Source organism: Rana temporaria, chromosome 4, assembly GCF_905171775.1.
Source record: "Rana temporaria chromosome 4, aRanTem1.1, whole genome shotgun sequence".
Lineage (NCBI taxonomy): Eukaryota > Metazoa > Chordata > Amphibia > Anura > Ranidae > Rana > Rana temporaria.
The window spans coordinates 421909249-421981337 of NC_053492.1; the positions used below are offsets into that span (position 1 = coordinate 421909249).

Consider the following 72089-nt stretch of genomic DNA (forward strand, 5'->3'; position numbering starts at 1 on the left):
CCCACAGCAAGCGGCTTGCTATGGGGGCACCCGAGCCGAGCCGCTGCTCTGTGTGTCCATTTAGATACAGAGTCGTGGCTCGGCCTTGCACCCTCTCTCTTCTTATTGGTTCGCTGACTTTGATTGGCAGCAGCAGGAGCCAATAGCACCCTGCTGTTGTCTCAGCCAATGAGGAGGGAGCATCACTAGATCGAGATGGGCTCAGGTAAGTACTAGGGGAGGCTGCTGCACACAGAAGGTGTTTGATCTTAATGCATAACAAAAACATCTGATTTTAGAACCACTTTACCTTCTCTTAAACATGCCCCCCCCCCAACATCTTTTCTGGGTAAGAAGAGATCTGTATACTTACCTATTTCAGGCCATACTTAAAAGGACACTCTGGTCCAGTCATGTGATCTGACTCCCCTGTGTCAGCCAGCAGTGGCTGCAGGGGAGAGGAAGAAGCACTGACAATGGATGGGCCATAAGGCTGCATTCACACCTGAGCGACAAAACGCCCGACGCCGGACGTTCCTGCCGCTAGAGGGGAGAATTCACATTGCTGTCTATGGAGATGGTTCACATCTCATAGACGCCGAACGCCTGAAAAAAACAGTGGCGTTTTCCCATTGACAGCAATGGGAAGACTTTTTAAAAAAAAAAAAATTGAAAGTTTCACACCCGCGGCAAAATACGCCGCTACCGCCGAACGCGGCTGTCGCTCAGGTGTGAATGGGGTCTAAGAGTCACCACTCCCAGGCATTACCAAAGTGCTCTCCCCACTCTCCGGCTGGCTGACACATGGGAGGTCATGTGACCGGACTGGAGCGGCCTGAAAATAGGTAAGTATTCAAATCTTTCTTGCACAGGTTAGTCATAATAGGTGCTGGGGGGGGGGGGGGCATTTTTAAGAGTAGTTAGGTTTTGCCTGAGATTCTACTTTAAGCGGAATTCAAGCGGCAAATATTAGAAAACAGGAATCGGTAGGGTTTCCAGACTCAGCTGAAGCCAAATTATAAAATAGGACTTACTTTAAAGCGGGGGTTCACCCTAAAAAAAAATTTCTTGGTCTACCATGCCATCCAGCACCATAGCCGGCCGTCAATCATGTTCCCCTCTTCATAGGCTTTCCCCGTGGGAGTCTGAAACGAAACTAAAGGATTAAACTGTAAGTACAGCGCAAAAAAATAAAAATAAAGGCATACTGTAGCTGACGCTAGTATGCTGGATGGCATGGTACAAAGTTGTTTTTTAGGATGAACCTCCGCTTTAAGCTTTTGACCCAAAGTCTGAAACCATCGGTTTATATAAGCATCATCAAACTCACACCACAGATAAAACAGGTGCGTGGACCTAGACTTTACATAACGGAGAATAGATCACACTGCAACCCCTTGTGCAAACTTCGGACTTGCCAGATGCTGGTAAAAATATCCCCTGCATGACTAAGTCTAATGAGGAATGTTTTCACAGCTAAGCCACAAACAGGGGATAGAAGGGAAGAACGTTCAAAGTGTAACTTCTACCAAGTGGGAAAGCATTAGAACTTCTATCACAAACATTTGCGCTGGTGATGGCTGCTGTTAGCTGTCAATAATAGCTCACTTCGCTGTCAATTACAAAGCCTGGCCTATTCACCTTCCTGTTGTCACTGAATATCTGTTGGCAGCTTGGAAGAGGTCTGATGTTTTTGCATTGGGGCTGATCTGAGGTCTGATGTTTTTGCATTGGGGCTGATCTGAGGTCTGATGTTTTTGCATTGGGGCTGATCTGAGGTCTGATGTTTTTGCATTGGGGCTGATCTGAGGTCTGATGTTTTTGCACAGGAGCTGATCTGAGGTCTGATGTTTTTGCATTGGCGCTGATCTGAGGTCTGATGTTTTTGCATTGGGGCTGATCTGAGGTCTGATGTTTTTGCATTGGGGCTGATCTGAGGTCTGATTTTTTTGCAATAGGGCTCATCTAAGGTCTGATGTGTTTGCATTTGGGTTGATCTGGGGGTCTGAAGTGCATGCATTGGTGCTGATCTGAAATGTGAAGTTTATGCATTGGGGCTGATCTAAAGGCTGAAGTGCATGCATTGGAGCTGATCCGGGGTCTTGAAGTGCATACATTGGTGCTGATCTGAGGTCTGAAGTGCATGCATTGGGGCTGGTCTGAGGTCTGAAGGGCATGTATTGGATGGTCTTTACTCCTAGAGGGCACACACAAATCATTGCATGCACTGTTTAGCAGTACTGTGGGCCCTGGCTGGCTTGATGATGCGCCATAGGAGAAGAACAGGAAAGACCCATGATATCATGTGATCAGGAAAAAAAATATCAGAATTTTGGGCCATTCACACAATCACGTCGTCCCTTACATTGTTAGTGCAATGTGGGTCCATTAATTCTGTGTAATGCCCTATCACAACTAATGTGCACTGTGGCGCTTAGCATTTCATAGATGTGGTGGCTGCGTTAGTTTTATTTTTTTTAAACAAGACCATTTTCAGAAAGTATGTATAATACCTGTTTATCCTGAAATGTAGCATCCTTGTCACTTCCTGTGAGATGAATAGACAGCAGAAACATCTTTATCTTTCTTGTCTAAACTACTAATTTCATCAATCCACCATGTAATGGAGATGAACAAAGGCTGACATGTTCCCAAGTTATATCGCGCTCTACTGTCGTTTTTGCAGCGCTTTTCAGATGCTAGCAGGGCGCTTTTAACCCCCGCTAGTGGCCGAAAAAGGGTTAAAGGCAGTGCTTTGCCGGCGGCACTGCCCATTGATTTCAATGGGCAGAGGGGGGTTTTAGAGGTGACCAGATTTTGTAACTGAAATCCGGGGACATATTTTTTTTTTACTAGCAATGGCGGCAATCAGCGACTCTCTTGCCCGTTGCCTCCCGCCTCACAGCCTGTCAAGTCTCACTCTCTGGCCCCAAGATATTACTGGGTGGGGAGAGGAGGAAGATCACTCTGGCTGGCCGGGACTTGAGCCAAGGCAGAAGAACATGCGAGTGGAGCTGAATGGGCATGCACCCGAAACTAAAGAAATAGTCCCTCTGCTTTGACCAGCACATGATCATCAGAAAGAGGCTCAGATGATGAAAACCCCCCCCCCCCCCAAGATTGAGCGGGGGGGGTGTAATTCAGAATTTTTCAATTCTGCAATGACTGTCTTTGAAATTGCCCCAGCCCCTGTTCAAATCCAATCCAGGGACAGGCTTGGTCCGGGGACAGTGTCCTCAATCCGAGGACTACCCCTAGAAACCGGGGATGTCTGGTCACCCTACTTTTGGAGTTCACTGCTCCAAAGAAGCTGCTGGCAGGACTTTTTCTGACGCCCTGCCAGTGCACCGCTCCAGTGTGAAAGTCCTCGGGCTTTCACACTGGAGCCACTGTTTCCGGGCCCTTTGCAGGCCCTATTTTTAGCGCTATAGCGCCTGCAAAGTGCCTCAGTGTGAAAGGGGTCTTAAGCATAATTAAACCCTCCTATCCTTTACAGCAGGGATATGCAATTAGCGGACCTCCAGCTGTTGCAAAACTACAAGTCCCATCATGCCTCTGGGTGTCATGCTTGTGGCTGTCAATGTCTTGCTATGCCTCATGGGACTTTTAGTTCTGTGACAACTGGAGGTCCGCTAATTGCATATCCCTGCTTTACAGCCAAGGAAGGTGCTTCTGTTTGATCTGCAACTACTACGGTGCTGCACATGTGATAAGTTACGACACCAACTATTTGATGGTTTGACAGTTTGGTTGCGCACACAAGCAAATGTGACAGTTACAATCCCAGTATTCCAGGAATGTAAAGGCGTTGCTAAGAAACGCCTAGCTCAGGGGTAGGCAACCTCGGCCCTCCAGCTGTGGTGAAACTACAAGTCCCATGAGACATTGCAAGACCCTGATAATCACAGGCATGGCTCCTAGAGGCAGAGGCTTGATGGGATTTGTAGTTTCACCACAGCCAGAGTGCCGAGACTGCCTACCCCTGACCTAGCTGTTACTGTTCTCCATTATCACAAGAGCGAGCTCTTGGAAAAGAAAAGCTAGAATCTGATTGGTTTCTCCAGTTTTAAGAAACCCCCCCCCCCCCCCCCAGAGTGTTTCCAGGGCAACAACTATGAGGCCTCAGGTGACATCTCAGGCCTGACTGACTCTTAAGCTTGATAATAAACAAGGGAAAATAGAAACCTTTCAGAGGTACAATGATAGCACTGACTACTGAGAAGATTACATAAAGCCACTCATGACAGGTTCTCTCGAGTCAGCAGAGCACAGTGGAACATACAGCTCTCTCTAACACCAAGCTCACAAATCCCTGAAGCAACTCCCAGCTGCTGCCAAATCTACGTACACATTACCCAGCCCCGCCCACCAACACGAACCACCAATCACAGCAAAAACGCCTCACCTTACGCCCTCTACTGCCTCCTATCGGCCATCTTTGTTATGGGCGGACTAACTCCGTCTCATCGCAAAAAGAAACGCCATACGAGACGCCAGATTAATTTACAATTTCACTACCTCAAGAAAAAAACTTCTTACCAACGAAATCATCGCTTTTTAAGACTAAACAACTAAATAGCTAGTATCAAAATTTTAGGCTCCCGTTTATTTACGAGGTTGAGTCGGCTTTGTTTTCTGTTGGGTGCAGACGACATTTTCTAGAGATGTCTCTGACATTGTGAAAACCAAACCCGCCTTTGGCTTTACCTCAACAAAGATGGCGGCTGCGGGAAGACGTCAAGGTCTTGCGTGAGTGACGGATAAGCGGCCACGTGAGCTTACGCCTGGTTGACGTGCTGTGCCTGGATGACGTATTGGCTGCGCCTGTGTTTGGGGAAGGAAAAGATGGAGGTGTCTATGGTGCAAGTGTGGCGGAGGGACCCGGGGAATGGGCGGCTGTGCCAGGCGGAGCTACCGCAGGGATCCACTGTGAGAGAGCTCCTTCCCCCCAGCGGGCCGGTGAGTGTGTGTTCATATTAGTGCGGGGCCAGGGCGCGTTATCCACAAGGAGCTCCAAGGATGAGTATAATGGAGTCACTGACAAGTTTGCGCAAGTTATACCGTCTACAAAATAGGCGACAGATTTATGGCTTTTTTTTCGTGACTGCGACTTTATGGCGGGCACGTTTGACACATTTCTGGGATCATTTTCATTTTTACAGCGATCAGTGCTATAAAAATGCACTGATAACTGTGAAAATGACACTGGCAGGGAAGGGGTTAACCACTAGGTGGCGATGAAGGCGTTAAATATGTCCTAGGCACTGATTCTAACTGTTAGGGGGAGGAGCTACCAGTGACATGTTACTGATCACTGTTCCCGAACACAGGGAACATTTGATCAGTGACATGTTACTTGGCAGAACAGGGTAATGCCTTGTTTACAAAGTTGTCCCCCTGTTCTGCCTTTGCCGGCCGCAATTGCGGGCTGCCCAGGACCCGCGGGCGCCCGCTGGGCGTTATTTAACCACTTAACCCCCGGACCATATTGCTGCCCAAAGACCAGAGCACTTTTTGCGATTCGGGACTGCGCCGCTTTAACTGACAATTGCGCGGTCGTGCGACGTGGCTTCCAAACAAAATTGGCGTCCTTTTTTCCCCACAAATAGAGCTTTCTTTTGGTGGTATTTGATCCCCTCTGCGGTTTTTATTTTTTGCGCTATAAACAAAAATAGAGCGACAATTTTGAAAAAAAATAATATTTTTAACTTTTTGCTGTAATAAATATCCCCCAAAAATATATAAAAAAACATTTTTTTTCCTCAGTTTAGGCCGATACGTATTCTTCTACATATTTTTCGTTAAAAAAAATCGCAATAAGCGTTTGGTTTGCGCAAAAGTTATAGCGTTTCCAAAATAGGGGGTATTTTTATGTCATTTTTATTAATATATATTTTTTACTAGTAATGGCGGCGATCAGCGAAAAATTTATTTTTTCGGTACTGCGACATTATGGCGGACACTTTTGACAAATTTTTGGGACCATTGGCATTTTTATAGCGATCAGTGCCATAATGCATTGGATTACTATAAAAATGCCACTGGCAGTGAAGGGGTTAACACTAGGGGGTGGGGAAGGGGTTAAGTATGTTCCCTGGGTGTGTTCTTACTGTAGGGGGTGTGGCCTCACTAGGGGAAACACTGATCTTCTGTTCATACATTGTATGAACAGAGGATCAGCGTTTCCCCCCCCCCTGACAGGACCGGGAGCTGTGTGTTTACACACACAGCTCCCGGTCCCCGCTCTGTAATGAGCAATCGCGGGTGCCCGGCGGCGATCGAGCCCGCCGGGCACACGCACGGGAGTCGGTGGCGCGCGCACGCACCCCTAGTGGTCGCTCAAAGAGCCGCCGTATAGCTACGGGCTCCCGCCCAGGAGAGCCGACCTGCCGGCGTATAATGACGGTGGCTGGTCGGCTAGTAGTTAAAGGGACTTACAGGTATGCCCATTTGCCTGCCCGTGCCATAGTGTAGACCTATATGTGCTGGTCGCTAAGCGGTTAAAGTAAAAGACCAGGAGGGTTTACAACCCCTTTAACTACTTCCCACCGTATGGACAAATGACGGACGGGATCCACTCTTGTTCTGGGACGACATAATTTGACTTGGGCCCCATCATCGCCGCGCTTGTGTGCCCCCGGGGACGTGGCGCACTGGGACACGGCGCAACCCCAATCTCGGTATAGAGCTGATGACGTGGCTCTTTACCCATGTGATCAGCAGTGTCCAATCACATGTAGGCAAGGAAATTCCGTTTTGCCTCACACTGACAGTGAGAGGAGAGCCGATCACCGGCATCGCCGCACAGGGGAGACCTGTACAGATAATCGGGGGAATTTGGTCATCGGTGCAGCCCAAAAGTGCCCATCGGTGAAGCCAATTTGTGCCCATTAATAATGCCAGTCAGTGCTACATATTGCTGCCTCCTCATCAGTGCTGCCCATGAGTGCCGCCTCATCAGCGCAGATCAGTGAAGGAGAAAAAATACTTTTTTACAAGTTTTCTGACAAAGAAAAACTTTTTTTGTATGTGTAAACAAACATGTAAAACCCCCTCCCCCCCCCCCCCCCCATCCTCAAACCAGCCAACACACATGTTTCGGATCACCCGGGGCCTGGCCCAGCACATCCTCTGCAGCCTTTAGGATGGACAGCAGAGGGCGCACTATTTTGATGTGTCAGCAGAGTTAGAGCTTGAGTATTCATCCTCTGACAGCCACATAATAGGTTATGTAGGGAGGTGTAAAGGAGCTGGGCCAGCACATAAAGTACTTAGAAAATTCCAGAAGAAAAAGAGGGGGTTGTGTTCGGGGATTGACACTTTCTGGAGCAGTCAGGTTTTCTAGTAAGTTCAAACTCATTACAATTAAAACAATTGTTAACCCCTTAACGCCAACCTCGCACAAATATGTGGTCCCACTGGGCTTTTTTCTGTGGTGGTGCATATTTGCGTATACCTCCCTTTGTGCTGGGAGTGTGCCGCTCGGCAATCGGGGTCTCGCTAAGAGATCTGAGCCCCGTACAAATGATTGGGACCTGGAACACCCAATTCTAGGTCACCTGATCGCTGTGATGGCCTCCAATTGGCTACCACAGTGATCAGTCACTATGAAGCCTGTCCCCCATGTTTTCTCTCTGAATGGAAGAGAGATGCATCATATTTCTCTTTGCCAGCAGAGAGAAAAAAAAGTGTAAAATAAATATTAAAGAAAATACAAAAAAATCTAGGTTAGTGTTTGGGTCAGTATTTTTTATTTATTTTTTTCTCTTGGCGTCAGTGTGTTTTAGGTAGGTTTAAAAAAAAAAAAAAAAAGCAAAATGCGCGCTATTGTTTCTGGGCTGTACTACGTGTACAACCAACAACTAACATACACATATGTGGTATCGCTTAGATCTCCAGGACCAGGAAAATTCGTTTTGGGTTGTTCTTTGGTGGTAGGTTATGATAGTAGAGAGCCGACGTAGAGCTACGGGCTCTCGCGCAGGGGAGCCGACCTGCCGCCGTAAAACGACGGCGGCTGGTCGGCAACTAGTTAATGCCCAAGCACAATTTTGCAACTTTGATGTGTTAGTAAAACTGTACAAATCACCACAACTGCTTTGTGCATCCAGGTGGATTATACACTGGGGGGGGGGTTTCAGGACAAATTGGGCTTTAATTTGCTGAGAAATGGTAATGGATATCTCCGAAAAAAATAAATAATAATTCGGTGCTTTTGCCAGCGATTATTTAAGTAGGTAACAGGGTCCCTTTTAAGAAATATTTGGTGTAATTTGATGGTCGTTTGGCTTCTTTTCAGGGAATATCTTGCTGTGATTTTTATGTGACCTGTAATGGGCGACGAGTTGACAGAGAGGAAGCTTTGCAGAATGGATTCACTTACAGCGTGGAGCCACGACTCTGTGGCGGAAAAGGAGGTATGTTTGTGAATTTTTGTTCTAAACTATACAAGTTACTGGAAAGTCTTAAGTACACTGCCAGGAAAAAAATTCAAACCTTAACCACTTATTGCCGGCTCATAATGCCACAGGCGTTACTAAGGCTTCCTGATGTGTTCACTGTGATTGGCTGTCACAGTGATTATGTGGATTGGGAGCCCGTCTTAGTGACTTGTGATCTTCACTGTGTGGCTGGAAGTTGTATATGACAGTGTGGTCATGATAGAGCATGCTCCCAGCACAAACTATGACACATATATATGGTAGCACAGAATAAAGACCACCTTCGTGCTGATATATACCTGTGTGTGTACACACTCACTCAACGTCCAAATCTAGAATATAAGGAAAATTGTATTGTATGTCTTAATTGTTTAGGATTTGCATTATGACCTTTTATCTCCAGTCCTATTATCTGTTACTGCCTACTAGTGGCTAGAGCAGGGATCTTCAAACTGCGGCCCTCCAGCTTTTGCGGAACTACACATCCCATGAGGCATTGAAAGACTCTGACATTCACTGACATGGTGAGGCAAGGTGGGAATTGTAGTTCCTGAACAACTGGATGGCCGTAGTTTGAGGACCCCTGGGCTAGAGCATGGGTCTTCAAACCATGACCCTCCAGTTGTTCAGGAACTACAATGCCCATCATGCTTAGTCACGTCTGTGAATGTCAGAGTTTTACAATGCCTCATGGGATGTGTAGTCCCGCAACAGCTGGAGGGCCGTAGTTTGAGGATCCCTGAGCTAGAGAAACGAAAGCTGAGCTTCAGGCACTCTGCTCAATTAAAATTTTAAAGCGGACCTTCAGTAATTTTTTTTTAAACTTTCCATCTATTAAAACTTCTGCCCTTGTTATAACTTTGGATATTTTTTTTTTTCTGTCAGCACACTTCCTGTTTCTTGTCTGGTCATTAGATTTAGGCTTATGACATTATGCACAACTTTCTCACTCTTGTGAGAGTTTGCCAGGTAGGGAGAGGGGATGAGTCATGAGAGGGCCAATTAGAGCTGCAGGTGTGCCTCTGTGGAAATCCAGGAAGTGAACAGGCAGCAGCTTCAGCTGCCCACAGTTAAAATGGCTGCAGCCAGACTGTCTGGTGGAAGGAGATTTCTGCAGCATATTTGGCAAGTACAGAATATATAAAATATGCAAAGTGGTTGGAGGGAAGCTTCAGAATGGCAAAGATGTTTTTATTACAAATTATGTGAGCAGATTGCACTTCCTCTTTAAATGTATGTTTACTGTTCAACATGCCTAAAGAGTTTGTAATTCTGTGTGGATTATGCACAGCAAGGCAGGTGACATATTCCTTGTTATATAGGATATATAGGGCCAACAGTTTGCACAGTGCTTCACAAAACTAAGGGAGACAGTCCAGTTGCGATGCAATTCAGTATAGGAAATTCTGGGTTGTCATCAAAACCAAAATCCTCCAATGAGACTCCAGTTCTGGTGACAACCATGGATTTCCCATTTTGGCTATGGGACAAGAAGTGAAGGGAAATCTCATCCCATTGTAACACAGATGACAAAATGAACCATCGCTGAAAATACCAAATTCTTGGAAATACCTAAATTGTGGTGATTTTATGTAATTCCAGAGATGGGCGATACTTTAAAGCCTATGAGCGATTTTGGGCACCAAACGTTGTTGCCGTTTCACAGGCCCATGCCATTTTAATGCTTGAAATGTTTAGTACCTATATACTCGACACAACCTCATCTTTTATAGTTTACGGACAAATTGGGTATATATTGTTTGTGTGCACTAAAATACATTTTTAGTGTAGCTCTTACTGAAAATTTGAGTTTGATATGTGCACTAATATTGTGGGACATAAAAATTTGCAACTACCACCATTTTTTTTCTTTTGGGTCTCTGCTATTGGAAAATTAAAAGTGAATAAACAACGGCAGTAGCAAATTGATTAAAGGGCAAATGTGCATGCATTGCATAGAAATATTGTATTTTGTGTGTGTGTGTATTTTTCTGGGGGAAAAAAAAAAACACACACACACCAAACATTCAACTTTCTTTTTCCTTTTATTTCTGGGGAAAAAAACAAGTTTGAATGTGTGGTGGTGGTGTGTTTTTTTTCCCCCCTCTTTGGTTTGTGGTTCCAAATACAAATTTATGAGAAAAGGGAGATAACTGGTGTATTCTGTATTTGTAGGTTTTGGTTCCATGCTTAGGGCACTGGGGGCTCAAATTGAGAAGACCACAAACCGAGAGGCCTGTCGTGATCTCAGTGGAAGGCGACTGAGAGATGTTAACCATGAAAAAGCGTAAGTCGCAAATTCTTGCTGGTTATAATATAGGTGACAACAACAAAAAACCTGGGGTATGCCCAGGGAAAACCCACCCGACCAGCTCGCAGAACAACCAATTAACCTGTCTAACAGTATGCGTTAAAAATGTGGGTTTTGACGGCACACATTTGCAAACGCATGCGTGAGCCACAGAGCCGCGCCAAGGCACCCTGTAATCTGGGGTCCTAACACTAAACAATGAGCGTCCCCACAGTGGAGGCACATGCATTCTAATGGATAGATGAGGGCAGGTGGACTGAAGGGGAGCCACCCCTCCTTAAAGGTGCAGGAGCACACCAAACACCCAGCATGTAGCACAATGGCTGCAAAGGTGTTGGTGCGCTGCTGGACCAATACAAGCACCACAGGTGAAACATAAAGATGTCCACCGCCCCATCTATAGCTGGCCATAGCAGTAAGTAGCATTATAATATAGGTGTATTATGAACTGACTGAAGAAAAAAAAAAATCAGTATTTTGTTGTACCTTTCCTGGATTACACAATACATTTGGGCCTTGTATTGGGATTAGAGGTCGACCGATATGGGTTTTTCTATGGCCGATGCCGATATTTAGAAATCAGGGTGGCCGATGGCTGATATATAATTCCGATTTTTGGGCCGATTTTTTTTTTTTTTTGATTTTTTTTTTTGCTAGGCGCGGGTGGTGCTAGGGGTGGGTGGTGCTGCTGCGTTGTGGAGAGGGGTGGGTGCTGGTGCTGCTGCGTTGTGGAGAGGGCTGGGTGCTGCTGCTGCGTTGTGGAGAGGGATGGGTGCTGCTGCTGCTGCGTTGTGGAGAGGGATGGGTGCTGCTGCTGCTGCGTTGTGGAGAGGGATGGGTGCTGGTGCTGCTGCTGCGTTGTGGAGAGGGATGGGTGCTGGTGCTGCTGCGTTGTGGAGAGGGATGGGTGCTGGTGCGTTGTGGAGAGGGATGGGTGCTGGTGCTGCTGCGTTGTGGAGAGGGATGGGTGCTGCTGCGTTGTGGAGAGGGATGGGTGCTGCTGCGTTGTGGAGAGGGATGGGTGCTGCTGCGTTGTGGAGAGGGATGGGTGCTGGTGCTGCTGCGTTGTGGAGAGGGATGGGTGCTGGTGCTGCTGCGTTGTGGAGAGGGATGGGTGCTGGTGCTGCTGCGTTGTGGAGAGGGATGGGTGCTGGTGCTGCTGCGTTGTGGAGAGGGATGGGTGCTGCTGCTGCTGCGTTGTGGAGAGGGATGGGTGCTGCTGCTGCTGCGTTGTGGTAATGAAGATGATTGATTTGCAATGCATTGTGAAAATAGATGAGTTGCATTGTGGAGATCCTCTTCACAATGTAACTCTGATATGCACCCAGAGTCATCCTCATCCATTTTCTCAATGCCAGCCTCAGCCAGGTTCGGTCAACCTCTAGTTGGGATGCTTATTTCAGTACCCACAAAGAGTAAAAGTATTAATTCTTTCTGTCATTCAATAACTGAGGTATGCGCAGACAGTGTACTGAGAGTTTGCAGGATCCTGGCAATGCATTGGCGATGACTTTTGGAGTTAAAAGATGGGCTTTAGCAAATGCGTATTGGTAAAAAAACATTTAACATACGAACCACTGAGCCAATAACCTAGGAAGCAAATGAAAATGTGTGTCCAAAAGTGCTGAGTTTGAGGGCAATACCGCTAAATATGGGATGGAGATCCTTAAGCTCCGCATTGTCTCCAGCAAAGAGCAGATTGGTCTTGGAATATTAAAGTGATTGTAAAGTCTTGTTTTAAAAAAGAAAACAACCTGTTATACATACCTCCTCTGTGCAGTTGGTTTTGCACAGATTTGCACAGATCAGCCCGGATCCTCCTCTTCTCGGGTCCCTCTTGCTGCTCCTGTCTCCTCCCTCCTATCGAGTGCCCCTACAGCCTTCTATGGGGATACTGGAGCAGAGTCACAGCTCCATGTGTCTATTCACCCCCCCCTCTCTGCCCTGATTGGCTGACAGACTTTGACAGCCAGGGGAGCCGATGGTGCTGCTGCTGTGTCTCAGGCAATCGAGGAGTGTCCCGGACAGCTTAGACATTCGTGCACATCGCTGGAGGGAGATGGGGCTCAAGTAAATAATTGGGGGAATTCTGGGGTGGCTGCTACACAATTTTTTTTTTTTTTTTTTTTTTTTTTTTTAATATATCTTGATGCATCAAGATAAACCTCCTGCCTTTACAACTCCTTTTAGGGCCAGTTTCACCAGGGTATAATACCGGTTGTGTAGTAATTTTAAGGATTCCCAGTGCGTTTATACATCGAGAGTGTTTAAGAGGTATAGAAACCGCTGTGTGCCATTTGGGTATGGAGGTAGAAAAGTTAAGCACTTGTTCCCAGTGCACCATAGAAGTCGTTTTCTGTGTAGCTGATGGTTGGGAGATAATGGCATAAATGTGGTTATTCCCTCCCACCTGCGTAGTAGTAGTTGAGGAGTTCTACATTATATGTTCTGTAAGGCATACACGGTTGTGTGAGGTTACTCAAGTCAGAGAATGAAAAACCCGGAGACTGTGTCCAGCACCCCCCAAATCTCTGGATGGCAAGTTTTTATAGTCTCCCTTCTCTTTTTTTTTTTTTTTTTTTTTTTTTTTGTCTTTTCTTAATAGCATGGCTGAATGGAGCAAAAGACAAGCAGAGCGCGAAGCAGAGAAGGAACAGAGGCGTCTGGATAGACTAAAACGTAAACTGGAAGAGCCAAAACACTACTTCACTGACCCAGAGTATCACAAACAACGCAGCGATATGTCTGAGAGGCTGGAGGACTCTGTCATCAAAGGTGAGAGTGTTAGAGGACGCTTTCTGGAAAATGCAGTTGTCTCCTTTAAAATATTGGTCTGATTAAATAAACTGATTAGCATGAACACATTAAAAAAAAAAAAAAAAAAATTGTATATCGTCCCTTATTTTTATTTTACATGTGGTAGAGTAGCAGCTACATTGACTGCCTCCTTGTTTAATGCCCAGCTTTGGGCACAATAATGTAACTAGGGTTAAAGCACTCTGACATTCCTTTGCCTCCAAAAGCAATTTTCCACCATGGAGTGATGGCACTCCACCTGGTATTTGACACTACTTGCAATTGGACACTAAGCCTGGGCTCTGAGAAAACATTGTTCATACAGAAGATGTTATTTTCAGCAGGTCTGCTGTATTGTAAATTTCATTTGTGAGAAGAAGCCGTAAAGCACAACCATTTTGCAACACACTGGAAAGCAGAAGTATGAAATGAGCAAAAATACACGTGTCTGTAAAATTTTTCGACTATACACTGATTAGCCATAACTTTGACCGGTTAAGTGCATAATATTTCTTCTTATTACAATGGCATACAAAAGTCCATGGGCTATGTTAGGCAGCAAGTAGAAGTTAATGTGTTGAAAGCAGAAAAAATGGGCATCACAGTTTGTGTATGGGGCTTCGCGGTTCAGTCAAGGTACCTAGTGGTGACCCATGTGCACAGCCAAAACGCCTACCATGGGCATGTGACTATCAGAACTGGAAGAAGGTGGCCTGGTATGATTAACGTTTTTCTTTTACATTATTTGGACGGCCAGGTGCTTGTGTGTCTCTTACTGGGGGAAGAGATGGTGCCAGAATGCAGTATGGGAAGAGAACAAGCCGCTTGAGGCCATATGATGCTTTGGGCAATGTTCTGCTGGGAAACCTTGGGTTCTGCCATTTATGTGGATGTTATTTGACACATACCACCTACCTAAACATTGCTGCTGATTAAGTACAACCCTTTCACTCTGAGGAGTTTTTCAGGCGGTTTAGTGCTAAAAATAGCTCCTAAATATCGCCTGGAAAACTCCTGCCCTGCAGTCTGTGTGAAAGCCTAAGTGCTTTTACACTGAGGCGATGCGCTGGCGGGACCGCTCAAAGTCCTGCCAGCAGCATCTTTGGAGCGGTGAGAGGAGCAGTGTGTTTACCGCTCCTTCCCATTGAAAACAATGGGACACAGCGGTAATGTGCCTCTGCAGATGCGCATTGCTGGTGATATTAACCCTTTTTTGGCCGCTAGCGGGGGTTAAAACCACACTGCTAGCGGCCGCAATTCCGACGGTATACCGCACCTCCCGCCCCGGTGTGAAATGGGCCTTAATGGGGATGGAATTCCCTGATGGCAGTGACCTCTTTCAGCAGCATAATGCACCATTCCACACTGCAAAAATTGGTTCAAGAATGATGTGAAGAGCACAGCAATGAGTTTAAGTTGTTGACTTGGCCTCCTAACTTGCTGTGTGTTCCTGTGCGATTCACATTCGATCTGGGTGCTGTGTGTTTTCAGCCCAATCCTTTAAAAAGCTGGACCACAGAAAAAGTAGTGCGTGCAGTGCCTTACAAAACGCAGAACAATCATATCACTTGGTACTTCTGTACCATGCGCTCTGGTGCAGACTAATGCACTGCGCATGCGACCTGCATTTCAGTTGTCATTGGCATTGCACTGACACCCACTGCAGATCAGTAGTGCAATGTGCTTTGGACGCGGTGTGGGAAACTTGCACAGAACATGTGTTTCCTGGTACCATGTACTGGCATTAACGGGACTTAAAGGGGTGGTTCCCCCTTTAAAACAAATTTCTAACAATACATTTGGAAGACTGCTTGCACTGCGGGTAGGCTGGCTTTTTTTTTTTTTTTTTTCTCGTACATACCTCGATATCGCCGTTTCATCCCTCGACTTCCGGGTATGAGTCTTGTGGCGGTGGGCGTTCCTAGTTTATTGACGTTCCTCCGACCGACGCATACTTGACGTCACGACTTTCCGAAAGAAAAGTATGCGCCGGTCGGAGGAACGTCAATCAACTAGGTCCAGCAAGACTCATACCCGGAAGCCGAGGGATGAAACGGCGATATGCGATATGATCGAGGTATGTACGGAAAAAAAAAAATGCCAGCCTGCCCGCATTGTAAGCAGTCTTCCTAATGTATTGTAAGAAATTTGTTTTAGGGGGAACCACCCCTTTAAGTCTTCAGATCTCAGTCCAATCAAGCATCTGTGACATGTGCAGGAAAAACAAACCTGAACCATGAAGGTCCCATCTCACAACTTACAGGACTTTAAGGATCTACTTCTGACCGCTTGATGCCAGATACCACAGCATACCTTCAGAGGTCTAGTGGCATCAATGCCTTAGTGGGTCAGGGCTGTTTCGGCAGCAAAAGGAAGAACCCACTCAATATTAGGTGGGTGGCCATTAAGTTATGGCTGATCGGTGTACATTCCCTTTTTAATGTACGTTTTAGTAATATTAGTAGCTAACTGACATTAAAGTGGTCCTAAATCCTCAAGGTTTTTCACGTTCATTTTATATATATATATATATATATATATATATATATATATATATATATATATATATATTAAATTAGGGCTGTTGCTGATCAAAATGTTTGTGTTCGATTAATCGTGTGTGTTTTTTTTTTTTTTTTTTTTTTTTATTCCCCCGACTAATTTCGAATATAACACACATACAGATCCAACTACTTTTAGCTGATCTCCTTGCAGGCTGATTCCCAGTGCAGCTACCAACCACTGGAAAAATGGATAGCAGGATACAAAAAACACACAAAGGCAGCGCTCGATGGGAATAGCATTAAAACTTTTATAGTCTTCAAATAGGTAACAAAATAAATATTGCGCTGGAGATAAAATCGATGTAGCTACATAAACTGTAAAAATGGTGCGAGTAATACGGTAGCAAAGCAGTCATAAAAACATGTAGCCAAGTATGATACTGGTTTAAAAATGTGTACAACGATATCACTGCTGAATCCAGATGAGGAGGGGTTAACATCAGTCCGTCGGCATGTAGATGTCCCGTGAAGGGAACTATCACAACTCCCAGTGGATGGCTGTAGAATCCCAGGTTGATAGAGGGAAGTGTAACAGCCCTTGCGTGTGGCAGATAGTAAGGTATTGCCAGCATGCAGATATGAAGGCACAGCAAAGAAGCCTTTCAGATGGACACGGCAAGCCGTCACCAGATCTACGACGGAACTCCCAGAAGGGCCGGAAGCTGGCGGAGAGGTGAGTGGCAATCAAAAGAATTTTGATCGATCAAAAAAAATGAAAGATTAATCGATGAATTAATAGTTAATTTCCACAGCCCTAAAATATATATATATATATATATATATATATATATATATATATATATATATATAATATATATATATATATTCATGAAGATTTCTAAAAGCTTGGTAAATGGCATTGGAAGCTGTGCAAATTTTTTTAACCATTTGTAAGTGCAAGTCTGTCATGTGCATATTTCCTTTTTCTGCAGTTGTAGCTGAATGTGTTTATTAAACTGACGTTTATTTTAACTAGGTCTGCAAGCTTCTTCGAGTGCAGTGGTTTCTCCAGAGTCGAGCGACTGTTGCAAACGTAAGAAAAAGTCATCAAGTGACAAAGGAAAATCCAGCAAGAAATTCCTATGGTAAGCCCAGTTATGGTTGACCATTTTTATAAAAACATGTTGACATTATCAAACACTTGAAGAGAGAACATCTCATGGTCACTTGGGGTAACCACCTCCATGTATGATTTGGAGCATTTTAATTTTTTTATTGGATATGTGGAACTAGTTGTACATGTTGTAGATGAAGCGTATTTAAAGGGTTTGTAAAGGAATTTTTTTTTCTTTACCTTAATGCAGTGCTGTTTTCATGTCCTTATTGTTCGTTTTTGCTCTCAATTAGCTGTAATTCTTCTCTGATCTCCACACTTCCTGGTTGTCTGTTTCCTGATGACCACAGTGCTGGGAGCTTTCTCTCTGTGGTCACCAATCAAGGAGGTGTGATTACTGTGTGTCTAAAACCCCTTAGCACCAATCGGTTTCGTTTTCCAAACCATCACTGCTCTATGGCTCTGTATGCTCTGTACAGCATAGAAGCAGGAAACAACATGCACAATGAAACTAGAAACTGCAGGTACATTATATGATTGATTTTTATCTATTTTTAAAAGGAATCGGTTAACTATTATGTCTCTATACCCTGTAAACAGTCATTTTAGCAAAAAAAATGTTTTTTCTTTACAACTCCTTTAACAGACCGTTTCACACTGGGGTGCCGGTGTCTTGTCGAGAATTGCCCCCTATCGAAAAATACCCATGTGCAGAATGGAGCCGCAGAAGAGCTGAGTTTACGATCAGCTGTTGTCTCACATGGCCGAGGCGTGTTCATGTAGGTGAGGGGCAGATATTTACATGAAGGGGGTGGAATCTTCAATGATGGTCAGTGCTGGGGGCAGGATTTTTATCGATGCCTAAAGAAATCTTTACATAGAAAAAGCCGCCCCTTCAATTCACTAAACATGCAAGTGGTCAAAATGAATAGCACATAAAGACTTCTTTGGCCATCGATAAAAATTCCGCCCCCAGCACTGCCCATCATTGAAAAATCCGCCCCATTCATGTAAATATTCGCCCCTCACATACATGAACGCTCTTCGGCCACGCGAGACAACAGCTGATCGTAAACTTGGCTCTTCTGCAGCTCCCTGCAATGCATGCGCAGATCCACCCGGGCACTATTTGATAGCCGTGCACTTCTCGACAGAACGAGTTCGTTAGCGGTAAAGTGCCAATAGTTTTTAGTGGCACTTTTAGAAGTTAAAAGCACCCGTGTTGCAGCGCTCTTCAAGCGCTAAGGAATCATTGCCTATTAATTCCAATGGACAGGGGTGGTGTAGGAGTGCTGTATACTGTATACAGTGCTCCTACACAGCCCCAAAGATGCTGCTTGCAGGACTGCAGCCTGTAAGCCTGTAAAAGTATTGCACCCACAATCAGATTGCTGGTTCAATGCCAGCATCCTGCGGACACTTACTATAGCTGTCTGCCTGTACCTCTTGTCGGTTACTGAATCGCAGGAAGTGTGAATGAACTTCGAGTGCTTACCAACGCCCTTGCAGCTCATTGAGAACCTACAAACCATCTACCGCAGTTGCAGACATGGCTTGTAGTTTGGACATTTATTGACAGAACTCTTTGAAGACATGGCTGTGTGGCGCCCTGCTCGGCTGCACTGTTTAACTTGTGACAGGTGCGAGGAGAAGATCCGCTGTCAACAGTGGGGGATTGAGGGGATACACACAGGTGCATTATGTAACATAAACCTTATTGGGTTTAACTGGTGTAACTTGTTATGAAGGTGAACTTATCCTTTACAAACACTTAAAGTGGTTGTAAAGGCTCGAGGGGTGTGTTTTTGTTTTTTTCCTTCATGCACTCTATACATGAAGGTTAAAAACTTTCTCTGTGCACCAGCCCCCTTAAGACTTACCTGAGCCCCTTTGCCATCCAGCGACGTGACCGAGAGCCTCGGCTCTCTGGGGACTCAACCTCTTCATTGGCTCCTGCTGCTGTCAATTGCAACCAGTGAGCCAACGAGAAGTGAGGTGGGCCGAGGTGTATGACATGTGTTCGATAAAAAAAAAAAAAAGCCTTTAATAACACTTCTGCAGTGTGACAACTCTCTTGTTTTGCTCTTCTGTGTTGTCAACATGTCACACCGGCTTCCAGGAGAGACTTTAAGCAGCTGTGACATGCACACTGCCCAGACTTGGTCCACTGTTCTCACCATTAGGAAACTTCCCCCAAGAAATGCCATGCAGTTATTGCGACGGTGAATACTGGAAATGCCTGCAAGGATTTAAACAATAGTTTTAAAAACTGCAGTGATGAATGATACACAGTGCAAGTAAATGTCATTCAGGCAGTGTACTAATTTACCCACAGTGCCTTGAAATTTTCCACATTTTGTCATGTTGCAACCAAAAACGTAAATGTATTTTATTGGGTTTATCTGATGGACCAACACAAAGGAAGGAAAATTATAGTCAATACTTTGTAGAACCATCTTTCGCGGCAATTACAGCTGCAAGTCTTTTTGGGGATGTCTCTACCAGCTTTGCACATCTAGAGTGAAATTTTTGCCCATTCTTTGCAAAATGGCTCAAGTTCTGTCAGATTGGATGGAGAGCGTCTGTGAACAGCAACGTTCCAGTCTTGCCACAGATTCCCAATTGGATTTAGGTCTGGACTTTAACTGGGCCATTCTAGGACATGAATATGCTTTGATCTAAAGCATTCCATTGTATGTTTGGGGTCGTTGTCCTGCTGGAAGGTGAACCCCCCCCCCCCCCCCCTAGTCTCAAGTCTTTTGCCGACTCTAACGTTTTCTTCTAAGATTGTCCTGTATTTGGCTCCATCCATCTTGGCTCCAACCATCTTCCCTGTCCCTGCTGAAGAAAAGCATCCCCACAATATGATTCTGCCACCACCATGCTTCAGGGTGGGGATGGTGTAGTCAGGGTGATGTGCAGTGTTAGTTTTCCGCCACACATAGCATTTTGCTTTTAGGGCAAAAAGTTCAATCATCACCTTCTATGTTTGCTGAGTTCTCCCACATGGCTTCTCGCAAACTGGACTTCTTCTTATGACTTTCAATTACTTTTCTTTTTTCCACTCCACCATAAAGGGCATATTTGTGGAGAGCAGGACTAATAGTTGTCCTATGGACTGATTCTCCCACCTGAGCTGTGGATCTATGCAGCTCCTCCAGAGTTACCATGGGCCTCTTGGCTGCTTCTCTGATTAATGCTCTCCTTGCCCGGCCTGTCAGTTTGGGTGGACGGCCATGTCTTGGTAGGTTTGCAGTTGGGCCATACTCTCCATTTTCTGATGATGGATTGAACAGTGCTCAGTGAGATGTTCAAAGCTTGTGGTGATTTTTATTTTGTTTGTTTTATAACCTAACCCTGCTTCAAACTTCTCCAACGTTATCCCTGACCTGTCTGGTGTGTTCCTTGGCCTTTATGATGCTGTTTTATCACTAAGATTCTCCAGCAAACCTCTGAGGGCTTTACAGAACAGCTGTATTAATGCTGATAGAACACTTGCTCCTCCTTCCCCTTGGGGGGAGCGGTTTGTATTTCCCGAATGTGATTAGGTGGGAGTGGGGGGAATAGCCTGCTGAGGTGGGCTCTCCCTAATCTCTCAGAACTCCTACCTTCCTGGCTGGGAAGGGTGCTGCTGGTCCGGGCCAGAGTCAGTTGAAAAGCCTGTGGAGATAGTGCCCCTGGAGTGGCAGTCCAGGGGTGCCATATCTTGCACTAGTGTTTTGAGAGGGACATTTGCAAGAGTGGCACCTTGGTCACATCTCCACATACTTTTTTTTACCACCTGCCTCTAGGGCCGAGCCTTTTGGCTAGGACCAGGGGAATTTTTGTTTCCTGGCTGGAGGGCCGGCCATCGTATTGCACGATGGTCACTTTCTACTCAACTCCCACCTTCCTTCTCCCCCACTTTCTTTATTTTACCCCGTGTGTTGTCACGTTTCTGTCTTTTTTTTTGTTGGTGCACTTTGTGTACACTGTGTGATTAGTAGGGTGCCGGTCCTCGGGCCAGCCCTGAACATATTGGGAGTAGGTGGACATGGCCTTCTGGCTTGGTTCGCCTGCTCTCATGGGGTCTCCCTTCGGGGGAGCCCCACCGAGGAGGGTTCTGTTTCGGCAGACCCTCCAAGGATTTTGAGTCCGTGTCTGCTTCGGCTGCACGGACCACAGATTACCTCAGTCCCTGCCAGGAGCCTAACGGCCCGGGGGATCGGGTTGGGCCCTTTTTGGAGGGCCATTTGACGATGCACCCGTCAGTTTTTTGTGTGTGCACATTTTTTCCTGCACCGGGTGAAGTTTTTGGGTTGTGTTATACACGCCACAGGCTTTTCAATAGAAAAATGCTGATATTACACACAGGTGGACTCTATTTACTAATTGGTTCCACTAGATTTTAGTTGGGGGGTATCGGCGTAAAGGGGGCTGAATACAAATGTATGCAACACTTTTCACATTTATTTGTAAAAAAAAATTGAAAACCATTTATCATTTTCCTTCTACAATTATGTGCCACTTTGTGTTGGTCTATTACATAAAATATATTTACGTTTTTGGTTGTAACATGACAAAATGTGCAAAATTTCAAGGGGTATGAATACTTTTTCAAGGCACTGTAACATCATTTTAGTCTCAAGTGGAGGCTTGTTTGATAGTGTGACAACACAACTGGAGTCAATGACAATTTTGTCACTGTATTACAGGAAGTGTGTGAACAAGGACTTTCGTGGCAGGGGTCACACATTTTATTTTATTTTCATTCCTTTTGGGATTCCAATAGTGAAATCTCTGGATTGAATTCTTGGATCTGCACATCTACCTCACTCAAGTGAATACCTCTTCACCCATGATTTGGAGATAAATAATTAAAAAAAAATGTTGTACTGTAAAACACAAGAAGAAAAGAAAGCATAATTGCAAAGTAGAGAAAGGGGGGCCGGAGGTTAGAATGGTAGCGGCTGCTAGTACCGCAAACCCAAAATAACTATCACCCAAGAAAAAAAAAAAAAAAAAAAATATATATATATATATATATATATATATATATATATATATATATATATATATATATATATATATATATATATATATATATATATATATATATATATATATATATATATATATATATATATATATATATATATATATATATATATATTTCTCGGTACTGATGACACAGATAAGTATAGTAAAAAATTCATTATACATAAAAAAAAATGTACAGTTTAAAAACAGGACTATGACAATTAACCTCACACTAGTTACAGCAGTAGAATATAAATGGAAATCTGTATAGTATCTGATGTTGTGAGGTAAAGTTATTTTGACTTTACCTCACAACAACAGATACTATACAGATTTCTATTTTATATTCTACTGCTGTAACTAGTGTGAGGTTAATTGTCATAGTCCTGTTTTTAAACTGTACATTTTTTTTATGTATAATGAATTTTTTACTGTATTTATCTGTCATCAGTACCGAGAAAGTCCATATATATATTTTTCCTCTGGGTGATAGTTATTTTGGGTTTGTGGTACTAGCAGCCGCTACAATTCTATCCTCCGGTCCCCCTTTCTCTATTAATTCCTGGATGATGGTACATTGTATGATTCTTTAAATAATTGATCTGAGGCTATACTCCAAACGTATGCATAATTGCAAAGTGGGTGGAAACAGGGCCAGAATCTATAGCTGGAAGAAAGTAGCAATATCCTTGTTTGTGCAAGAACACCGATGCAGCCACTGGAGGGAGCTGGTGTCTGCACAGAATTGTAACAAATCATGTAAAGTGGTTGCTGTGTAGAACTCAAGGTGTAAGTTGGTAACATTCCAGCTGGTTAAAATTTCAACACACTGGCAGTAAATTTATGTCATATTTTACAGCTTTTAGCGTAGAATTAAATTCCCAAAGGCTGCATCTCCTGTATAAAGCTCCTGTCTTCTCATGTCATTTGGTGTATCGGGTATAACGTTTTTTTATTTTTATCTCAGGACCGAAGTAGAAGGGATGGAAGTGTCAAGCTCTGACAGTGACTCTGAATCTCCAAGCACATCAGTATCTCCTCAAAGTAAAGAGGAGAGACTGCACAGCTCTGAGAGCGATTCTGATGAACAGGCACAGTGTTCCTCATCCACCTTGATAACCACACAGAGTCCAGAGCCAAGCAACCACATCAACCCTGAGGAAGAGGCCACAGGCCATGAACAGTTTGTTTCTGATTCTGGCCAGACAGAAGTTGTCGATGAGGCTGCAGACAAAGGAAAGCCAGTCTCTGACCAGATAGAACTTTCTGAGGAGCCCATGGATGAAGGGCTGTCGGTCTCTAGTTCTGGCCAGGCAGAACCTTCAGAGGCTATACCAGAATCTGAGAAACCAACCGTCACCCCTGACCCACCAAAAGAGTTGTCTAGCATTGTAAGTAAACCCCTTCTAGTGCTAGAGGTTTTTCTTCAACACGGTTTGTTAATAACAGTGGTAAAGTATGAATCCCTTCCCAGCAAAAGTATTACATTTAAATGCCTAAAGTTCCATTTTAACCACTTAAGCCCCAGACCAATATGCTGCTAAATGCCCAAAGGCGTTTTTACAATTCGGCACTGCGTCGCTTTAACAGACAATTGCGCGGTCCTGCGACGTGGCTCCCAAACAAAATTGGCGTCCTTTTTTCCCCACAAATAGAGCTTTTTTTTGGTGGTATTTGATCACCTCTGCGGTTTTTTATTTTTTGCGCTATAAACAAAAATAGAGCGACAATTTTGAAAAAAATGCAATATTTTTTTGCTGTAATAAATATCTCCCAAAAAACATATATAATTTTTTCGTCAGTTTAGGCCGATACGTATTCTTCTACCTATTTTTGGTAAAAAAAAAATCGCAATAAGCGTTTTATCGATTGGTTTGCGCAAAATTTATAGCGTTTACAAAATAGGGGATATTTTTATTGCATTTTTATAAAAAAAAAAATCTTTTTTACTACTAATGGCGGCGATCAGCGATTTTTTTTTTTTTTTTTTTTTTTTTTTTTTTTTTTTTTCCCCGTGACTGCGACATTATGGCGGACACTTCGGACAATTTTGACACATTTTTGGGACCATTGTCATTTTCACAGCAAAAAATGCATTTAAATTGCATTCTTTATTGTGAAAATGACAGTTGCAGTTTGCCACAGGGGGCGCTGAACGTTTTAGGCTTCACCTAGTGTGTGTTTACAACAGTAGGGGGGTGTGGCTGTAGGTCTGACGTCATCGATTGTGTCTCCCCTATAAAGGGGATGACACGATCGATGCGCCGCCACAGTGAAGCACGGAGAAGCCGTGTTTACATACGGCTCTCCCCGTTCTTCAGCTCCGGGGAGCGATCGTGACGGAGCGGCTATAAACGAATAGTCGCGCCGTCGTCCCGGATTGCTCCCCGAGAGAATCCGCACGCAGCGGGGGGGGGGGGTCCTGATTGGACCCCCTACCCGCGTCTAGGCAGGGACGTATATATACATCCTTCTGCCTGTCCGTGCCATTGTGCGGACGTATATAGTCGTGCGGTGGGCGTTAAGGGGTTAAAGTGAACTTGCCACCTATGTGACCATTGGGGAAAACTTTATTGAAGCTGAACTCGGAACACAGTGCTGTATGTTGTGTGGCCTCGGCTACATACAGGTTATATTGCACATCTAGCGGCCTCGCATGTTGGTAAAGTACATAGTTGTGGCCAAGCTGGCCCAAACGAACTATGAAAAGGTGTATCAAAAGTTCAGCTTTAGACTTGGGCATGTACCTTTATCAGGAAGTTGCACAAGTGACTGATTGGATACATTGCCTGCTATTATTCATAATGTAGAGAGGACACTTCTGAAGTTTTTTTTTTTTTTGTATTGCATTGGTGGGATAAACTAGTCGCTCCTAAGATGTGACATGAAAAAGAGTAAACTGAACATGCTGGCTTTTGGGGACACTTTGGCTTGCAGGAGATGGTAATAAATAGAGGTCAGCAGGCGGAACCAGTAAGAGCTGTGGGGGACCCAGGAGAATAACGCCCCAGAAGTGTTAGTTTCTGAACTGATGTTTGTGTCATTTATCACAAACTGAGGACTTCAGCAGTGCAGGAAAAGCAAGCATTTACAATGTTTCACGGGTGTTTTCCAAGTAATTTTACAATATCACACATACTATACAATAAATCTTCACAATAGGATCCTGGATGAAGCACACAGAAAACTTCTGATGAATGTTCTTCATGCTTGTTCCAAGTCAGTAACCCTAAATTAAAGCGGGGGTTCACCCTATTAGAATAAAATTATTATTTTTTTTTTTATCATAAAATTTGGCATCGTAGCGCGAGCTACAGTATGCCGGTCTTACATTTTTTTTATCCCCGTACTCACTGTTTAATCCTACCTAGACGATTCCGACTGCCCACGGGGAATGGGCGTTCCAATCCAGACGGAAAGTGATTGACGGCCGGCTCTGGCGCGTCACGCTTCTCCGCAAATAGCCGAAATAGGCTTGGCTCTTCACGGCGCCTGCGCATAGCCTGTGCGCAGGCGCCGTGAAGAGCCGAGACCTACTCCGGCTGTCTTCGGGGAGCGTGACGTGCCAGAGTCGGCCGTCAATCACCCTCCCTCTTGCTAGGAACGCCCATTCCCCGCGGCAGACGGAATCGTCTATGTACGATTAAACAGTGAGTACGGGGTTAAAAAATGTAAGACCGGCATACTGTAGCTCGCGCTACGATGCCGAATTGTATGCTGAAATGTTGTTCAGCAGGGTGAACCACCGCTTTAAGCTGGCTGGCAGCATCAGAGCCTGCCCAGGGAACAAGCATGCACCTATGTTCAGACTTTACAGGATCTTTTTAATAAGTCTTATGCCGCGTACACACGATCATTTTTCGGCACAAAAAAAAATGTTTTTAAAAAATGTCATTTAAAATGATCGTGTGTGGGCTTCACATCATTTTTCGGGTTCTGAAAAACGACAATTTTTTTTTCCGAACATGCTGCATTTTTTAACGACGTTTTAAACCATGTCGTTTTTCGGGTTGTAAAAAATGATCGTGTGTGTGGGCTAAAACGACGTTAAAAACTTGCGCATGCTCGGGAGCGCTCGTTCTGGTAAAACTACTGTTCATAATGGAGTAAGCACATTCATCATGCTGTAACAGACATAAAAGCGCAAATTGTCTTTTACTAACACGGAATCGGCTAAGGCAGCCCCAAGGGTGGCGTCATCCGCATGGAACTTCCCCTTTTATAGTGCAGTAGTCACCGCGCTTTGCTAGAGCATTTTTTCAAAACGATGGTGTGTGGGCAATGCCGTTTTAATGATGAAGTTGGAAAAACTTTGTTTTTTCTACATGCCGTAAAATGATTGTGTGTGTGTGTGTACGCGGCATTACTTCTAAATATTCTCTATAGAGTAACGTGCCCCTCTTATCTAGAGCATTGAATCTTGAATTATGGGAAGGCTGGAAAGTGTCAGAAAACGAGAGAGGTGCCCAGCAGTGCATGCTTATCTCGTTTCACTAAATTCACTCCAACCTTAGGGAGTCTACAAATCTGAAATGGTAACGGGAATAATTCTAGCCTGACAGGTCCACTTTATGGAGATGAAGAACATGTTAATGGTTATTTTATTTTTATTTTTTTCCCCAACAGGAATCTGCTCCCTTGGACCTCATGTCTTTCTCCTCTGCTGTGCAACTGGAGGCTCTGGGTCTTGACAAGTTGAAGACGGAACTTATGGCGCTGGGTCTGAAGTGTGGAGGGACTTTACAAGAGCGCGCAGCCAGACTTTTCTCTGTACGTGGACTTTCCAGAGATCAGATAGACTCGGCTCTTTTTGCCAAACCAACCAAAGCAAAGAGAAAATAAAGCATTAAAGGGGTTTTCCACCCATTTTTTAAGTTTATTAAAAGTCAGCAGCTACAAAAAGTGTAGCTGCTGGCTTTTAATAAACTGACACTTACCTGCTCCAGCGTTCCAGCGACGCGCCGGCCGGTGCTCCGCTCCTCCCCCCCCCCCTCCCAGGATGGCGTCTTCATTGTCACTGTGGGCACCTGGCCGTGACAGCTTTCGGCTTCACGGCCGGGCACCCACTGCGCATGTGCGAGCGGCACTGCACATGCGCGCCCGGCGCTGCGCTGTTTGATTGGACAGGCGATCGCCTAGGACCTGTCACGTGTCCTAGGCGATTGCCTACAGGGAGGGGCTGCCAAAAGGCGATTAAGCCTAATCACCTTTGCAGCCCCTCGGCGGAAGGAGGAAGTGGGACAGGAAGTCCCCTTCTCCTGAAGCCCCCCCCCCCCCCAAAAAAAATTACATGCCAAATGTGGCATGTAAGGGGGTGAGGAGTGGGATAAGCGGAAGTTAAATTTTTAGGTGGAACTCCTCTTTAAGTGTATCTGTGTATTGGGTTGAAGACGGCTGGGGGCAGTTGGTCACAGATTGTTGCCACAACAGAAGGGGGTGCACCTGGGCTCACAAAGCTTCTAGAACCAGTCACTGTTTTGGTCAAAGCCATTATCTGCATTTGTTTTAAATAAACTTTGTACATTTTCATTTAAATGTTTTTTGTTTTTTTTAATTGAAGGCGATATTCAGAGTAACTTCACATTTGCTTGGGGGGGGGGGGGGAGAAGATAATATCTGGGTAATCCAATGTACGTTGCAAGGATTTTAAGAACTTTTTATTTTGTGTGGATTCATACAAAAACGTTGCAGTTTTGGTTGGCTGGGTCCTGTGCAGACTATGAGCTGGTCGCTCATTTTCAGAATCCAATCACCTGGTTGGTGGTGGTTTGATGTTAAAAGTTGTAATTTCTGGCTCCCTTTAGAAATAACATCCTTAGGGAGCATTTGATAATTAGAGAAATTACCCAATAGGACCCTCAAATAACACAAGCCACGCCCCCATCCCTGGATACAAAGAAAGAAGGGGTCATGGGACTTTATATGAGGCGAGGATGTGTGTCTGAAAATATCTCAAAGGTCATAAAATGGATCATGTGTCACGATCCTGACCAGCGGGGTCTCTGTTGCCATATGAGACTGCTAGGTAATCAAATCAATATGAGAAATAACAGTAGTAAACATGAAATTATGTAATGTGTAGCATATTAAATGGTACATGGATCATGCAAACAAAGGCATAATTCAAATTAAGGTAGTTACAATAACATATTTATCATCTTGAATATACATAATTAATAAAGCAGTCACAATCAATAAATGGACATCGAGATAAAATGAACATGATTGTCATATAGAGAAATATATATAAAGTAAGGTTGATAAATTCATTAATGGACAGACTTGACTTGGCATCCCTGAGTATGGACTCAATGCGTTTCTTGGCGTTTGAAGCCAGTCATCAGGAATGGGGTGCGTAAATGTCAACTAGAATGGTAAATAGATAAATGAATAGACAATTAGGTCAACAAAGTCTCCGGGTGGGCTAGATGATGCTTTCAATAGGAGAGCAGAGTGAGGAATTAAATACATTACCAATGGCAAAGCCCAAAGTGGATATCCCAAGAGGTCCCACAGTTGGGAATAGACTAACGGTCCGGGATGAGCTGTCTCCCCCGAGGTAGAGGCGGTGGTTGAGCCTCCCACAGAAAGGGCTCTCAAGATGAAAAAAGTCCAAAACCTATGGTGGCACGAAAAGTCAGCCCAGGATGAGCACGAACCGCTCCGATGCGCTACCAGACCAGGACGTGGGCAAACTGGGAACACAAAACAGGTTCTGTGGAGAAAGGAACGAATGAGTGATGGGACATTAGGCCGAAGAGTGAAAAGGTGCCAAGAGAATGGAAAAAGGAAAACGGAAGAAAGTGAAGAAACAAGAGATCAAAGAAGTAGATGCAAACAGTGTATGAATATAATAATATGAAAAATATAAAAATTAACCTAAAAGTGGCACTTTGTAAGTAGTGAAGGATATGTGCTAAATAAAAAACTAATGAAATGAAGACCATTCTGTGTGCCACAACACTGATGCATATGAAGAGCATAGGGAATAAAAAGTGTGAGCGTGTGTGTGTGTAAATGAATGTGTAAAATAATAAATGGGATAAAACTATGAGTGTAGGTGTAGAGAACCACAGTACCTGAAATGTGGATGGAAATCTAGGAAGCCTTTCCCAAGTCTGAAGGCAAGAGAGTGAGCCGTAGGGAGCATTATTTGCCAAAAATAATATTTTTGTTGCATGGGATGACTAAAATCTAAGGCCCAGTACACACGACCGTACAGTCTGCTGAAAACGGTCCGCCGGAGATTTCTGTCTGATGGTTGTACACACCATCAGACAGAAATCCGCGCGTAAACAATACGCGGGGACGTGGCCGCGGCGACATGGGCGGCCCTGGAAGTTCAAAGCTTCCACGCATGCGTTGATTCAGTACGACACATGCGAGGGATGGCGGTCGGTCGGACATGTCCGGTGAGTCTGTACAGACGACCGAACATGTCCGACGGACATGGTTCCAGCGGACAGGTTTCTTGGCATGCTAAAAAACATTTGTCCGCTGGAAACTGTCCGATCCGCCGAACAATTGTCCGGTCGGGCCTACACATGACCGAATCTGTCTGCTGAAACTGGTCCGTCGGACCAGTTTCAGCGGACAGATCCGGTCGTGTGTACTGGGCCCTAACTTGCATTTTAGTGCAGAGCCAATCGCACAAGCAGAAGTTACTATTTTTGAGCCATTCTGTACCCGTTTATGCATTGAATTTTACAGAAAATGTACAGCTTTTATATAATTTTTTTTATTTGTTTTTTCCAAAGTGAGTTGCCCTGTATCTAAATGTTCTTTTTCCTCCCTAATAGTTTTTTCCCCCCATAGTGACACTTTAAACTTGTAAAAAGTAAAAGTCCTAAGGAGTATCATAGTATTTCTGTTGTTTATTATGTGGCATCTGTATCTCTTGCTGATTTAGGCCCCTTTCAGACTGGGGCGGGAGCTGCGGTGGCGGTATAACGCCGCTAAAAATAGCGGCGCTATACCGCCGGAATTGCCGCGGGTATCAGCCGCTAGCGGTGCGGTATTAACCCCCGCTAGCGGCCGATAAAGAGTTAATATCGCCCGCAATGCGCCTCTATAGAGGCGCATTGCGGGCGGTATTGCCGCGGTTCCCATTGTTTTCAATGGGAAGGAGCGGTATACATGCCGCTCCTCTCACCGCTCCAAAGATGCTGCTGACAGGAGATTTTTTTGTCTCCCGCCAGCGCATCGCCTCAGTGTGAAAGCCCTCGGGCTTTCACATTGAGTCTGCAGTGCAGGAGTTTTTCAGGCGGGATAGCAGCGCTATTTTTAGCGCTTTACCGCCTGAAAAACTCCTCAATGTGAAAGGGGCCTTAGTTTCACTTTTTAATGTGTTTTGAGAGCATTTTAATGAGGTATGAGCAGCAGACAGAATATCTTTCCATTTAATTTTTTAGGCACGAACATGCAAAAAACCTGCATGGAAATGAAGCGTATTGATTTGAGTTTAAAACATGCATCAATGTGCAAGAGGCATGCTGTAACCCATGTTGCTAAAATACACAGTGCAAAGTGTGAATCTAGCCTTGCTGTGTGTATTTGTCTGCATGCTGCTTGACTTTAAGGTGACGATGTACATTTATTTTGTGGAGGATTTTGTTAATGAAGTAATCATCACTGATTTGGATTAACTAGCAAAAAGTGATGAGTTTCTCAGCTTCTTGTTTGTTGCTGTTCATTACCTACGCTGTGCAAACGCTGAACGGTAATCCTATTTTACCTGCAAATCGCTGCAGAGGAGCTGACAAGTTCGTGATACAGATAAATAGACATCAGGGGGTTATTAGCAGTCTGTGCTTTGGGTGTTGTCTCTTTAGGATTACCAGGCTTGTTGATAATGCTGATATTTGATGACTCTCTGGTTAAGGTTAGCAATGCTCAGGCTAATTTAGCAATCAGATTGTGTAAGGGTTCAGGTGTATCCATAGTCTATATAAAGTGTGTGGTTTAAAGGGGGTGGAAAGTCAGAATTTTTTTTTTCTGTGTGCAGCAGCACCCTTTAATACTTGACCTCATCTCTGTCCAGCAATGTTCACGTGTCTTGGCCGTCTGAGATTCTCCTTTTCTAATTGACTGAGACACTGCAATGGTGCCATTGGCTCCCACTGCTGTCAATCAAAGTCAGATAACCAATCGGGAGACAGAGCTCCGCGTCTGAATGGACACGGAGCTGTTACAGGGCTCGGGTGCCCCCATAGCAAGTTGCTTGCTGTGGGGTGCTCCACAGGAGGGAGAAGCCAGGAGCACAGAACAGGGACCCGAGAAGCGGAGGATCCGGACTGCTCCGTTTAAATCCACTGCACAGGGCAGGTAAGTATAACATGTTTGTAAAGTCTCAATTTTCTATTGCAATAACAATCACTTTAAAGGGGTGTTCCAGTTATTTTTAATGTTTATTAAAAGTCAGCAGCTACAAAAAGTGTAGCTGCTGGCTTTTAATAAACATACACTCATCCACGTTCCAGCGACGCGCTGGCCGGGGCTCCGCTCCTAGCACCCTCCCACCCTCTCCAGCCGGTGTCTTCATTCTAAGTGTGTGCACCCGGCCGTGACAGCTTTCGGCTTCATGGCCGGGCACCCCCAGCGCGAGCGGCGCTGCGCCATCCGATTGGACAGGTGATCACCTGGGACCTGTCACGTGTCCCAGGCGATTGCCTACAGGGAGGGGCTGCCAAAAGGCGATATGACGTACCGCCTTGGCAGCCCCTCGGAGGAATTGGGACAGGAAGTCCCACTCCTCCTGAAGCCCCCCCCCCCCAAAAAAAATACATGCCAAATGTGGCATGTAAGGGGGCGAGGAGTGGATTAAGCGGAAGTTCCACTTTTGGGTGGAACTCCGCTTTAAGTGATGCCCCTTATTGGCTAAAGTTTGACATCGCACTATGTTCCATTATAGCATTAATAGGCTTGTACCGCATTGCCCATTAATGCCAGCTTTTTTGGAGTTTCATTTATGCCCCTTATTGGCTTTAAATTATATGACCAAAAATATGTAGACACCTGACCATCACAACTTTGTTATGGCCAAAATCCTTGAGAAAGATGGACTGAACTTCATCAAAACATCAACAATAAAATGCTATTTGGCTCTAGTGCTTTGAAAAAGTATTCAGACCACTTGACATTTTACAACCGTAAATTTTTGGGGGATTTTATGTTATAGACCAACAAAGTGTCACATAATTGTGAAGTGGAAGTAAAATGATGGTTTGCAAATATCTGAAAAGTATTGGGGTGCATTTGTATTCAGCCCCCCTGTGTCAATACTTTGTAGAACCCCCCTTTCGCTGCAATTACAGCTGCAAGTCTTTTGGGGATGTCTCTTCCAGCTTTGCACATCTAGAGCAGTGTTTCTCAACTCCAGTCCTCAAGGCGCCCCAACAGGTCATGTTTTCAGGCTTCCCATTATTTTGCACAGGTGATTTAATCTGTTTCACTGCCTTAGTAATTACCACAGCTGTTTCATCTGAGGGAAATCCTGAAAACATGACATGTTGGTGCGCCCTGAGGACTGGAGTTGAGAAACACTGATCTAGAGTGACATTTTCTGCTGCTTCTTTGCAAAATGGCTCAGGTTCTTCTGGTTGGATGGAGAGCATCTGTGTACAGCAAAAAGTCTTGCCACAGATTCTCGATTGAATTTAGGTCTGGACTTTGGGCCATTCGAACACGTCAATATGCTTTGATCTGAACCATATAGCTCTGGCTGTATTTTTAGGGTCAGTGTCCTGCTGGAAGGTGAACCCCTGCGCCAGTCTCAAGACTTTTGCGGACTCTAACAGGTTTTCTTCTAAGAATGTCCTGTGTTTTCCCTCCACCCATCTCCGGATGTCCCTGCTGAAGAAAAGCATTTCCATAACATGAAGCTGCCACCACCATGTTTCACAGTGGGGATGGTGTGTTCAGGGTTATGTGCAGTGTTAGTTTTCCACCACACATAGCGTTTTGCTTTTAGGCCAAAAAGTAAAATTTTGGTCTCATCTGACCAGAGCACCTTCTTCCAGATGTTTGTGTCCCCCCCACATGGCTTCTCTCAAACAAGACTTCTTATGGCTTTTTTTTTTTGCCACTCTTCTATTAAGGCCAGATTTGTGGAGTGCACAACTAATAGACATCCAAAGACATGCTGGTAGGTAAATTGGATCTTGTCCAAATTGGCCCAGTATACAGGGAGTGCAGAATTATTAGGCAAGTTGTATTTTTGAGGATTAATTTTATTATTGAACAACAACCATGTTCTAAATGAACCCAAAAAACTAATTAATATCAAAGCTGAATATTTTTGGAAGTAGTTTTTAGTTTGTTTTTAGTTTTAGCTATTTTAGGGGGATATCTGTGTGTGCAGGTGACTATTACTGTGCATAATTATTAGGCAACTTAACAACAAAAAAATATATACCCATTTCAATTATTTATTTTTACCAGTGAAACCAATATAACATCTCAACATTCACAAATATACATTTCTGACATTCAAAAACAAAACAAAAACAAATCAGTGACCAATATAGCCACCTTTCTTTGCAAGGACACTCAAAAGCCTGCCATCCATGTATTCTGTCAGTGTTTTGATCTGTTCACCATCAACATTGCGTGCAGCAGCAACCACAGCCTCCCAGACACTGTTCGGAGAGGTGTACTGTTTTCCCTCCTTGTAAATCTCACATTTGACGATGGACCACAGGTTCTCAATGGGGTTCAGATCAGGTGAACAAGGAGGCCATGTCATTAGTTTTTCTTCTTTTATACCCTTTCTTGCCAGCCACGCTGTGGAGTACTTGGACGCGTGTGATGGAGCATTGTCCTGCATGAAAATCATGTTTTTCTTGAAGGATGCAGACTTCTTCCTGTACCACTGCTTGAAGAAGGTGTCTTCCAGAAACTGGCAGTAGGACTGGGAGTTGAGCTTGACTCCATCCTCAACCCGAAAAAAGGCCCCACAAGCTCATCTTTGATACCAGCCTAAACCAGTACTCCGCCACCACCTTGCTGGCGTCTGAGTCGGACTGGAGCTCTCTGCCCTTTACCAATCCAGCCACGGGCTCTTCCATCTGGCCCATCAAGACTCACTCTCATTTCATCAGTCCATAAAACCTTAGAAAAATCATTCTTGAGATATTTCTTGGCACAGTCTTGACGTTTCAGCTTGTGTGTCTTGTTCAGTGGTGGTCGTCTTTCAGCCTTTCTTACCTTGGCCATGTCTCTGAGTATTGTACAACTTGTGCTTTTGGGCACTCCAGTGATGTTGCAGCTCTGAAATATGGCCAAACTGGTGGCAAGTGGCATCTTGGCAGCTGCACGCTTGACTTTTCTCAGTTCATGGGCAGTTATTTTGCGCCTTGGTTTTTCCACACGCTTCTTGCGACCCTGTTGACTATTTTGAATGAAACGCTTGATTGTTCGATGATCACGCTTCAGAAGCTTTGCAATTTTAAGAGTGCTGCATCCCTCTGCAAGATATCTCACTATTTTTGACTTTTCTGAGCCTGTCAAGTCCTTCTTTTGACCCATTTTGCCAAAGGAAAGGAAGTTGACTAATAATTCTGCACACCTGATATAGGGTGTTGATGTCATTAGACCACACACCTTCTCATTACAGAGATGCACATCACCTAATATGCTTAATTGGTAGTAGGCTTTCAAGCCTATACAGCTTGGAGTAAGACAACATGCATAAAGAGGATGATGTGGTCAAAATACTCATTTGCCTAATAATTCTGCACTCCCTGTATATATGTATATCTGTGTGTATGACTGTGTGTCCCATGCGTGTCACGATCCTACGGGGTAAAATGACCGCACCAGCCAAGCAGACTCTGGCTGGAAAAAGCGCCCAGAGGCGATTCAGTTCGCATGTGTTGCGCTATACAAGTCATTCATTCATTCAATAGTTGTCCTGTGGACAGATTCTCCCACCTGAGCTGTGGATCTCTGCAGCTCCTCCATAGATACCATGGGCCTCTTTGCTGCTTCTCTAATTTAATCTTCTCCTTGCCTGGCCTGTCGGTTTAGGTGGACGGCCATGCCTTGGTAGGTTTGCAGTTGTGCCATACTCATTCAATTTTCAGATGATGGATTGAACAGTGCTCTGTGAGATGTCCAGGCTTGGAATGTTTTTTTTTTTATTTATTTATTTTTTTTTAACCCAACCCTGCTTTATACTTCTCCACAACTTTATCCCTGACCTGCCTGGTGTGTCATTTGCCTTTTCATGATGCTGTTTGTTCACAAGTTTTCTACCAAACCTCTGAGGGCTTCACAGAACAGCTGTATTTATGGTGAGATTACACACAGGTCGACAGCGCCACAGTAAAGAACGGGGAGGCTGTGTTTACACACAGCTCTCCTCGTTCTTCAGCTCCGGGGACCAATCTAATAATCTAATAATATAATATTTTTTTTACACTTGGCAAACACATGCAGCCAAAGAAAATTGACTGTCTCTTTACTTTTGTAGGTTTTATCTTCCCAAAGATAAATATCCCATTCTTCACAATCGTGCCTTTATTCCTGTCATCAGTACCTATATTTGTGAGCAACTATTTTCAAGGGTGAAGCACACCAAGGGCAAAATTAGAACCAAAATACTTATCTGATGAGAACCTGGAGAATTCATTCTTTTAGAATTTCTACATCCATCCAACTAGATATCGATGTGTGTGTTTATCAAAAACAGTGTCAAATATTGCACTAATTTTTGTTGCACTCTACTATCCTACTTTTTATAATAAAAAAAAAAACACGTTTGAATACTCAGATTGGTACATTATCCGTGATCATTAACTTCTGATCTGTTCGACTTTTCCTAAACTAACCTTATTGTTGGGGAATTGTATGTAGCCCAAGACAATTCCTCTGCTTCCAATGTGGCCCAGGAAGGTGAAAAGGTTTGACACCTCTGGTGTAGTCCACATAAGGAGAGCAGCCTGTGGTGACAACCATGGATCTCTCAATAGATGCAGTGGAGTAGTGGCATAGCCCCCCAGCGACAGGAAGTGTATTATTTGCAGAATTATTAGGTGGAAATAAAGAAAAAGCTTTAAAGTGAATGCAGCCACCGTAGAAAATACATTTTACAAGCTGCAGTATATTACATGTTTGGGTTTAGTGCATTTTAATGTTCTATAAGTACTTGATGTAGCCTTTGTTGTAACTCTTCTTTTAAACTCTGAGATGCTCTTCCCCCTCACAAACCCGCTGTGCCCATTGAGGGAAATTATGTACAAAAGTACGCTACCTCCACTGTGTCCCACCTCAACAGTGGAGGACAGGGTGCACCTGTCTTTAAAGCAGAACGTCCGTCTGCTCACATCATTTGTAATAAAATTATCTTTGCATTTTGAAGTTTCCCTCCAACCACTTTGCATATACTTGTCAAATATGCTGCAGAAATCTCCCTCCACAGAGTCTGGCTGCAACCATTTTAACTGTGGGCAGCTGAAGCTGCTGCCTGTTCACTTCCTGGATTTATACAGGCACACCTCTACCTCTGCAGCTCTCATTGGCCCTCTTTTGACTCATCCCCCTCCCTTCCTGGCAAACTCACAAGAGTGAGAGAGAGCTGTGCATAATGTCATAAGCCTAGGCTTTTTACCAGACAAGAAACAGGAAGTGGGCTGTATAAGGTATTTACTGGCAGGAAAAAAAATGTTTTACTATCCAAAGTCAAAGCAACAAGGGTAGAAGAAATTATAGAGGTAAAGATGAAAAAAATGACTGAAGGTCTGCTGTAAGGACCCAGCCGATGAGTGAGAGGAAGCCATTTTTAGTACACTTCTTGCTGGCGAGTCCTGCTCTTCACACTGTATTGGCTGTGACTTTACCTTGCCAGTCTGCTGAAAATCCCTGAAAAGGGATGACCGTTGATCCCTTACCATGGGCGTCCGCTGAAATTTTTTCGGGGGAGGGGGGGCTCCGGCAGCAGCGATAGAGTCACATTTTACCCTTTCTTCGACCAATAGTGGGGGTTAAAAGCACCCCCCCCCCCCACATTAAAATGTACAAACACACCACTGTGCCCCCTGCATCTTTCAATACCTCTTTGTCACTACTGTGTACCCCCTCTCCACAACTGCACCTCTGGACCCCTTTACATTACACAGCACCTCACAGCTCTGGACCCCTTTACAATTCACAGCACCTCACAGCTCTGGACCCCTTTACAATTCACAGCACCCCACAGCTCTGGACCCCTTTACATTACACAGCACCCTGCATCACTGGACCCCTTTACATTACACAACACCCCTTTCCCTTGACTGAAACACTACACTATATTGACAGTATATTTATTTCAGGTCTAAAAGAGGAACCTTTTGGAATGAGGGACAAAGAAATGGATTTGATTCCAGAAGAGGGACAGGCACTCTAAATAAGGGACAACTAGAAACTATGCTATAGGCTACAACTCTATGTTGTGTTTGCTCTGCGTTTCCAGACTTGCTAAAAACACATCAGAAAATAGTCTAGTGTTACCTGTGGCAACAGATGTTGGAACAAACGAAGCACAGTCCTAGTAAACAATATAAAACGGCGCTATGTCACGGAGCTGGGTCTGTGTGCAAGGTCCCCCCCCAGTTCGGCTCGTGTGATAGGCGGAACACTAGAAGACTATCAGAGGAGCCGAACTAGGAGGGCGAGACCTTGCACACAGACCCAGCCCCATGACATATGATACAAGCGCCATAGGACAGAAGGAGGGGAGCGCTGCAGTCGCCGCTTAAAGTGGCCCCAGGGCCAGTTCGACCCTACTCCTGGCTCTCCTTGGTGATTCCGGGGGGGGGGGAGATGACCCCCCTTGCCCTATGGAGCGGACGCCCATGTCCCTCACATATCAAATGTTTAGAGCAAGTGACTGTAGCTTTATACCTTATAGTTTGCTGTAGGCTTTCTGGCTTACTTTTCACATTGGCCTCAGGTTAGTACACATGCATAAGACAGTTTGGATAAAGAGCTGGACTGCAACTCCCATGAAGTGTCTGGTCCACATGACATCAGAACTACCATCACAAAATAATATAAAGCGAACTATAGTAAATCTTTAAACACAAAAACTCCTTTTCTATCTCTGTGATCGCCGAAAAGTGATAACTTCCGAACATGCTCCCCGCTCCTCTGTGATCAAAACTCACCTTTTGGTCCAACCTAAGCTAATGTATATTACAACGTAGTTGGGTCAGACAATCTTGTGTATCTTAAACAATGACAGTAAATCACATCAGGTCTGTTCAGCGCCTCGTACATCGGCACAAAGAGGCATTACAATGCACACAGCAGCCACATCGTGTAAATACCGTGGCTTGAAAAAGTATTCATACACCTTAAATTTTTCCACATTTTGTCATGTTACAACCAAAAATGTAAATGTATTTTATGTGATAGACCAAAACAAAGTGGAACATAATTGTGAAGTAGAAGGAAAATTATAGCGATTTTGAAAGCAAGCCATAAAAGGTCCTGTTTGCAGTTTGCGAAAAGCACAGCAAACGTGGAAGAAGGTGTTCTGGTCAGATGAGACAAAAATTTAACTTTTTAGCCTAAAGACGAATTGCTGTGTGGTAGAAAATTAACACTGCTCATCACCCTGAACACACCATCCCGTGAAGCATGGTGGTGGCAGCATCATGTTGTGGGGATGATTTTCTACAGGACCGGGAAGCTGGTCAGAGTTGATGGGAAGATGGATGGAGCCAAATACAGGGAAATCTAAGAAGAAAACCTGTTAGGCCGCGTACACACGATCGGTCAAAATCGATGAAAACGGACTGAAGGACCTTTTCATCGGTCCAAACCGATCGTGTGTGGGCCCCATTGGTCAGTTATCCTTCGGTCAAAAAAAAGAGAACTTGCTTTAAAATTGAACCGATGGATGCCTAACCGATAGGTCAAAAACGATTGTTAGTATGCAAAAGCATCGGTCAAAAAGCAGCGCATGCTCAGAATCAAGTCGACGCATGCTTGGAAGCATTGAACTTCGTTTTTTCAGCACGTCGTGTGTTTTACGTCACCGCGTTCTGACACGATCGTTTTTTTAACCGATGGTGTGTAGGCACATCAGACCATCAGTCAGCTTCATCGGTTAACCGATAAAACGGTCCTTCAGTCCCTTTTCATCGGTTTTGACCGATCGTGTGTACGCGGCCTTAGAGTCTGCAAAAGCCGTGAGACTGGGACGGAGGTTCACTTTCCAACAGGACAACAACCCTAAACATACAGCCAGAGCTACAGTGGAATGGTTTAAATCAAAGCATATTCATGTGTTAGAATGACCCAAAGTCCAGACCTAAATCCAATTGAGAATCTGTGGCAAGACTTGAAAATGTTGCATCCAAACTGACAGAGCTTGAGATTTTTTGCAAAGGAGAATGGGCAAAGATGTCACTCTCTAGATGTGCAAAGCTGGTAGAGACATCCCCCAAAAGACTTGCAGCTGTAATTGCAACAAAAGGTGGTTATACAAAGTATTGACTCAGGGGGGCTGAATACAAATGTACCCCACACTTTTCACATATTTATTTGTAAAAAATGCTGAAAAACATTTATCATTTTCCTTCCACTTCACAATGATGTGCCAGTTTGTGTTGGTCTATCACATAAAATCCCAGTAAAATACATTTACGTTTTTGGTTGTAACATGACAAAATGTGGAAAATTTCAAGGGGTATAAATACTTTTTCAAGGCACTGTAGCAAGTGTATTAAAAAACACAAACATGTGCCCTAAAGATTGCTATATTTTCTCTGTAGGACCGGCCAGATGGCTTCTTCCACAGTTGGACTTCCAGGTTTGGGTGTATGCGACATCAGTCTCTGCCTTGCGCATGTCCTTTTGACATGCCTCTGAGGAAGTCGCAAGGACGTAACAGACCGGAGTCCAGAAGAGTCTGACTTTTGAAAGGCTTGGGCCTGATTGTAACCTTCTTTGAGACAGTCCCATTTGCTGTTTCACTCCAGACCTCTACAACACAACATCTTGTCGATGTGGGAAAAGAAGTCCCTGAACAGACTAAAGACTGAGGCCCCGGATTCACAGACAGCGGCGCACATTTATGCCGCCATAGCGTATCTCCTTTACGCTACGCCGACGCAGCGCAGAGAGGCAAGCATGGAATTCACAAAGCACTTCCTCCCAAAACTGCGCTGGGTTTTCTAGGCGTAAGCTGGCATAGATGGAAGTGGGCGTAAGCCATACAAATGAGGCGTGACCCCATGCAAATGATGGGCCGAGCGCCAGACAGATACGTATAACGAACAGCGCATTGCGCCGTCCCGTGGACGCATCTCAGTGCGCATGCTCACAATCACGTCGGAACAACTGCCTAAGATACGCCGGATCACTGCCTACGGCGTGAACGTAACCTACGCCTAGTCATATTCACGTCCTACGTAAAATACGTGGGCTTGTGTTCCCTGGTGCAGCCCTTTGCATGGATGCTGCTGAGTTACACCTCCTTTATGGAGCATAACTTTACGCCGTACGTACAACTTACGCGCACCAGTCGTAGGTAGCCTGCGTCGGGCACAAGTACGATCGTGAATCGGCGTATCTCCCTCATTTGCATATTTGAATAGAAAATCAATGGGAGCGCCACATGCGTCCAGCGTAAATATGCGCCCACTCTACGCCGGCGTAGGCAAGTTACGTTGGTGGAATGAAGCCTGTTTTTAGGCGCATCTTAGTTTTGTGGGCACGGCGCACAAATACGACGGCGCATATTTGCACTTACGCGGCGTATCTCGAGATACGTCGGCGCAAGTGCTTTGTGAATCCGGGCCTGAATGTGGTTTAGGCTGTGAGAGTCTATCTCTAAGGCCCCCTTTCACACTGGGACCGGGGCAGTGTCGGCGGTAAAGCGCCACTATTCTTAGCGGCGCTTTACCGACAATTATGCGGTGTTATTCGGCTGCTAGCGGGCGGTTTTACCCCCCCCCGCTAGCGACCGAGAAAAGGGTTGAAAACCAGCGCAAAGCGCCTCTGCAGAGTCCCATTGATTTCAATGGGCAGGAGCGGTGGAGGAGCGGTATACACACGCTCCAAAGATGCGGCTAGCAGGACTTTTTTTTACCGTCCCGTTAGCACACCGCTCCAGTGTGAAAGCCCTCGGGGCTTTCACACTGGAGAGACAGCAGCGGCTGTTTCAGATCACTTTGCAGGCACTATTTTTTAGCGTTATAGCGCCTGCAAAGCGCCCCAGTGTGAAAGGGGTCTCAGCCACTGCTCTCTGAGATGACTGAGTGCTTATTGTGCTGTTTAGCTTCAAGGAAGCGTTTTATGAATTTGCATGGTGCTAACTGGTCTTCTGTTCGCACATTCTCTACCAGGTGGGTTTTGCGGCCTCATATGATTCCATCATTAGTTATGAAGTCCTTCATGTGGCGTTCTGAGCTGCAAGCAGTCCCTAGTTTTCTTGGGCCTTTTTTTTGTGTTGTCCTCCTTAGATGAACTGCTTTGGCCATCTCATTTTTTCATCCGGTGATCTGGCCAGTAAGTCTGCTTTCTTACAATTACAAGGATGAGGCAGACAATTTAACACTGGCAGGGGTGCTTAAAATTATCAGCTGAGTAAAACCTTTATCCCAAAAAGAAAAAAAAAACTGTTTGCTGTAACTGATTATAAAGTATTAGCAGGAGTTCAGTTTCAATGTGTTAGTATGTCTAAATCTGCTAATACTTCTAACACGCTCCTCCCCCCCCCCCCCCCCAGACTGACAATGCTGCTGTGCAAATCTGCCCCTGTGCTCATTTATCCAGAGTGGTGTTTTTTTAATACATAAGGTGTGTTATGGGACAGATCACCAAGAGAAAACAGAGGGAAAAATAAAACTAATACAACCATCACATCTAAGTAATGGTAAGCTGCAATATGTTTCAATTTTGTGTTTTAATACTGTTTTAGGTGTCCTTTGGAAAAGCTCTAATATCAGGGAACCAGGAATGTGCCTGAGTTTACTCATGTCATGGGTGTTTAAACTTTTAAACTTGGTGGTAAAAATTCCACCATTCATTGCTTAGTTTCAAGTGGATGACTGGGTGTTACATTACACCACAGGTGGGTCACACATTTACTACCACCTCTGCCCAGAACCCTTATAAGGTACTCCTATGCTTCCTTCTGCAGGACAGTCAACACATGGATTGCTGTGTACTTTTCTACAGACACTTACCACATTTCTGCAGTCAACTCTATGAGTGCCCTGCTACTAGTCACTAGGGTTGGTGTCACCCCCCCTACACCCCCCGGCACTAAGCAGGCTAGTGCATCAGTACGGCTCTCCCCCCTTAACCTATTACAATGGATGGAGCTGGGATTGGATCAGGTGGTGGATAGAGCTGGAATGGGATCAGGGAAAGGATGGGATTGGGGGGATGGATGGAGCAGGTATGGGATCAGGGGGATGGATGGAGCGGGATTGATGAAGCCAGGATGGGATCAGGGAGGTGGATGGAGCTGCTGTGGGATCTGGGGGAATGGATGGAGTCGGGATGGGATCGGAGGGAATGGATGAAGCCGGGATGGGATCAGGAGGGTGGATGGAGCGGAGATAAGATCATGGGGGATGGATGGAGCGGGATTGATGAAGCCAGGATGGGATCAGGGAGGTGGATGGAGCTGCTGTGGGATCTGGGGGAATGGATGTAGTCGGGATGGGATCGGAGGGAATGGGTGAAGCCAGGATGGGATCAGGAGGGTGGATGGAGCGGGGATAAGATCATGGGGGATGGATGGAGTGGGTATGGGATCAGGCAGGATGGATGGAGTGGATATGAGATCAGGGGGGATGGATGGAGCGGGGATATGGGATCGGTGGGGGTGGGTGGAGCCAGAATGGGATCAGGGGATATGGATGGAGCAGGTATGGGATCGGGGGGGGAGGGGGATGGAGTCAGGATGGGATTGGGGGGGTGTTAGAGGATATGTGCTAGGGGATGCTTTGGGAGGGAGGGGGTCAAATCTGCCCCCCCCCTCCTACTTCTAGTACAAGTGCTCTCTAACCCAAAACAAAGATCACCCCCTAGCACCTATCCTCTAACCACCCTAAAATAACTCCTGGCAGCATAATTGTTACTTGCCAATGCCCCCCTCATCTGCAATACTCCTGTTGCATACCTCAGATATCATTGCGGCCACACCATGTGTGGGTGGGGGGGGGGGTTGTGGAGACGATCGGACCCCAGGCACCCAGTCTGTGTCTGCCTCACCCCCTCCTCCTGCACATCGCATGGAGCAGAGGAGATCCCGGAAGGAAAGGGGAAAGGAGGGAGTCGGGGTGCCCCTCTCAATGCGGTGCCAGTCTGAGCCTGGTGTCGCCCTCTGGTGGGTGTCACCCAGGTGCGAGCCACACCCCCATATCAATTCCACTGCCTGTTGGTGCTAAAAGAGGACAGAGAAGATTTCTCACCCCCAGCCTCCTATGCGCCTAATACCCTGGCTTCACGCAAAATGCTTAGCAACGTAGATATGCTCATTTACACTGTATGAAAATGTTTCAGCATAGTTATGCCGCATACACACGATCGGAATTTTCGACAACAAATGTGAGCTTTTGGTCGGATATTCCAACCGTGTGTAGGAATTTCCGACAACAAATGTTTGAGAGCAGGTTCTCAATGTTTTACGTCACCGCGTTCTGACCCGATCGGTTTTTGGAACGATGGTGTGTACGCACATCAGACCGTCAGGCCACTTCAGCGGTGAACCGATGGAAACGGCCCGTCGGGCCATTCTCATCGGTTTGGATCGACCGTGTGTACGCGGCCTAAGATCCTGTCAAGCCAACTATTTTGGGCCTGTTTGGTACAATTCTATCTGCCTTGTTGTTGCCCACCCTTCTAATTTATTGCTTAGGGGGGTCCTAGGGTCTATGCATATCTAGCTTGTCAATAAGACCCCACATCTCTCCTACAGGCTTACAAGCATGAAATCGGTGAAAAAAATTTCACCGATTACATGCCGACAGCTGCGATAGCGGCTTTGTTTACTTCCGGGTACCGGGCGTGACGTCATAACGTCGCGCCCGGCCCTCCGACGGTCATAGAGATGACTGTGACCGTCTGGTCACCAGTCATCTCTATGGTTCAACAACGAGCGCCGGCCGATTCGCTCTCCGGGCCCCCGATGGCACGGGAGAGCCCGGAGAAGCACCGGATGGCGGCGGGAGGGGGGGAAGTCCCCTCCCGCTGCCTAGAAGAACGATCGAGCGGCAGAACCGCCGCTTTGATCGTTCTTCTGGTGCACAGAATCGCCAGCTGAAGACGGCGATATCTGAATGATGCCTGCAGCTGCAGGCATCATTCAGATATCACCGCTCAAAGTGGAGGACGTCCCAGGACGTCCTACGGATCTGAAGTGGTTAAAAAAATGGAGGGTTGGGACCTACTGCTCCCTGTCTATTAATTAGCACACCTGGGTTCCTCCTTTGGAGGCCTTAAAAATCATAGTTAGGACTGCAGTTACACAGAGTGCCGTGATGCTTGGCCTGCAGCTTCCCAGATATTTGCAAATAACTGCAACTAAACCTCTGTTTTAACCCCTTAACGCCCGCCGCACGACTATTTACATCCGCAAAATGGCACGGACAGGCAGATGGGCGTATATATACGTCCTTGCCTTCTAGCTGGTGGGGGGTCCGATCGGGACCCCCCCCCCGCTGCGTGCAGCAGGCGGATTGCCTTGGGGAGCGATCCGGGACGACGGATATAGTCGTTTATAGCCGCTCCGTCACGATCGCTCCCCGGAGCTGAAGAACGGGGAGAGCCGTATGTAAACACGGCTTCCCCGTGCTTCACTGTGGTGGCGTATCGATCGAGTGATCCTTTTTATAAGGGAGACTCGATCGATGACGTCAGTCCTACAGCCACACCCCCCTACAGTTGTAAACACACACTAGGTGAACCCTAACTCCTACAGCGCCCCCTGTGGTTAACTCCCAAACTGCAACTGTCATTTTCACAATAAACAATGCAATTTAAATGCATTTTTTGCTGTGAAAATGACAATGGTCCCAAAAATGTGTCAAAATTGTCTGAAGTGTCCGCCATAATGTCGCAGTCAGGAAATAAATCGCTGATCGCCGCCAATAGTAGTAAAAAAAAAAAAATTAATAAAAATGCAATAAAACTATCCCCTATTTTGTAAACGCTATAAATTTTGCGCAAACCAATCGATAAACGCTTATTGCGATTTTTTTTACCAAAAATAGGTAGAAGAATACGTATCGGCCTAAACTGAGGAAAAAAATGTTTTTTTATATATTTTTGGGGGATATTTATTACAGCAAAAAGTAAAAAAATATTCATTTTTTTCAAAATTGTCGCTCTATTTTTGTTTATAGCGCAAAAACTAAAAACCGCGGGGGGGGGGGGGGTCAAATACCACCAAAAGAAATCTCTATTTGTGGGGAAAAAAGGACGCCAATTTTGTTTGGGAGCCACGTCGCACAACCACGCAATTGTCAGTTAAAGCAACGCAGTGCCGAATCGCAAAACCTGGCCTGGGCATTTAGCTGCAAAATGGTCCGGGGCTTAAGTGGTTAATTACATACAGTTAGACAGATTCATTTGGTTTAGTGCTTCTTTGGTTTGGTAATTTTGAGCCTGGTCATTATGGAAATATTTTTTATATTTTCCATATATATACTTAATCGCATATTGCTAATCGCATCTCATGTAAAGTCCCAACCCTCCATTTTTTGAAACCCTTACAGGGATGGAGGCCTATGGTGGTGCATACCACATGCCTCATATAAAGTCCCAACCCCACTTTTTTCTTTTAACATGATTTTTTTGATTGCCAGTGTCCTATCTTCTTGTAGGTGACAGTATAACCCAAAGGTGAGAAACGTCCTGTGTCCCTCAACGGCTTCATTAAGAGGATTTTATAGTGAGTACAATAATCGTATTTCATGTAGCTTGTTTACCTGTAAAAGTCTCCCTTGTGTAAATCCAAAAGGCCTGAGCCTGCTGCTAGGTGAAAGATTACATAGTAAGGGGAGGGATGGGAGAGCTGGGCCAGCACAGAGAGGCACTATGCCCATACAGTGCAATGATAGGCTGTTGGCAGATGCAGCTCTTCGTGCTTGTTCGCACAGCCAGCGAATATCTGCAAAGATCGCAACTGGACACACTTTTTTGGGATTTGTTTCAGCAGCTATGAAGGCTGGTCAAGGCATTGGTTGTCCCTCTCTGGCTCATTCAGAGTAAACAGGTGTATTGTCAGTAGGTCCTGCTACTCCCTGCAGTGTCACAGGGATCTCCCAGGTGTCTCTGTGAATAGGAGGCCTCTGCTGTATTCACATCATTATTGACACACACAACTGCCACACAGGGAGGCTCAGTGACCTGTATGTACCTTGCAGGGAGACTGGAAGGAAATATTCTACATTCTATTCCTCCACAGAGTTTTTATCAAAATGTAATCTCCTTCCTTCCTCTCTAATTCTCCAGAAAACACACATTAGTATGTACATCTCATTTCCAGCCATAGACAGTAAAGTACACAGGAAAACAAACATGTTTACAATTATGCTTAGACTTTTACATAGGAAGAGATTTGTAGTCTCTGGAACCAGGATTGGAACAATTCAGAGCAGGTGGATAATATTCGCATTGAGGGTATTCTGTGCTAGGGATTGGGAGTGAGAATGTAAAGAAAAGATTACCGTATTTTCCGGCGTATAAGATGACTGGGCGTATAAGGCCCCGTACACACGACCAAACATGTGTGCTGAAACTAGTCCGCGGACCAGTTTCAGCATACATGTTCGGTCGTGTGTAGGCGCGAGCGGGCCGAATTCCAGCAAACATTTGCCCGCCGGGCCTTTTCCCAGCAGACAAATATTCCTGGACGTGTTTTAAAACCGTCCGCTGGAATCCTGCCCGCTCGGACATGTACGGTCGTCAGTACAGACCTACCGTACATGTCCGAGCGCCCGCCGTCCCTCGCATGCGTCGAATGCGTGGAAGCCTTTAAATGGCAGGCCCGCCCACGTCGCCGCGTCATCGTCGCGGCGATGACGCGGACACGCCCCGCGTATTGTTTACGCGCGGACTTCTGTACGATGGTTAGTACAGCCATCGTACAGAAGCCCTCTGGCAGACATGTACGGTGAAAACGGTCCAAGGGACCGGTTTCATCGTACATGTTTGCTCGTTAGTACCCGGCCTAAGACGACCCCCTAATTTTCCAGGAAAAATGTTGGTTTTGGGATATACTCACTGTATACGACTACCCCCTTCTTACTAGTCTTTCTGGAAGCTGAGGGGGAGCCAGAACCGCTGACAGAAACAGGCTTTTTCAAATCTCACTGTGCCATTACATTACATTCCTCACTGTGCCATTACATTACATTACATGCCTCACTGTGCCATTACATTACATGCCCCCACTGTGCCATCACTTGCCCCTCACTGTGCCATCACTTGCCCCCCACTGTGCCATCACTTGCCCCTCACTGTGCCATCACTTGCCCCTCACTGTGCAATCACTTGCCCCTCACTGTGCCATCACTTGCCCCTCACTGTGCCATCACTTGCCCCTCTCTGTGCAATCACTTGCCCCTCACTGTGCCATCACTTGCCCCTCACTGTGCCTGAACTTGCCCCCCACTGTGCGAACAGTGCAATCACTCACTTTTTTTCTGAATCGACTTGCAGGCGGTGACAGTCTCCGTGCTGCGAGCGTCAATGATTTGAAAGCCGCGCCTTCTCCTCAGAGTGTCCTGTGATAGGCGGAACCCAAATTTTCCCAGCAGCGCCTCTGTTCTGTGTTCCGCCTATCACGGATGTCTTCTCATTTCGTCCGAGGATAAGAAGGCATCTGTGATAGGAGGAACACAGAACAGAGGCGCTGCTGGGAAGATTTGTGTTCCGCCTATCACAGGACACTCTGAGGAGAAGGAGCGGCTTTTCAATCATTGACGCTCGCAGCAGCACGGAGACTGTCACCGGCGTATAAGACGACCCCCGACTTTGGATGTATTTTTTTGCATCCAGAAAGTCGTCTTATACGCCGGAAAATACGGTTTTATTATTATTAGTATTATAATACAGGATTTATATAGCGCCAACAGTTTACACAGCGCTTTACAATATAAAAGGGAGACAATAAAGGTATAATACAATAAAATCCAAGAGGATTAAGACGGCCCTGCTCAGAAGACCTTACAATCTAATATGGTGGGGCAGGTGGTAAAAAAGGTTGTAACTGTGGGGAATAAGCTGATGGAAGTGGTAAAAGATTAGTTGGAGACGTGATAGGCTTCCCTGAAGAGATGATTTTTTAGGGATCGCCTGAAGGTAGCAAGAGTAGGGGATAGCCGGACAGGTTGAGGTAGCGAGTTCCAGAGGATGGGAGAGGTCCTGGAGAGGAGCATGGGATGAGGAGAAAGGGAGCTTGAGATTAGAAGGTCTTGAGAAGAGCGGAGAGGACGGTTTGGGTGATATTTGGAGACAAGGTTGGTGATGTAGCTCGAGTTGTGAATGGCTTTGTAGGCTGTGGTTAGTATTTTGAATTTAATTTGCTGGGCAATTGGGAGCCGGTGTATAGATTGGAGGACAGCCACACTCCAATCCAACGTAACTTTAATGTAAAAAACTGGAAACACTATTAGCTAGATCCACAGAGATGGCCGCAACTTTAAGGCGGCGTAGCTTATGGCATTTAAGCTACGCCGCCGTAAGTTAGCGAGGCAAATACATGATTCACAATGTACTTACCTGCTAAGTTACGGCGGCGTAGCCTAAAGCGGGTGGGCGTAAGGACGCCTAATTCAAATTTATCTGAGGGGGCGTGTTTTTTGATAATGAGGCTTGACGTTTTTTTTTTAACTGCGCATGCGCCATGAGCCTACATTTCCCAGTGTGCATTGCGGCTACGTCCGCCGCACGGGCCTATAGATTTCGACGTGGACGTAAACGACGTAAATCCCTATTCACGGACGACTTACGCAAACGACGTAAAATTTTCGACTTTCGAAGCGGGAACGGCGGCCATACTTTAACATTACTATTACATCTATTTGATGGAATAACTTTAGGCCTGCTAATGCGTTATGTAAACAGCGTATCTGTACTGCGTTGGCCGGGCGTACGTTCGTGAATAGGCGTATCTAGTGATTTACATATTCTACACCGACCGCAATGGAAGCGCCACCTAGCGGCCAGCCAAAATATTGCACCCTAAGATAGGACGGCGCAAGCCGTCGTATCTTAGATAGATTTAAGTGTATCTCTGTTTGAGAATACACTTAAACCTAGGTCGGCGCAGATTCAGAGTTAGGTCGGCGTATCTACTGATACGCCGACCTAACTCTTACTGAATCTAGCTATTTAAGTAAACACTAAAGATAGTGGGAAACACGTCAGCTGTCCTAGGTTCCGTTCCTGTGACTTGTAGTGCCTGTTTCCAAAATCTCATGTGCAGTACAGTAAGCTTTAACATACACTATATTACCAAAAGTATTGGGACACCTGCCTTTACACGCACATGAACTTTAATGGCATCCCAGTCTTAGTCCGTAGGGTTCAATATATAGCCAGCTTCAACTCTTCTTGGAAGGCTCTAAAAGAGGACGGTTTTGTGACTTTAAATGAAGCAATGACCTAGTAAAGTCATATGCCTCCATCCCTGTCTATATGAGAAAAATGAAGCACGCAGTTGGAAGTGGATGAAATGGTCAATATATTATCATATTTATTGATTCATATATATCTGTATGTGTCAAAGTACAAAACAGTAATACATAATAATGGTAGATATCCCAGTAAAATTCACACACACACACATATATATATATATATATATATATATATATACACATATTACAGTGGATATAATTTTTTTTTACATATCACTGTTAAAATGTCAGGTTTTATGATGTAAAAAATGTAGGCAGAGATAATAAATTTAAGAACCTTTTCCACCTTTATTATGATCTATAAACTGTACAACTCAGTTGAACAACAAACTGAAATCTTTTAGGTGGAGGGAAGTAAAAATAAACTAATATGGTTGCATAAGTGTGCAGACCCTTACACTAATACTTTGTTGAAGCACATTTTGATTTTATAACAGCACTCAGTCTTTTTGGGTATGAGTCTATCAGCATGGCACATCTTGACTTGGCAATATTTGTCCACTCTTCTTTGCAAAAACGCTCCAAATCTGTCAGATTGCAAGGGCATCTCTTGCACACAGTCTTCTTCAGATCACCCCACAGATTTTTAATGGGATTCAGGTCTGGGCTCTGGCTGAGCCATTCCAAAACTTGAATCTTCTGCTGGTGAAGCCATTCCTTTGTTAATTTTGATTTATGCTTTGGGTCATTGTCATGCTGGAAGCTGAAGTTCCTCTTCATGTTCAGCTTTCTAGCAGAAGCCTGAAGGTTTTATGCCAATATTGATGGTGTTTGGAACTGTTCATAATTCCCTCCACCTTGACTAAGGCGCCTGTTCCAGATTAAGAAAAACAGCCCCAAAGCATGATGCTGCCACCACCATGCTTCACTGTGGGTATGGTGATCTTTTGTTGATGTGCAGTGTTGTTTCTGTGCCAAACATATCTTTTGGAATTATGGTGAAAAAGTTGAACCTTGGTTTCATCAGACCATAACACATTTTCCCACATGATTTTGGGAGACTTCAGATGTGCTTTTGCAAAATTTAGCCAGGCTTGGATGTTTTTCTTCGTAAAAAAAGGCTTCTGTCTTGCCACTCTACTCCATAGCCCAGATATATGAAGCATATGGGAGATTGTTGTCACATGTACCACACAGACAGTACTTGCCAGATATTCCTGCAGCTCCTTTAATGTTGCTGTAGGCCTCTTGGCAGCCTGCCTGATCAGTTTTCTTCTTGTCTTTTCATCAATTTTGGTGGGGCGTCCAGTTCTGGGTAATGTCACTGTTGGGCCATATTTTCTCCACTTGATGATGTCTTCACTGTGTTCCATGATATCTAATGCCTTGGAACTTCTTTTGTACCCTTCTCCTGACTGATACCTTTTAACAAATGAGATCCCTCTGATGCTTTTGAAGCTCTGTGCGGATCATGGCTTTTGCTGTAGGATGCGACTAAGAAAATGTCAGGAAAGACCTACTCGAACAGCTGAACTTTATTTAGGGTTAATCAGAGGCACTTTAAAATATGGCAGGTGTGTACTGACTTCCATTTAACTACTTAAGGACCGCCTCCTGCACATATACGTCGGCAGAATGGCACAGCTGGGCACAGGCACGTACCTGTACGTCCTCTTTAAGTGCCCAGCCGTGGCTCGCGGGCGGGCGCCCGCGACCCAGTCCGAAGCTCCGTGACCGCGGCCGCGGGACCCGATCGCCGATGGAGTCCCGCGATCGGTCCCTGGAGCTGAAGAACAAGGATAGCTGTATGTAAACACAGCTTCCCCGTTCTTCACTGTGGCGCTGTCATTGATCGTGTGTTCCCTGATATATGGAACCATGATCAATGACGTCACACGTCCAGCCCCACTCCCCTACAGTTAGAAACACATATGAGGTCACACTTAACCCCTTCAGCGCCCCCTAGTGGTTAACTCCCAAACTGCAATTGTCATTTTCTCAGTAAACAATGCATTTTTATAGCATTTTTTGCTGTGAAAAATGACAATTGTCCCAAAAATGTGTCAAAATTGTCCGATGTGTCCGCCATAATGTCGCGGTCACGAAAAAAATCGCTGATTGCCGCCATTAGTAGTAAAAAAAAATTATTAATAAAAATGCAATTAAACTATCCCCTATTTTGTAAACACTATTGCACAAACCAATCGATAAACGCTGATTGCGATTTTTTTTACCAAAAATAGCTAGAAGAATACGTATCGGCCTAAACTGAGGAAAACATTTTTTTTTATATATTTTTGGGGGATATTTATTATAGCAAAATGAAAAAAATATTGATTTTTTTTCAAAATTGTCGCTCTATTTTTGTTTATAGCGCAAAAAAATAAAAGCCGCAGAGAAGATCAAATACCACCAAAAGAAAGCTCTATTTGTGGGAAAAAAAGGCCGCCAATTTTGTTTGGGAGCCACGTCGCATGACCGCGCAATTGTCAGTTAAATCGACATAGTGCCGAATCGCAAAAACTGGCCGGGTCCTTTACCTGCATTTTGGTCCGGGTCTTAAGTGGTTAACATGAGTTTGAATGTGATTGCTTAATACAGAACACGGCTAAATCCCCAGTTATAAGACACTTATGCAACCACATTATTTTATTTTTTAATTTTTACTTCCCCCCCCTAAAAGATTGAGTTTGTTTTTCAATTGAGTTGTACAGTTTATGGGGCAGATCCACAGAGCGAGTACGCCGGTGTATCTACTGATACGCCGGCGTACTTTCAAATTTCCCGCTTCGTATCGTTGTTTTGAATCCTCAAAACAAGATACGACGGCTTCTGGGTTAGATCCGACAGGTGTACGTCTTCGTACGCCTTCGGATCTAAGATGCAATACTTCAGCGTCTGCTGGGTGACATTCACGTAGTTTTCCGCGTCGGGTATGCAATATAGCTATTTCCGACGATCCACGAACGTACGAGCGGCCGGCGCATTCCTTTACGTCGTCTCTAGTCGGCTTTTTCCGGCGTATAGTTAAAGCTGCTATTTCGTTGCGTATAGTTAGACTTGCCATGTTAAGTATGGCCGTCGTTCCCGCGTTTAATTTGAATTTTTTTTTGCGTAAGTCGTCCGTGAATCGGAATGTACGTAATTCACATCTATGTTAAAAAAAATGACGTCCTTGCAACGTCATTTAGCGCAATGCACGGTGGGAAATTTAGGGACGGCGCATGCGCAGTTCATTCGGCGCGGGGACGCGCTTCATTTAAAAGAAACACGCCCCCTAATCGCCGATTTGATCTCTGCGCCCTTACGCCGCCAGAGATAGACTACGCCGCCGTAACTTACGGCGCAAAATCTTCCTGGATTCGAAATAAAGCCAGGTAAGGTACGGCGGCGTAGCGTATCTCATATACGATTCAACGGGGCAGATCTTTGTGGATCTGCCCCTATATGTCACGTTAAAGGTGGAAAAAGTTCTGAAATTATTTATTATCAATTGTTTTTACATCACAGAAACCTGACATTTTAATAGGGGTGTGTAGACTTTTTATATCAACTGTACATGATAGCAAAAAACTGTTTATAAATGGTTGTAAATATGTAACCTATAAACTCTAATCCATATAAAAAATAATTTAAAGTGGAGTTCCACCCATAAATATAACATTACATCAGTAGTTTTAAAAAAATTTCATTAGTCCTTTACGAAAATTTTTTTTTTTTTTAGATGCCTTCAAAGTGTTGTTGCTAGGCAGAATAGTTAATCTTCCCACTTCCTGCACCTAGGTGCTTAATGCTTCCTAACCTACACCGCACAGACTCCTGGGAATATAGTGGGTGTAACTTTCCAGGAGTCTGTGCACTCCCCAGTCTCAAAGAATCATGTGACTTGGACAGCACAGGTGCTGAAACCTGATCTGACACTGCTTGTGCAGCACTGAGCATGTGCGAGGTCTGCAAGGCTGAAATCCAGGAAGTCATACAGTCTGGCTTCATGATGCCCACACTTAAGATGGCCCCAGTCAATTTCTATTTTATAAAGTGTCTAAATGCTGTAACAACCTAACAAAACAGACCTTAGTTTACAGACTAACTTTACTAGAATACATTAAGCTTGTGTATTACAGGGGTATTTATATTTAAAAAGTGAAATTGTGTCCGGAACTCCGCTTTAAGTAAAAAATGCATAGTTGCGAAAAGTTCATATAGGATCCTGTAAACACATGATTCATATATCAGAATTTGCATATGAAGTCTTATAAACACATGATTGATTTAAACACGGCATCTAAATAACTTGACGCGTTTCGTGGATTCTTTATCGGGACAACAGAAACCGAATAGGACTACAGGGCTTTGCCCATCCATTCTTCTCCATAAGAGTGGTGTGGTTCGGTAGAGATAACTAAGAAAAATGCTAACTGCTAACATTCTGCACAGACAGGAAGTTATCAGTTTGCAAGATCTTGTGGGATCTACAGGTATTTTTTTGCCCTGATCAGACCGATATATAAAAAAAAAATACTTTCAAGGATATATTTAACTAATTAAAAGGCCACAAGAAGGAGATGTTCATTGATACCCTTTAAAATATTGCCATGTTGGTATTTTGAGCGTGAAGGTCAGGATTACATTTGGTTGAGCACCTGCAGGATAAATATATTTTGCTCCTGTGCGATTCCCAGGCATCTCACTCACAGCACACATCACTAATCTTGTGTACTGGCAGATGAATCTAACAGAAGCCAAAACTGAGAATTTACAGCTTAGCAGCCTACTGTCTCCACCTCTCCTAGGGGCATGTAATCTGATTATTACACTGGCTGCTTTTAACTGGATTAAAAGGAACTCCAATACACATCAGTTCATGAGTTCCTGTTCTTGTACAGACAGATAAAGGCACCTTTACACATAAAGGTTATCACGAGCCATCATCAGGACTGATAGGCACAACATCCACATAGGCCTGGGCTTCTGGTTGTGCCTTTCCTTGGGGAAGGGGTGTGGGGGCAGATTGCCTCTTCTTTTTTTTTTGCAGTACAATGAAATTATGAAGCGCCAATTATTGATAATATTATAGGAAAAGAAAAATCCTCACTACTGTGGATGGCACAGTTGGGTGAAAGGGGCAGTGTGATGCTTTGTTGCTTCCTTGCTGCCGGTCTATACAGTATTTTCTGGTGACTTTGAACAATAGTGTTGAAGACCACCAGAAGAACTCATTATTGTGCCCATGGGTGAATCCAGGATTGGTCTTTGCATTGCCACCTTCATATACATACAGGGATTTGAGCTTCATTTTGGAAGAGCAATTGTGAAGCTTTTTTTTTGTTTATGGAATTCAGTATTTGCATTTTTGAATTGGGTTTTGTGGAGAAAATGTGTGTTTTATGTTCCCTTTGCATTAGAAAGTGGTGCTTTATTACTCTTCTTTATTAATTTAACATGAATGAATCAAAAAGAAGAAAAACTCTGCGCTAAACCAAATGTCAAGTGAAGAATAATGAAAAAAATCCTAATAAATTAGGGGGTGAATAAAAATGTGAAAAAATATGTGATTCAAAAAGGGTGATGCTGTTGCTTATGAAAGCCAAAATACATAAAGATCAAAGAAACATACAAACAGAAATAAGCGCGCAACCCATATATTAAAGTGCAATATGTTCAAAAAAAGGCTAGTGCATATAAATAAAATAAGAAAAAATTATTATCACTCTAGTGAAATAGTTCCAGTGTATCAATGCACACAAAAATATTATATCAATGCACACAAAGAATATTGTAAAAAACACAGTGTTGTTAAATGAACAAGTGTTAACTACCCATGATGAAGGTAGTACAAACAATATGTAGTGAAATAAAGTCCCAAAAAATAAATTAAGGAAATCGTTAACAGCAGGACACTCCTAGGTTTAGGGAGGTCAATGAAGCGTGTGCTTCATTGGCCTCCCTAAACCGAGGTCCATCTTGTCTGGTAAGAGTCAGTAATTTCACATCTTTTGGCTGAGAATAAGATTCAAGCTTCTTCATATTTTGTACTGAGTATTGCAGCGATCGGTGAACTGATCCCTGGGAGTGTCCTGCTGTTAACGATTTCCTTAATTCATTTTTTGGGACTTTATTTCACTACATATTGTTTGTATTACCTTCATCATGGGTAGTTAACACAATATTTGTTTTTTACAATATTCTTTGTGTGCATTGATATAATATTTTTGTGTGCATTGATACACTGGAACTATTTCACTAGAGTGATAATATTTTTTTATTATTTTATTTATATGCACTAGCCTTTTTTTGAACCTATTGCACTTTAATATTTGGGTTGCGCGCTTATTTCTGTTTGTATGAATGAATCAAAAATGCATGTCAATAAAGCCTAGTACACACTATTAGAAAATTAGATGAACGATTTTTCACATTTTCTAAATCTGTTCATAGCATGTTGAAAACAAGACTGCCTAAAATGGAAAGAAAATTCCCAAATGACAGAGGACAACTTCCTACGTACGTAGCTATGGTCTATGTCTAGTCTATGGTTGTACTTTGTTTCCAATCATGCTCATTCAATTTTTACAGGACAAATACTGTACTAATTAAATAAAAATTGGAAGATATGATAACTAACAATCAAATATTTTCAATGTGTCCCATCAGAAATTTCCATCTGAACAGTCCATATCGTCTATAAAAAGCAGTGTACTAATGAACAGAAAATCAAACAATCAATCCGCATACGGATATTTTCGACATGCATAGCATACTAGCTCATTATGTATTACTTACCTCAGATCAAAGCCCCCGCAGAAGTCCTTGTTTCACCCTCCGGCCGCCGACATCTCTCCCGGGGCTTACTTTCGGGTATCGCGTCTCCGGCGCTGTGATTTGCCGGACCCGCGATGATGTCACTCCCGCACACGGACTGAAGCAACGGCACATATGTGCCGTTGCTTCAGTTTGCCCCAGTGTGCATGTGCTGATGACATTGGCACATGCAGGGGACAGGGAATATCTCCTAAACCGTGCAGGTTTAGGAGATATCCTGGGTAAGTACAGGTAAGCCTTAATATAGGCTTACCTGTAGCATAAAGTGGTTGAAAACCTGACAGTTTTCAGTAACTTTTAACCACTTTAAATTCCCTGAGGATCGCAAATATAATTGAAAGTAATCACCAAAATCTCTGCAATCTATTACTCATGAATTTACTCATCCACTACAATTTAGTCAATTATGACCTTGTATCGAATAATGTGCCATTCGATAAAAAAATGTAATGACTTAGGCCCCATACACACGAGAGGATTTATCCGCGAATACGGTCCAGCGGACCGTTTCCGCGGATAAACCCTCTCGAGGATTTCAGCAGATTTTAATGCGATGGAGTGTACTCACCATCGCATTGAAATCCGCGCCGAAATCCTCTGGCGATGACGTGTCGCGCCGTCGCCGCGATTATGACGCGGCGACGTGCGCGACGCTGTCATATAAGGAATTCCACGCATGCGTCGAATCATTACGACGCATGCGGGGGATCCCTTCGGACGGATGGATCCGGTGAGTCTATACAGACCAGCGGATCCATCCGTTGGGATGGATTCCAGCGGATAGATTTGTTTAGCATGTCAGCAAATATTTATCTGCTGGAATCCATCCCAGGGGAGAAATATCCGCGGAAACAGATCCGCTGGAGTGTACACACCATAGGATCTATCCGCTGAAACCCATTCGCTGGGATTTTTCAGCGGATGGATTCTATCGTGTGTATGGGGCCTAAATTTTGTCCTAAAATATATCATATATTTATCATTCATAAAAAAACATCATTTGGGAAGCACTCTCAATTAGCACCATCATTTCCCCCTGCACAGTTGGAATTTCATGAAACTTTAGTGAATGAATAAATAAAGGAAAGATTAAATCAGATTTGAATAGATATGAAATGGGAAAAAATGATGCCAATCTCATAGAAAACAATCAGATTTTTCCACCGTATTGAATCAGGGTCATTTTTGATTTTGTCTCCTTGTGGTCCAATTAAACCACCATTTCATGTCTTCAATGTGTTGCGATTTTGATACAAAAAATTTAAAGTTTGAATGCTCCTTCAAATTGGCACAGGCATGGCAAATTTGAGAGAGGTGCTTACAACTTTAAGACCTCCAGCGCGATGGGGCTTGTTTCAGGCAGACAGTGGTTGGTCTTTTAGCAGCACAGTATGGAGGAAGTTCTGACACCAATCTGAGGCCCTGAGTCATTTGATAATGAGACATAATCTTTGTCACATTTTCAGTAGCCTGCTGTGTCCAGTTAATGATGACATGGAGGATATTTGCATATGTCATTTGCATATGTCTTTAGAAAGTGCTAAGTAGGTGGAAACGAGGCTTTGTTATTAGGAAGAGACTGGCCCACCGCAGTTAATTTGTCAAAAAGAGGCATTACCCAATAGATGGGTCAGAATACCTCAACAGTGGCTGCATTTCACTGAATGCAGCCGCTGTTCCTCTAAGAAAAAAAAGTTTCACTGGCTTCTTTGAAAAAATCCAATCGAGTAGGCGACTTTTTTCAATGAAGCCTATCCAGGAGCCCCTGCCTCTGAGCAAATGTTGTCCAGTTCATCAGAAACCAGATCAAATTTGCTCAGTGTATAGAACGCTTAGGCTTAATTTCCACTGGCGTTTTTACAGCCACTTTTCTGAGCGTTTTTTACAGCTTAAAAACGCCTGTCCATGTTATTCTATGGCATCATGCCCACATAGGCGTTTTTGAGCTGCAAATGGCATAGGCGTTTTTGACCTGTAAAAAAAACGCAGGACCAGGGCGTTCTGAAGCTCCAGAGTAGAGCTGTAAAAACGCCAGATGTTAAAAAACGCTCAAAAACGCGCAAAAACGCTCAAAAACGCTACCGCGGCATTTTTAAAGCTGCAGCTCACAAAAAAATACATATTTTTTTTTTTTTTTTTACAAAATAAACATGGACAGGCGTTTTTAAGCTGTAAAAAAGGCTAACAACAGTGGCTGTAAAAACGCCAGTGGAAATGAAGCCTTAAGAGGGAAATTCTCACTTCCTGTTCTGCATAACAAATAGATTTTTTTTATACAAATATCAGTTTTAGAAATTAATAATAAACATTTAATTTCTTGTTAAAAAAAAAATAACATTTAAATGAATGAAGTTGCTACAAGAAATAACTTTACATTAAAACAACCCCCCCCCCTTCCATCACATCAGAGTCTCACCTTCACATCAGAAGCCCCCCTATTACATCAGAAGCCCCCCATTACATCAGAGCCCTCCATTGCATCAGTCTCCCCTTCACATCAGAAGGCCCAGGTTACATTCACTTCAGAGTCTCCCCTTCACTTCAGAGTCTCCCCTTCAATTCAGAGTCTCCCCTTCACTTCAGAATCCCCCCTTCACATTAGAAGCCCCGATTACATCAGAGCCCCCCATCCTGCCAGAGTCTCCCCATCACATCACCCCATCGCATCAGAAGCCCCAGGTTACATTTGAGACATCCATCATATCAGACCCTCCTCTTCACATCAGAAGCTCCCCATTACATCAGAGCCCAGAGGCCTGCCATCACATCAGAGGTCCCTACTTTCAAATCAGAGCTACCTCAAACATCAGAATCCCCCTCTTCACATCAGAAACCCCCTTTGCACATCAGAGCCCCCTTTGCACATCAGAGCCCCCTTTGCACATCAGAGCCCCCTTTGCACATCAGAGCCCCCTTTACGCATACAGGATAAGTTGCTGCAGACTTGGGTAAAATCTTGTAGGGGGCCAGCTGTGGCCTGCAGGCCATAATTTAGAGACCCCTTCTATACTTTATCCAAATGAAAAATTTAAAGTAATGACACAATTGCTTGTGTCGTGGGTATATTTTATTGTTGTCATTGTAACTAAAGTGGAATTATCTTTTAATTGTGCTTTTTTTTGTTGTCATAAAATAACATTATACGGAACCATCTTTGATCACTTCCAAAAAAAAAAAAAAAATGAACTTGAAATGGTGCAAAGTCAGACTAATGCAAAGATGGCAATAGCCTAAAGCTGACCATAGATTGTTAGAATCTTGGACGGTTCAGCAGGGACCGGCCGAGATGCGATGCATGTGGGCAAATCGCTACATCGATCGACTTGGGGACAATCAATATATAGATCGACTTGGGAACATTCAGCATGTCACGTTTCTAGCGTGTGATTATTGCCAGCTAGCATTGTGTTCTCCCGACAGGGAAGGCTCCTCCCAACCCCCCCTCGGGAGAACACAATATCTCTGCGGGAGGAATTCCCCAATCAACGCTGACTGTGTTGATGGGGGGAAATCAAGCAATTTTCTTTCCTGCAACCAAGGGTCGCATCATCTATGGCAGGGATATGCAATTAGCGGACCTCCAGCTGTTGCAAAACTACAAGTTCCATCATGCCTCTGCCTCTGATTGTCATGCTTGTTGCTGTCAGTCTTGCTATGCCTAATGGGACTTGTAGTTCTGCAACAGCTGGAGGTCCGCTATGTGCATATGCCTGATCTATGGCCTGCCAAACCTGAGAACAGACATTTGGCAATTAGTGATTGCAGTGTTCACATGTGCTGGACAATTTAGATGCAGATGTGATAGACGCAGAATAACAATAAATTGCTGCCGCAGTAAATTGACTGATTTCCGATGTACGATCACAGCCAGTGAGACATAAAACTGGAAAATGGACAAACTGTACTTTTGTACGAGGGGTTTTCAAAAAGTTTCTGCACTTTTTTTTATTTTTAATAGAGTTAAAACCTTTTGAAGAACCCTGGTATGTTCAAATAAATACATAACAAGTAAGATACCTTTAGTGGTTAAAGTGGGAGTAAACTCCCTAGTATGATTATTGCCTATATTAACCACTTAACCCCCGGACCATATTGCTGGTCAAAGACCAGAGCACTTTTTGCGATTCGGCACTGCGTCGCTTTAACTGACAATTGCGCGGTCGTGCGACGTGGCTCCCAAACAAAATTGGCGTCCTTTTTTCCCCACAAATAGAGCTTTCTTTTGGTGGTATTTGATCACCTCTGCAGTTTTTAGTTTTTGTGCTATAAACAAAAATAAAGCGACAATTTTGAAAAAAAATGAATATTTTTAACTTTTTGCTATAATAAATATATAAAAAACATTTTTTTTCCTCAGTTTAGGCCGATACGTATTCTTCTACATATTTTTCGTAAAAATAAATCGCAATAAGCGTTTATTGATTGGTTTGCGCAAAAGTTATAGCGTTTACAAAATAGGGAGTATTTTTAATAATATTTTTTTTTACTAGTATTTGTGGCGATCAGCGATTTTTTTTTGGTACTGCGACATTATGGCAGACACTTCGGACACTTTTGACACATTTTTGGGACCATTGGCATTTTTATAGCGATCAGTGCTATAAAAATGCATTGGATTACTATAAAAATGCCACTGGCAGGGAAGGGGTTAACACTAGGGTGCGGGGAAGGGGTTAAGTATGTTCCCTGGGTGTGTTCTAACTGTAGGGGGGGTGGACTGACATGGGGAAATGACATTGTATGAACAGAGGATCAGCATTTCTCTCCCTGACAGGACCGGGAGCTGTGTGTTTACACACATAGCTCCCGGTCCTCGCTCTGTAACGAGAAATCGCGTGTGCCCGGCGGCGATCGCGCCCCCCGGACACGTTCACGGGAGTCGGGGGCGAGCGGGTGGCCCTAGTGGCCTGTGCGAGAGCCAACGTATAGCTACGGGCTCTCGCGCAGGGGAGCCGACCTGCCGCCGTAAAACGACGGCGGCTGGTCGGCAACCAGTTAAAGTGGTTATATACCCTACAGGTAAGCCTATAATAAGGCTTACCTGTAGGTAAAATGAATATCTCCTAAACCTGTACGGTTTAGGAGATATTCACTTTGTAATGCAGCCGCTGACGTCAGCGGCGCATGTGCTGTTAGGGCCTGGCTCAAGGCCCGGCAGACGCTGCTGGACCTTGCTGGAAAGAAGACTTCCGCACGCATGCGCTGAGGGAACATGTCAGCTCCCTCGGCGTGGACCGGGATCAGATGCCGAGGCTTCGTTCTAAGGTCATTATTTCATAATGAGCTAGTATGCACTGCATACTAGCTCATTATGCCTTTGCCTTTTTTTTGTTTTAAATAAATAAATTAAATTTAGTGCGGGTATACAACCGTTTTAAGGCTTACCTATAAGTCCAGTAAATATTTTCTAAACATACACCGTTTAGGAGATATTTACTTTAGATGCAGACGTCACCAGCGCATGCGCTCTGAAGGAATAGCATACCTGTGCCATTCCTTCAGAGCCGTGCCGTAAACAGTGACTCCCACACACACGCACAGGAGTGACGTCATTGCCGGCCCGGGCCATTCATATCGCCCAAGCCTATGGACCCAAAAGGAAGACCAGGTGAAGATTTCACTCCCAGGATGGTAGGGTGTGGGTGTTCGGGCCTATCCTGAAGTCTAGAAGGAGGATGTGTGGCTCTAAGGTTCCTTCCTCCCCTGCCTTGAGGTTCTCTCTTCAGGAAAGCCCCTAACCTTGTACTCAGTGGTTGGCTTCAGCTCATGAAGAAAAGGGTCACCGGCCCTTTGTCTAGGTGGACCAGAGTGCCCTGCTTTTATCAGAAGCCTTGCGCCCTGTGGTGTGGGGTCAAGGAATACTCCTTCATCTTTGGGAGGAGACCATGTGATACACCCTAGTGCACCTTTTTTGTGTATGTTCACTTGTTTGTGTTGGTTGACTTTGGATTTGTATTTCTACATTGAAGGCAATGATCACTTGGACCAATAGAAGAGGTGAATCTCCCCAGCAGGAACAAAACACTTAAAACTAAAAAGGCGCTATAATCCTTTCCTACTCTAAAAAATGTTTTGCCTAAAAAGTTTATCTCAATACAAAACTTTTTTTTGTTTTGGATAGCATAAGAAATGTTTAATATCTCATTTATGGGGTTTCTTTTACCTTACTGCATTATTTGCAGTAAGATGAAAAACCTTCTGTCATGCTGCAGCCCCCCCAGACACCCCCAGTTTTACTTACCTGAATCCGGTCTTTTTCTCATCAGGGATGTCCTGATTGGATAGATTGATAGCAGCGCAGCCATCGCCTCCCGCTGCTGTCAATCAAATCCAATGACGTGGGGGCGGGGCCACACAGGTTTGCCGAAGGAGAGCTCTTCTCCGACAGGGCACTCGAGAAGAGGAGAAGCTACTAGTGCCGCTGAGGGACCCCAGAAGAGGAGAGTCGGGGCCACTCTATGCTTAACCAATTGCACAGTGGAGGTAAGTATGATATGTTTGTTATTTAAAAAAAAAAAACGAGGGTTTAGTAACCCTTTAATATTGATTGGACCCTGGGCAAGCATTTTCTTGCGCCTCCCCTCATGCAATTTTTCTCTTACATTACATAGGACCCCCTCCGCCATACTACCCCCATCATTACATAGTTAGTCAGGTTGAAAAAAGACACAAGTCCATCCAGTTCAACCACAAAAAATAAAAAAACAAAATAAAAAACACAGTAAAATCCTATACACCCAACTCCATACCCACAGTTGATCCAGAGGAAGGCAAAAAACCCCAGCAGAGCATGATCCAATTTGCTACAGCAGGGGAAAAAATTCCTTCCTGATCCCCCGAGAGGCAATCGGATTTACCCCGGATCAACTTTACCAATGGGGGATCCCCTCCCCCATACTACCCTCATCATTACACCAGACCCCCTCCCCATACTGCCCCCATCATTACACAGGACCTTCTCCCCCATGCTGCCCCCATCATTACACAGGACCCCCTCCCCCATAATACCCCCATCATTACACAGGACCCTCTCACCCATACTATTTGCCAAACCCTCTGGCAAAGAATTTCTTAAGTGGTCTGATGGTCTGTGGCTTGTTGGTGAGGGAGAGGGGTAGGTGTGATTGTGCCCGGGACTAACATGCGCTCTCCCCAGACAAGGTTTACTTTATTGAGCTGGCCAATCACTGCAAAGACGCAGACTTAACACCCAACCCATCACCAGTGCCCCCAACATTTAATTCCACTTATTAACTATTTGCAGGCAGAAAAGGGTCAAGAGGCAACTCAGCTTTTTTGGGCCCCAAAAACAATGACTGGGCCCGGTGCAGCTACCCCTTCTGCCCTGTGTTAAAGATGGCCCTGCACCTGTCCCCATAACAGCTGTCTAAGAAAGCACATCCCTCACATTGGAAAGATATCCTCTCACTACCTGTTGAGTCTACAGGCCAGGAAGTGAAGAGGAATCTCTCTAATATACATATGGCAAAAAAATTACAGCAGTTTGAACCCTCCCCTATTTTTTTCCATAACAATTTTATTAAGCAATATCAAGTGTTCTTTGGTGTCTGCATTACATAGTAAAACCAGGAAAATTAGGGGGGGGGGCAGTAGTTGGCAGATGGGTGGGATCCATGATGGGTGGAAAATCCTTCTCTGTCCTATCCGAAATGAAAAAAAAAGTTTGGGCCTTGGATATACTTTAAGTCACATGATGCCCAGTGATCCAGATCTTCCAGTTATGCCAACACAATGACGACTGGGACAACTGATGTCTATGTGAGCCCTCGAGGCCACATATGATTGAAGAACAGTTTCCAGATGCGATTTTTCTTACTTTGGCAAATGGAAAGAAACCACAGACTAGACATTTCCTCCTTTCTGTTTTTATACCTCAGGCCTTCAGTGAAAAGGGATGCTACATAATGGAGAAAATTAAAATTTCTTTGAAGCCAAGTGTATGTGTTAATTGATCCTGGGCTCAGAGACATGGTTTTCCAGATGGTTATTTTCCTTCAGTGCCTTAAGGCTTATAATTCCACACCTGCCATTAAGTTTGGCACAAGCCTTGACACCTCTGGTCCAAAGTCATTGTGTATTGGGACAATGGGTAGATGGCAACGTACATGACATTGGAAGTTGTCCTCACATTCCTGCAATGTATCCAATGACTAACATGGGGAAAATGAAACTACCCATGTAGAGGTATAGGAAAAAAGCTAGAGCACAATGTTGGATTTAGGTCCCTAAATGTATTTGATTAAATATTACATTAAAGGAGATGTAGGGCAAGGCTCGATGCTGCATCCACCTAGGTGAGTATGCATGTTTGTTTTTTTCATATCCCACACTTCTCTCTTAAATGTCCTAGATGTCTACAGGAAAAACAAAAATGAAACTACCCTATCTGAGGAAGGCAGCATCCACCTAGTTCTGGGATACTATATATACCTTTCACACCACCATTTTATCTGACCTCTGTCATGCCGCGTAGACACACAACCGTTCTTCGGGTTGTAAAAAAAACGTTTTTTTCAACTCGATCATTAAAACGGCCTTGCCTACACACGATCGTGAAAAAAAAATGCTCCAGCAAAGCGCGGTGACGTACAACACGTACGACGGCACTATAAAGGGGAAGTTACATTTGGATAGCAGTACTCTGCGCCCCAAGCCCACCCCTTTTAGAAGCATATTAGAGCCTCTGGCTCTAATCACGTGCTTTAAAACCCCCCCACCCTATGGAATCCATGGTCCGGCGCCCTGCATGTAGATCCAGACGCATGGATAAGGGGGCTGCGCCTGTTCCTGCCATAATCCTAAACATAGTGAAGGGTTTATTGTTTGCCGAGCTAGCCATATTGCCGGAGTATACGTATATAAATGTGACAAACTTGTGTATGTGTGTGTGTATATATATGTGCAACCAAGCACTGCCAATGAATAAAACCTGTACTACTTGAACAGGCGTGGCCTAGAATTTCAAACGACGGCCGTTAGATATCACTACTAGTGTCCAAATAGACGCTAACCTCAGTCATTAACAAGATGGCGTATATGCAACAGAAGGCATTTTGTGTTCTTCAATTTAGCAAGACTGAGTCCGTAATAACAGTGAAGCGTGCGTTTCAAAAGTGTTTTGGATTCATCCACCAGTGGCAAAGAAACATTCATCCTTGGTATAAACAGGTGTTTGTTTAAGTGGAAGAGTCGACCACATGCTTCAGAGAAAAATGTACATGGAAGAGGCTTTTCAGCAAAGCCCGCACAAGTCTTCTCATCATGCTAGCCGTGAACTTGCGATCCCTCATACGACTGTTTGGTGTTTGTCAAGAGGACGTTTGCTTGTAAGGGCCATACCGATTGCAAGCTCTTCATGTTAGTGACAAAAGAAAATGTTTACATTTCTGTCATATGCTCTTAGACGATATGGAGGACGTCAGATTATTACCATGGTTGATTTTTAGTGATAAAACAGCGTTTCATCTGAATGGAAGTTTCGCGTCACAATATTCACATATGGGGACTTAATCAATCACACAAGCTTGTACAGCATGAGCGGGATTCACCAAAAATGTATGTGTTTTGTGCAGTTTCATTTACAAAGATTTATGGCCCTTTCTTTTTTTGAGGGAAACACTGTTATGCCTCGTACACACGGTCGGACTTTTGACCATGCAAAAGTCCGCCGTAAGCCCGTCGGAAAGATAGAGAACAGGTTCTCTATCTAAGGTCCGTCGGACTTCCAACCAAAAAAGTCTGATGGAGGCTACACACAGCCGGACTTTCCGAGAAAAAAAGCCTGACTTTTTTCCTCGGAAAATCCTATCATGTGTACGAGGCATTACGGGACATTCCTATATTAAAATGCTGAAGGACTGGCTTTTCCCACAATTTAATGAAGACTCAAGATTAAATGGAGATTACATTTTTCAGCAAGACGGAGCACTGCCACATTGGCACAACCAAATTCGTCAGTTTCTAAATTAAACTTTGCCTCAACGTTGGATAGGTCGCATTGGACCCCAAGACTTGGCCTTACACACTTGGCCCCCAAGAACTCCAGACATTACGCCCTTTGACTTTTTCTTGTGGGGATAAATAAACTAACATGTTATTGTTTCGACTATTACCCCTTGACTTTAATAAGCTCAAAAACAGAATCACGGATATAGTAACTTCTGTGGAAGAAGACACTCTCAGACGCGTTGGGGACAAATTCAGCTATCGTCTTGATGTTATCCATTCAGCAGGTGAGGAGCATATTGGGAATTTATAACATGGTGAGTGAAACTTGAGAACTTAATAGTTTGTAATTTGTTATGTAACTGTAACACAATTTTATTATTAAAGTATAAGTAAACCCCCCTATAGTTTCAGCCAAGGAAGCTGCAATCTTTGCCTCTGTTTACTGTGATTAGTTATCACACCAGCCATTGGATGGTTTGACAGTTTGGTTGAGAGCACAACCAATGGGAGTGTTACATTTCCGGCACGTGCCGTAAATGAAACTGTTTAATGGATGGGTTTACTTCAGCTTTAAATATAAGTATTTGAAATCGGGTCACGTATTTTGAAACACTGTATATATGTATATCTCAATCATTAATACAAATACTGTTCTAATTACTGTACACACACAAGTGAGCAGTGTGGTCCTAGACTGTCCATGTGTAGACATGTATAGCTAGATTCAGGATGGCGAGCGCATAGTTGCGGCGGCGTAGCATATGGCATTTACACTACGCCGCCGAAAGTTAGCGAGGCAAGTACCTGATTCACAAAGTACTTGCCTGCTAAGTTACGGCGGCGTAGCGTAAATGCGGAGGGCGCAAGCGCGCCTAATTCAAAATAGGCTGAGGGGGCGTGTTTTATGTTAATTATGTTTGACCTGACGTGATTGACGTTTTTTTGGAATGGCGCATGCGCCGTCCGCCTACATATCCCAGTGTGCATTGCGGCAACGTACGCCACACGGGCCTATTGGTTTCGACGTGGACGTAAATGACGTAAATCCCTATTCACGGACGACTTACGCAAACAACGTAAAATTTTCGAATTTCGAAGCGGGAACTGCGGCCATACTTTAACATTACTATTCCAACTATTTGATGGAATATCTTTAGGCCTGATAATGCGTTACGTAAACGGCGTATCTGTACTGTGGCGGGCAGGCGTACGTTCGTGAATAGGCGTATCTAGTGATTTACATATTCTACGCCGACCGCAATGGAAGCGCCACCTAGCGGCCAGCCTAAATATTGCACCCTAAGATAGGACGGCGCAAGCCGTCGTATCTTAGATAGGTTTAAGTGTATCTCTGTTTGAGAATACACTTAAACTTAGGTCGGCGCAGATTCCGAGTTAGGTCGGCGTATCTACTGATACGCCAACCTAACTCTTACTGAATCTAGCTAGTAGTTTGTTCTATCTCTGATTCAACCAACACGCTGCTTCCTAAATTTTTTTATAATGTTTTTTTTTTCTTTCGCAGAATTGGGATTTTATTCGAAAGAATAATAATAAAAAAATGCATCAACACTTAATTTGTAGATGTTGATTGGTAATTATTATTCAGACTGGGTTCTATTTTAAGATCACAGGCAATGCTGCATCACTTGGCTATCATATAAGATAATCATAAGATCTGTAAGTGTATTTAGTCTACCACATAACAGATATGTACAAAAGGAACCTGGTACCCAAATCCAAACATAAGACTGTATCCTGGGGCTGTTTGGTGTCCATGTTCGGTCTGTTTAATCTCCTGTCTGAGAAGCTAAAAGCACCACCTAACCTCCAATACACAAATCTGTCAAGGGCTTTTCTCAAATTCCAGGCTGCCCCTTGTTTGCATGACAAGAGGGTTTGAGAAATCCGGCAATGGGAACACCACACTGTGAAATGCACCCAATCCACATTGCCTCTTTGCTCATTAATTTTATAGTATTTGCGGATCCTGTAAAGCTGCTTTCTGCAATCAACAGTCCTGGGCCAGGGACAAGGGGACAGCATACATGACCCAGTGTCATTTGAGACAGGCATTGTAGAGGGTCAGGGCCAGACAGAGGGAAGCACACAGCCTTGGATGAGTCAGTTAGTAGGCTCAGACAAGTGTAAATATCAGAGGGCACATAGGTGCAGTTATCTGTCTGGCGGGTTCAATACCAGCACATCTGCTGTCTGCGTCTCTCAGAAAAGTGGCTTGACTTATCAACAATTTAGTGCATTGGTATTTGCCTTACCCAACAAAATTCACACTTCTATACCCTTGCATCTGCACCAATTAATGCTTTCTGAATTCCAGCAATTCCTTGCCGGTCTGAAACATTGTGCATTTTTGAGAAGGTAAGACCTCATGCGCACTGGGAGTTTAGCCCCTTTACATGAGACTCTGGTGTTCAGGTGCATTTGGAAGGCACAGGCACACTGTCGAGTCCTGCTGCCAGCAGCCTGTAAAACTGTATGAGAGGCTGAAAGCTGTTTCGGTTGGCTAGTGCACCAGTTGCTATTAACATTTAGGGCAGTGTGTGCCCACGGATGAATGCCCAGACTGCAAGTATTCCGAGTTCTGAGCATTCATCCCTGCGTGATGGTACACCATTCAGCGACAGCAGCTCTCAGCCCCTTGTAGAGTTGTACAGGCTGCCAGCAGGCAAGATGGTGTCTCTGTGCCTTCAGCCCACACATTTAGGCCATTGTCTTATGCACTGGGTCTAAATGCCCAGTCAGCATGAGACCTCTTCCTTTAAGTGCCTGCAAGGACACCATATGTATAGAGTATGTTCTTGTGCTTTTTTTAGTGGGTTACCTTCAGTTTTTCCCTATAATCCAATGAAGTACTGGTTTCTCAAGGTGAGCTTTAGTAATGGTATAAACAATGGATTGTTGAAATGGCTGCTTGTAGTCTCCATCGGAAACCCATATGACAGGGTGGTAATGCAGGAGCACAAGTGGAGGGACAGAGTGTTATCACTTACATACCTACTGTTATTAATGCAAGACCACACTTTGTTGGTTAATTATTCATTCAAGTTGATTACTGGTAAAATCTATTTTGTACACTATAACATTAAAAATGTTTGAAGAAGTAACAATGTGATATAAAAGCAACAAATACGAACACTCACATGTGATTTCTTTACTATGTAATTCCTCTTTTCTTCAATAAAAATTGTATTGACAAACAAATTAAAATAAGAACATTATAATTGTTAAAATATGAGGATTGAGAACTCAAAAAATTGATGGACTTTGTGGGCACATAATGAAAGGAAAAATCATTAAAAAACTATACATTTTATTACAGCATGATAATACATATACCAACATACAAGCAACACCCTGTATGGACACATTTACCAGTTACCCAACAGTACAGTTACAGAGGACTAACAGAAATGTACCGTATTTATCGGCGTATAACACGCACAGGCATATAACACGCACCCTAACTTTCAGAGGGAAGTTTCAGGAACAAAACGTTCTACACCCCCCTGCATATAACACTCAGGCACAGTTTACACAATATTTTCAGGGTAAAAAAGTGAGTGTTATATGCCAATAAATACAGTACTTAGTAATGTATTGAAAATTAAAAGAGTTGATCCAGTAATGCCTCCAACAACGTGCTCGTCGACTCGTTTCACTAAATTGTTAGCTTCCTCAGGACAAATACTGGGTAGGTGCTGGCAATTCTGTAGCTCAGGGACACTTCGCAAAATTAGACAGACATGCAAAAAAATCGAAGATTTAAGTTTCATGTATATGTATGCAAAAACAATGCACACACATGTCATGTGGTCTATAGTAGATACCACTGATGTATATAGCAAAAGTATAAATTAAAGATGTGAGAATATTAGAATGTATATTCGAGTGTAAGCCACACAAAGAGGTAAGTTGTCAAAAGGTTCTAATTGCAAACGTTTCCAAAAAAATATTAATAGTACCAAATATAGCCTATAAATGCAGTCGGTATATTAAAGAGATAAATACAGAGTTCCCTCAGTTATGAGGACCGATAGCACATCTGAGTGTATACGTATCACACTTAACCCAAATAGGAAGGCCTATTATTGAGGCCCACACAGATAATGCCACATAAGCGAAGAAGAATATATGCTCCCTTATGCCGCATACACACGATCGGATTTTCCGTCAGAAAAAACCTTGGATGGTTTTTCCAACGGAATTCCACTCAAGCTTGGCTTGCATACACACGGTCACACAAAAGTTCTCTGAACTTTCAACAGTCAAGAACGCAGTGACGTACGACACTACGACGAGCTTCAATGCTTCCAAGCATGCGTTAAATTGTTTCCGCGCATGCGTCGGAATTTTGCGTGTCGGAATTGCTACAGACAATTCGATTTTCCCATAGGAATTTTTTCCATCGAAAAATTTGAGAACCTGCTCTCAATCTTTTGTTGCCAGAAATTTCGACAGCAAAAGTCCAATGGAGCCTACACACGGTCGGAATTTCCGTTCAAAAGCTCACATCGGAATTTTGCTGTTGGATTTTCCAATCGTGTGTACGGGGCACGAGATACTGCCTCTGTGTATACAGCTTGCCTCTCCGTATGCAAGGATATAACTATAATCGTTGAGTGAAGAACTGAAGACAAATCTTTTCATGTTGGAAAGGGAAAGGCAGTGTTATAACCGTTTTTTTATCTTTTGTGTCCTAATGGAAATATTTCCTTTCTCTTCCTGTCCCACAGCCAAAACAAAAGAGAAGAAATTCCCCAAAAGTGAGGGAATCGCTGGTTGTCACTAAATTCACCAGAACTGGTGTTTCTACTAAAAGTCTCCCAGCTATTCCTGGTGACAACCCAAAATTAATCGATAATAACAGTCATCAGGAGAGGAGAATCTTCCTGTTGAGTGAGCAGACAGCAATAAAAACATGATAGTTGTTCTGCTCACTCTCCAATCCATCCAAAACAAACAAAAGTTTGGCCTTCAGTTATACCTTTAAATAATAGATTTTATTTCAATTTTACTGTTTGTTCATTAAAGTGGAACTACACTGCATCTTTGTACCACAAACAAAAAACACTATTTCATAAATGTTTAATGTTCAAAGAAAACGCCGCCATCCATCCATGTCTCCATGCTTTATTTTGCAGAGAAAACACTTTGAAAACCTCCCCCCCCTAGCATTTATGTTAGTGGCCATCTTGAGTAAGGGCAAATGATTAATATAGCATTTACTTCCTGGAATGCATCTGCCCTTAGCTCAGGCATGCAGGCAGGACAGTGTGCATAGCTGAAAATAAAACTCCTTCCCTCTTGAAGACTCCCAGGATTATGACATCATACCTCTCAACATTTTGAGATGGGAATGAGAGACACCTACTAGCAAACGTATGTAGGCATACCCCCCTTAAACGAGAATTAACCAAAAAAAAGATTCATTAAATCCGCAAGGGCTTTTTTTTACCACTACTATTCTTTATATTGGCTTTTGAAATGTACACATGCAGCAATTTAGAAATTGGATGAAAGGTTAAG

General features: G+C 44.1%; 1 protein-coding gene across 2 annotated transcripts; it reads left to right on the forward strand.

Moving 5' to 3' along the window:
* The first annotated feature begins 4478 nt into the window (after nucleotides 1–4478).
* SDE2 (SDE2 telomere maintenance homolog) lies at nucleotides 4479–27125 on the forward strand. 2 transcript variants are annotated; one of them, XM_040351349.1, is made up of 8 exons: nucleotides 4479–4938; nucleotides 8279–8396; nucleotides 10596–10707; nucleotides 13337–13506; nucleotides 17068–17176; nucleotides 23132–23555; nucleotides 26791–27038; nucleotides 27087–27125. In XM_040351349.1, exons 1-7 carry the CDS (start codon nucleotides 4786–4788, stop codon nucleotides 27004–27006), a joined length of 1302 nt encoding a protein of 433 aa, XP_040207283.1. In that variant the 5' UTR covers nucleotides 4479–4785; the 3' UTR covers nucleotides 27007–27038; nucleotides 27087–27125. The 2 variants fall into 2 exon arrangements, with proteins under 2 accessions (XP_040207283.1, XP_040207282.1); XM_040351348.1 differs by lacking the exon at nucleotides 27087–27125 and having other exon boundaries at nucleotides 26791–27075.
* The last annotated feature ends 44964 nt before the right edge of the window (nucleotides 27126–72089 follow it).

Coding starts and splice junctions, on each gene's coding strand:
- SDE2 (XM_040351349.1), top strand. CDS start 4,786: ATGACGTATTGGCTGCGCCTGTGTTTGGGGAAGGAAAAGATGGAGGTG. Junction 8,397..10,595: donor ACTCTGTGGCGGAAAAGGAG/GTATGTTTGTGA, acceptor CTGTATTTGTAG/GTTTTGGTTCCATGCTTAGG. Junction 10,708..13,336: donor GATGTTAACCATGAAAAAGC/GTAAGTCGCAAA, acceptor TTTTCTTAATAG/CATGGCTGAATGGAGCAAAA.